Genomic DNA, 62018 nt, shown 5'->3' with positions numbered 1-62018 from the left:
TGAAGTACTTTGTACAACTAAATAAGATTCTTTTCACAACAGTTAAATATTTACTTTATTTTCTTCATTTATAGAGAAAACAGTCGGCAAAGAATTCTGTTTGATTAAAAAACATTTCGCTAAAAAAATAACGAATTCTAAAAGAAATAAAAATAAATAACTTAAAAAATAAAAATGCTGTTGCCAGCCGTAGAATTTTTGGAAAGTTAACTTAGCAACATAAATCAAAATGACATAGAAGCGCAACTAGATCAAAATTATGATACCTGAGCGCTTGACGTAACAAATCCTTCAATTCTAAAAGTGTTGTATCGCCAAATGCCCAAATTAACAATTGTGTTCTTAAAGAAATTCTATAAAAAGTTTTAAATAAACAACCTACTTCTACAATTGCTTCTTGAAGAACTGGGCTCATTGATTAAAAATATTGTTTTAATTTTACAGTATTAACTTTACTTCTACTTACATTATTGCTATGACCCTCTTTCATTACATTTTACAACTTCATGCTAAATTTGAGGACTTTAAGTTGTTTTTTGGTTGAATACTGACATTTAGAAATGTGTACATAAAAAAATAATATTTAGAGGTTAAGAGTTGCCTCAGAAAAATTTGAATTGTTGACACTGAATTTAATAATGGAAACAATCATTTTTGTGAAAAATTGAATTGTATTGCCGACATCAAAACTAAAAATATTGTGTTTCAACTTAACAATACTACCTTAATTTTACTGACATTTAGAACAAAATTAAGGTTTAGAATTGCCTCGGAGAAATTTGAATTGTTAACAATGACTTTAACAAAAAGTTTTATTTTAACTGGCAAATACTATATTATAATTTTAACTTTTTCTATGACTATACTCATTTTCTGACTCTTTTCTTTGTTTTAATACATTTTATATTTTTGTGATAAAATAAAAAACTTATAGTTGTTCTGCTTCTGAATACTGATGAAAACACTAAATGATGGGCTTCATCAACAATCAAAAATATACACATTTACTTTACAAATTCCTTATTATTAGGGTGGCGCCCTTCAGAGAATTAAAAATACGAAATTATCTTCATCATAGCCGATGCTTTTCATCCGGCGTTCAGTGGCAGACTACTATTTCACATTGTTTTACAACACATGGCTTTAGCCTTTCTGGTGGGAAAGACTTTAAAACAAAACTTACAACAGTTACTTTTCTCAAAAACTGAAGTTTAGAATAGTGTGATTAAGCAAAACATGTGAACTGTTTGCAATTTCAAATTAAAATTGAAATGTACAGGTTTCGAATTTTCTACAGTGAAAAGTTTTCGGAACTTCAGTATTCAAAAAAGTATTCAAAAGCTAGACGTTAAGAACGTATCCATGAGCGAGCAAAGCGAGCATTGAATTGCGAAGCAATCCGAAATGAACTGCGAAAGCAGTTCCGGAGGTTGGCGAGCGCCAGCGAGCAGGGGGCGAAGCCTCCTAGTATACAATAATATAATATTTTTTAACTTACAAAATCAAACTTAATACCGTATTTCCTCTGAATAATCATAACTTTTATCGAACGGATGATCGGACTTTCACGTACTAGGGCACAGTCTTAATAGTTTCCAAGGTTTGACTTTAAGTGTGCAGACAATATTTTAACACAATGTCTTGAAAAGAAATCAAGCATAAAACTTTACTTTCTCTGAAATTTTTTCAGACGGATATTTGAACTTTCGTGTACTAAGGACACAATCTTAATAGTTCTCAAAGCCTAACTTTAAATATGCAGACAATATTTTAACACAATATAGACAATATCTTAAGTTATGAAATCAAACTTAAAACCGTACTTTTTCTGAATAATTATTTTTTTTTTCAGGCGGATGATCGGACATTCACGTACAAGAAGTACGTTTTTTGTGTTTGATTTATTGATTCAAATAATTGTCGGCACTAATTACCATATTTAAGGTTTATCTTTGGAACCATAAAAACAGCTTTTTGTTGCCTGAAAATCCGATTAGTCGAACAACATTTACTTAAGGTACAATCCTTTTTTTTTCTCTGGACATGGTACTAAGTAGATATATTTTTCCTTCAGCTTTAAGCAAGTACTATGTTCCAATATCAAGATCAATATCAGGACTATTTAATTCCAATTTTATTTTCTTATTAACAGTTATTTGGTTTTTATTGATTCTCACTTTCTGTGTTTTTAGACGCACGTATCATATTTGGGTGATACCAACAGATCTCCGTAAAATCTGAAAGTTCTAGTCCTAGTGTTTTGATTTTATTGAGCACCTGGGCCGTGAAGCACAGGTGTCATTTTTTAAACAAACAGAATTTTTTAAAAAAACACTCAATCATATATCTATATATGTTTAGTTTATTAATATATATATCAGGGCTGACTACTTTCAGCGATTTTTGAATAAGTTTATTCTAGTGGTAGCTATGTTTAAGTTTTAATGTATTATTTTTATTCATTTAAACTTCTTTTCCACACCACCACACATAAATGATTTAAAACTCCATATGCATCGCCAATTAGTTCCAGTTCTTTCGCGGAGAGGCTTTAAAAAAAATGCCAAAATTATCAAAAATTTTGATAATTTTGCCAATTTTTTTCCGGTACATTAATGTTTTATTTAAGTTTAATTTTTTTTTCTTTGAAGTTAACCCACACTGTTTTTCTAAATAGATATTATTAATCAAAACTAAATAATGCAGTTAAATAGAAAATTGTGTTTCATAAAAAAAAATTTTTTTTTTTTGAATAATGCGGCTTTGTTATTTTTTTTTTGGTTATCAACTCTAAAGTCTTTTTTTTTTGAGAAGGAAAAGGAAGGAAAAATAGAGCTCTATGATGTCTTTCTTCGTTATTTACATTCAATATACGATACTATCACTTTTTTAATAAAGAATATTTGTCATTGTTTACAATGCCCATGTAAAGTATATAACATTGCCGAGAAACAGCAGGCATTGTATACATTACCGCATTACTCTCACTATGGGTAGCATATATGTGATGTCTACTTTTTTTGACGTGAAATTTTTTTATTCGACGTAAAAACTTAACACATCCACCCAGAACCAAGCGAATTTTGTCACCTCTTTTTTTCCCTCTTAAAGAACTCTCTTGATTTATTAGAATGACAACTCTACTTCCGAAAAAAAAAATTAGGCGAATCTAAGAAAAATTGAGGAAAAATCACACCAAGTCCTGCTGAACGCCTAAAGAGTGAATAAGTACAATGTCGAGCAGATGGTGACTTTCCCAAGAATTGCAATTTGGCTGAAAGAAATCCCCTCAATTGACCTTTTTTTTACTGTTTTGTTTTGAAATCAAGTGATTAATGTTCCGCCCTTAACACTGTCGAAAAGGGAAATGACCAAGGAAATTTTTCTCCAAAGACACAATTTCCTATTTCACTTAATCGTCACGCGAGATTCAAATCGTTGTTACAGTTCGCGTCTTCAGCAACGATGTACTACGCTAACGCAGTTTTGATTGGTTACGTGACTTTTTTAATACTCCCAAATAATTGCAATATGGTTAGTTACAATTAATTGGAAATTTTATTATTCATAGGATTACAAACATTGATAAGACTACGATTATAAATATTAATAAGATTACCTGAACTATAGTAATAAAAAAGCTAATGCAGGAAGAATTAATAGCATGAAATATTTATCTGATATTAGCGATTTTCAAGTTTCATTATGACTATTTCGTCAAGACTTGAACCAGGTCGACTACTTACATGGTAAAATTAAACGTGGTTTCGTTATCAACTTATTTTAGGTGGTATTACAGCTCATATTAAAATAAAAGTTAATAAAGCTTACGCAGCACTATTATATTGCATTTCACGGAACTCTAGGGTTCCGTGGAAAAGTTGAAGGGGTTCCAAGAATAAGGAACATTTTTGAAACTTAGTAATTATATTTTTGTACGTAAATCCAATTAATAACACATTATTTACTTAATATTTCGGTTAAACTCCAGACGAAATTGAAAATTATTAAGTAAAATACCGATGGAAAAAATGGCATTTTTTTAAAAAAACAAATATTGGTATAAAGCTCTTTAATAACATTGTATTGGATAAATTATGAAAAAGACATGTATTTGTAAAAAAATCGCATTAGTATAAAACATTACGCTTTTCAAATCTAAATGAAATTGCTAAATTTGTTAATAGAGAAATAAAATTTACTATTATCTATTTCCAACGTTTATAGCAATTTTTTTTTCGTTTTCTTATCAATGAAAATCATAATTCAGCTTATTTGTTTAATTTTCAACTTACGTATATACAGCAAACAAAATTCATATATCTAGACTAGATTCAGCTACAAGGCTGCGAATTTAACTATCGGACTTGGTCACAGGTTTTACCACTTTTAAGCTTTGTTAACATTTAGTTCAAAAAAGTTGCCATGTATATAACCTTATTAATTTGCTTTGGTATATTGCAAAATTATACTCTTAGAGTCTCAACTAAAACATCCCAATTTTTTAAGAAAAACATTATTATTGTTCTGATAGTTTAATGCGAAATATGTTTCACTATTTTGGTGTTTACACACATTAACACTCGATTTTTTATTTTGTATTTTTATATTAAAACGAAAAGTTGTTATTAAGGCAAATGAGGTAAAAAAACGAATGTTTAAATTTCGCAAACATTTTGTTCTGTGAATTTAAAGAACTTACGTATTTTTTATTTCTGCGCGGTCGACTCTGAATTGTAGTTGTTTTAAATTTTCACAATTGGAGAAATAAATTTTAAATGCATACAGGGTGTCCCAAAAATCATGGTACATACGTTGGAGGATGATAGAGCACAACTAGAAAAGCACAAACCACCATACAATCCATAGTCTGAATAAATATCGTAAGGCGCTAGAGCGCGAAACATGCTTTGTCACGATATGATAGGTAACAAGACAGACATAGGTGAAATGAAAATACACCGATTAAAAAAAGAAAAATATTTTATTCAACAAAATGAAATTAAACAACACTAAGTGTCCCCCATCACAGGAACTGCTCAAAATTGCTTTCGCCAACATTAACGCAAGCTTCACAACGTCGTAGGTGTGACTGCCGTACATTATCGAAGACACAGCAGCTTTCTTATAGTGTCAGAAGCAAACGGATATCAAGGCAACAAGGTTTAGAGCAGAATTTTTGAAAATATCGTCGTAGATGACGCTCTTCATATGACCCCAGTAGACAAAGTCTAGACGTGAGTGGACCGGTCAGGTGATTGGACCACCGCAAATCTATCCATCAACCCGGATGCATGAAAGCTAAGACGTTACGCGCATCCACATCGCAATGAGCTGGTGCCCTGCCATGTTAGAACCACATTTCTCGTGTGATATGTGTTGAAATATGGTTTTAACAGTTCTGGCAACACCTCTCGGAAAAACACAAGGTATGAATCTCCATCCAAGCTTCTTGGCAATAGGTATAACCCAAACGAATGATTGTGCGTGCTTCCGTCACGAACATTTAACGCAAAACGTTGCTGAAACGAACATGAACGTAGTGTGTACGGGTTTTCAGTTACTCGAACATAATAGTTGTGTATATTCGAAAAACTCTCGCGTATGAATGCGCATTCGTAAGAGAACAATACATATGCACAAAATTGCCGGACCACAGCCATCTGGGTAAGAAACCACGAGGTAAAAATTAACACGTGCTTAGTAATCCGGGGGTTCCAGGTCCTGAACTCGTTGAGCATGGTAGGGATGCATTCTTTCTTGCAGCACTGGCCACACCGTATTACGGGAAGCGTGAGCGGCTTGGGACACTGCCCGCGTGCTAAATTCAGGCCTCTCGCTCATAGGAGGCACAATGTCATCCGTTACAGAGAGCGTTCTTACACTCCTGCCACGTTCGGTAACCTTTATGCAACTTGAAAAGGAACCCCTCTCGCAGATTTGTTGGTGCAGTCGTTGAAACGTCCTCTCATAAGGGGCGCGTCTTGTAAGAAAATGCACTTGGTGCAATCTTTAAACTTCCCTTGCATTATCGTCTGCAGCTCCATACATGTAATACATCTCAGATTTTTCCTGTTTTGAGTTCACATGCATCTCATCGGTGATCTACATAACGAATGAAGACAGATGCTGTGAGCAGCCTATTTTTGGCGGTCAATGTGAATCGCCCTCTAGCGCCCTACGACTTGCATTGTATGGGAGTTTGTGCTTGTCTAGTTGTATTCTATCATTCACTAACGTATGCACCCTGAGTTTTAGGACACCCTGTGTATTTATGCAAAATATTTAATTATGAAAAACCGTTATAAGATTAGAGCTGAATATCAACATCGCACGTGTGTACACCTACATACATAAACACTTCATTGAAACAAGAATGTTCAGTGAATATTCATGGACAAGGAAAGTATTGCAATTGATAGAGTATATTAATTTGCATCTCTATTTAATTATTTTTTTTCTAAGTTAAGAAAGATTCGGTATTGAAACTTATAAATTAAGAGATTATTTCTTAATAATTTATTTGAACAAATATTTTGTTGCATTTATACAAGTACTGTGATTTTACCTAATTCGGATATGGACAATTTAAATTAGTTTCCTTGGGAAAGCTACAGATTTTTTTTCGAAGCGGTATTTTCGGCATAGTTTATTTTTTATCTGAATATAGTTAATAAGAAGTTAATACAAGTTAATAAGAAAGATGCATGTTTATATTCATAGATTTACTCTTTCTGCTTCTTTGAAAATAACGTATAGGACAAAAAAAAATGACCTCAACATATTGTATCCTGAACTGAAATATATATATATATATATATATATATATATATATATATATATATATATATATATATATATATATATATATATATATATATATATATATATATATATATATATGCATATATATATGCATATATATATATATATATATATATATATATATATATATATATATATATACATACATATATATATATACATATATATATATACATATATATATATATATATACATATATATATATATATATATATACATACATATATATATATACATATATATATATATATATACATATATATATATATATATATATATATATATATATATATATATATATATATATATATATATATATATATATAAACACAAATTAACATGAAAAACATGAATAAAATAGAAACTAAATTGTAAAGAAATAAGAAAGGTAAAGGCAAATAGTCGTTTTCAAGACACATCTATTTGCTATAAATGCGATATTTCTGAATAAAGAATAATTATCCTAAGATAAAAATTATTCCTTATATGTGTCGATATCGCAAAAAACCATATGTGGTAAAAAATCATGAAATAAAAGAAAAATGTAAAAGGAAATCAAACTTACCGGCGTGAATTAAAACGCGGTTTAGGTTTAAAAGTACAATAATAAAACAGTTAACAAAAATCGCGAAGATGTAAAATATTGGAAGTTGTGCTTATAGCTTGAATCGAATAAAATAAAATTTAAAAAATATATGTTTGATCGAAGAAGAAAAATTTTTTTAAGTAAAATGTTAGTGCTGCCATCTATGAGAAACGATTAGTAAAAATGTAATAAAATTGAAAAAATAATAAAAAAATTGTTTAACGGATTGATTAAATTAGCAGAAAAAAAATCATTAATAGGGAAATAATTTAAAAAGTCAGTCTGTCAGGATAGAAAGCCGTTTATAGACTTATCCTTCATTCATAAATTCTTACATAATTTTACCGAATACACATATCCATCTTTCATAGGGTGACTTATTTAAAAATCAGAGCCTGCATACAGGAATAGAAAACCGTTTATAGGTTTTATTCTTCATTCATACAACCTTACATAATTTTAAAGTATACACGTATCATCTGCATTCATTTGGGGTGGTTCTTTACGAACCAGAGCCCATTCCACTTATACAAAAGTAATAAATAAATAAATAAATAAATAAATAAATAAACTGTTTATTATACTGGACAATTAAAATTAAATTAATTTTAAGAGGCTACAAAAATTAAAAAGTAAGTAAAAAATATTTAACTAATCCAGTATAAAAGGTCATACATCCAAACTATTCCGTCCAGTGGCTTTAGGAATAGTTTATCATAGTTAGTTCCTACCTTGAAAAAATCAGAGCTTATTCTTAAAACAGAAAAAATAAATAAAAATAAAAAATTAATGTACCAAGTTTTTTAAGATATTTTTAAAATAGAATTTAAGAAATGAACTAGGAAAATGGCTATTAATTAAATCGTTTTTATATATATCAGTATCTAATAAAAACTCGCTATAGTTAGAATTATTCCTGTAAAATCTATGAATTTGATTGGCAATAATATTAGAAAAAACCTTATTGGCTAAGTTAGAGTTAAAATCTATGCATTTTTTAACTGGAAATTTAAAATCATTTCTTTTGTCAAAAAGTTTAAATGTAATATGTTTTTCTGCACTAATATTAAGAGTCAAATCTAAAAAATTTGCTGAAGAATTACTATTATTTGTTTTATTAAGAATTAATTCATTTGGATAAATATGTTTTGCTAGAATATCGAAATCATTAAAATTAATAACTAATAGCTCATCAATGAATCTGAGAAAGAGAGAATCAATTGGAAGATTAACATGTGATTTTACAAATCTATATTCTTGTAGAAAAAGAAAAATATTGCAGATGTTAGTACTAAAATTATTTCCCATGGGAATACCATTAATTTGTTGAAAAAGGTGGTCATTGAAAAGAATATAATTGTTGTTAAGGTTAATATGTACTAGAAAGTTCCAGTTATTTTCATTAATAATGTCACTGAGATTAAACATGCTATGAATTTGAAGAAGGTCATCATGAATTTTATTAGTTGGAAGGGAATATATATATATATATATATATATATATATATATATATATATATATATATATATATATATATATATATATATATATATATATATATATATATATATATATATATATATATATATAATCTTCTAATCTTAAGAGTTTAATAATTTTGAACTCTTAATTTTTTCAACTCCGACTCCATCAATATTTTCTTCGACTCCACCGCCCTGGACTTAATTTATGGAAATTAGTACTTCCTCCTCTCCAGAATCAGTCTGTGATGGTTGCTTTCTTATTTGGTGACCGGATCTGCCCATTTGGAACTTCTCATAACGTTACGATGGAGGTGGCTAACACTAGAAATACTCGTTGTGTCACAGAATTAACCATCTTTGCGCAGCAAATATTGGCATAACTCATTCAAAAGAAGATGAACCGAAAACTAGGCACTCTGATTTTACTAACAACAGGTTGCTACAACCTTGCTGCAAAATTTATTCGCTATTTGACTGCAACGTTTTCTTAAATCAAAATTTATTGTTTTGCTAATAACAATGCAGCAAACGATATTAAATGGGTTATATTTGTTTGCACTGCAGTTTGCAACATATTCACATTAGTAAAATTTTAGTGCTAAATATGTTATCCGAAAATCATTTTTTTTAACAATAATGAAATTTTTTTGGCATCAAAATAAACATATAAAATCATACCGCTCAAAATAGAAATCAGTGCAAATTTTTTCAATTACTTATCAGACTAAAAATTTAAATTTTTCTCTAAAATAAATACTTTTCACTGTTGAATATTTGTTTTTCTGTTTTAAAATTTTTAAAATCTACGCTGAAGATAATTTTTATATATTTCCATATATATTTCATCATGTGAAGCATTAAATAACAGATTTACTTTGTTCATATAAAATGATAGTGATTATAGTTTCATGTGCTAAATTTTTACAATCCAACTATTTTAACCATTCAAACTTGACTAATGTTTAAACGTGCAGTGGTATTTATGCATATTATCCGAACAACTAAAACAGGTACAATCAAATTAGCAAAGAAAAACAGGTGCAATCAGGTATTAACATCAAATTTATCGAAAAAAGTATTCAATATAAAGTTTACTTTGCACCAAATGTGCAGTATCAAATTTGCAATATTCAAATTAAAGTATAAATTCCTTCAAATAAAAGTATCAAATTCATACAGCGAAGTATTCAAATTAAAATTAACATTGCACCAAAAACATAATATCGAATAAAAGCTATGTATTCATATTGATGTTTACCTTGCATCAAGTGTAAAGTATCGAATTTACAATTTCGATTCAAATTAAAGTCTACATTGTATAAACTGTAAAGTACCTTATTTAAGGGGTAAAGTATTCAAATTAGCATTCCTCCAAGTTTAAATTTTCAGATCTACAGTGTAAAGTATTTAAACTAATGTTTACATTGCATCAAGTGTAACGCATCAAAGTTGGTATAAATAATTCTAATTGAAATTTAAACTTCACCCAGGAAGAAGTACCGAATTAGTACCATTTTATTATATACTATTAAAAATACCATCATTAAATCTCATTTCATTGTTCAAGACATTCAAATTAGAATTCCATGAACAAAGTGATCCTCTCTTTAATCTAGAGCAATTTTTATGCATTCCTTATATTTATTTATTCCAATATCTCCACTAAAAACAAAAAATAATGTTTTAACTGAAAAAATATTGTAGATTATAAAGAAGGATTAATATCGATAAAAAAAAACCTAGAACATTTCGAAGCATTTCTATAACCCATTAAAATGCATAATATACATATAGACAGCAACAACCTTAGAATTTCGAAGAAAGTAACGTATTTCCGAGTAGTTTGTTTTATAAACAAAATAAAAACATCGTGCCATTTCTTTGTATACTTCGTGAGTAACCTAGGAAACTCCTTAATCGAATGGAATACTTCACTCGGTGTGAGCTTTTCACTCCGTTGCCAGACTTCGGCAAAGAAAGGAAAATGTCACGAACATGGAGTTTCAGACATAGAATATTAGAAAATCGTTTGCTATAAGAAAGGAAAACGATTTTTTTTCGTTGTTTATAATTGGGTGATACTTTTGACAGTGACGAATTGCTAATCTGAAAACGATATTTGGAGGCCACAAAACGGCAGCATCAACAATTTTCGGTGGTGGTGAGGCTCGTAAGGCCGTCCCCACTATTATCATGGATGGTGTCAACAGAGATCCCAATAGCCTCTCCGAATATTTACAGGTTTGTTTACAAACTTCAAATTCAGTTTTAATAATACGTAATTGTTCTTCACCTTTTACCCTTTGCAGTCCACTCTGATCTGAATCCACTCTAATATTGCACCAAAAGTCACCACTTTGAAATTTAAAATTTTAATATTAATAACCACATTATTTTAAAGTTGTTAGTTGATATATAAAATTTTCGTATGATATGTATTTAAATAATTTAGTGCTTACATATTTAAATATATTTTCAAATGCTAGAGCTGCAAAATGTTAATAAATTTGCACATCATAATAATATTTAAGGGCTATGAAACCACCAGATCAGAAAATCAAAATGTTACTCGAAAAAAAATTGTGGGGGTAAAGTACTTTATAATTAAAGTAGCCATCTTTGACGACCAGCTTGGTCATCTTTCAATATTATCTTGTACAACATGCAAACTTTAACCGTAACCAAGCTAAATACACCTCCCAACTGTATTTAAATAGTCGAATTCTGCAACCCTTCCCCCAATCCTAACACCATAATTAGTTTTAAACATTATATTATTCAGATTCCCGCTACGTTGCTCGAGCGGAAGTACATTGATTTCAGTATTAACTTTTTTTTTTCAAGAGATATTTGCGTTATTACCTAAGTACTTTATGTCTTTAATTTTAGTAATAATTTATAATGTGCCCGGCAGCCATTAAATCGCATAAATCACCGTAGGTATGAGTTCGGGAGATTGCAGCAAAGTAGGCAGCAGAGGTATTAAAATTATTTCAATCTCTTTCGTGAGATAAGATACAAAACTCATCTCAATGCTCCATTACGTGCTGTACTATTTCCTCAAGCACCTCTGGATCCATAACTTGAGTATAGTATAATACGCTATTGCTACAAAAGGGCAAAATCCGTCTCGATAATTGGTATAACAATTATGCTCTAATTTATGTTTAAAATATCTTCAGCCATTTTAGAAAGGATCAAAAATAAATCTAAATAATTGCTTCGTAACTAAATTTTAATTTATATCAAAAAACAAAATTAATCTAAGCAAATACTTAACGTATAACTAACTATTCAACACTGCTTGAATTATTACTTAAAACAACCTTAAAAAATAAATCTAAATAAATACTTAAAATGTAGCTAATTTTTTATAAATAAATTATTCGCAATTCATAAGCTTAGAATAGGGAATAATTTCTCGTTTTAATTATCATTTACTTTTTTAAAAAAATAGTCACGTCAATCTAATTATTAAACATTTATAATATAATAATGTGTATAGTTTTAATAACTGAGACTTGTGAGTTTTTACTTTTGCCTGAAACTGATTATGATTAAAAGCAAAGAATTTTTCTTATCACCTTTCTTTCTTTTTTTCATTGATAGTAAAAATTTTGCCCTTGTGTCTAATCAGTGTTGACTATCATAATTTGACTAAGGTCACCAAATGCATATTATCAAATTTGCATTTGGTGTTGTTATTTATTACTTAGTATTTTAGTCGCTAAGGAATATTTTTACCAGCTAAAAAAAATTAGGTTTTATTTAGTTATTGGCCAAATAAACTTGCTAAACTTAATTGACGGTTAATCCTTTTTTTTTTCAAAAAGAGAGAGAGATAAAATAAACTTTAATTTTTGTAAACGAAAAAATACGTGATTTTTATAATACTATTTTCCTGATTTAAGTATTCTTATTTCCATTTGAAATATATGAAAGCGATTGTTTTTTTGTTTTGTTTTTTAATTTTAACTAATAGCAATATTAAGTATACCCTTACAGGGTAATCACAAAAGGGAAAAATTAAAATGTAGTGACGCATTTTAAAGAGGTTGTTGGAAATTTTAGAGGTTTTAATTTCACTTTAAGAAATAAAGTTGGCCTATTTAACATTTAAAGTAACAACTAGAATCCAAAAATAAAAAACATAATTTAACTGCTGTTTTCAATAAGAAAATAAAATCTAATGAAAAATCCGTAATTTGATTGTTACTAATCTAGTTGAGTTTAATATCCTTTTAAAAAGACTGTACCTTTCTTCATTTGAGAAAAAAAAGGGCAACATGAATGTTTAAATAATAGGATTTATTTTGCAGAAAAAATTTAAATTATTCTCAATACAATTAAATTAATTACTAAATCAGTGATGAGATTACTTTATTTGCACACAAGTATTGTTAGAAAATCACTAGAAGCCACCATAATTCTTAAAATTCTTTCAATTCTTTCTATGAGGAAGGAACTGGAAATACCTTTACCTCTTTTTTAAATTATTCAAGAGCGCTATTGAAAAAAGTGGTAACATAGCCTTTATAGAAAAAGTGGTAATTGTTTTTTTTTTGCCCATTATTTTCTTTTCAAATTTTTTTTCGCTTGTAACTTTTCATATCTTTCATCAAATCTGTTTTGTTTTCGTCCTGTAGGTCCGGAGAATTAAAACATTTCACCTTTATTCCATTTTTAAGTAAATAAATTTTCATTTACAAGCACGAAAATGGCATGAAAAATTATAAATCTCTCAGTCACTTATTTTATTTACTCACATTATTTTAGAAAATCTGCAGCTTTCATTATCAGTAAAAAGGCCTGACACATTACTATCAGTTAATTTTTAAATCTTAAGTTGGAATTATTTATATTAGATGTTAGCTTAAGTTTTTTTTAAATCAAATTCAGATCAATAAAACAAATGTTAAATTATCAATTTCACTACCACCTTAAATATTTGAGAAAAAATTTCCCTTTGAAACGGTAAAAGTTAGAAGCAGAGATAAAAAAAAATAATCACAATAGAATAAGAATTTCGTTTTACTTCATATAATTTTAAAAATTTTGCCAAAAGTATTGTTCTTGGCAAACCTGCTATAGCACTTTAAGACCCAGCCGGCAAGATTGTGCGGGTTAGATATTAATCCAATAATTTTGTAATGCTGTTTACTGATTAATTGATTTTTTTTGTTCACATCGTACGAAGAACGAGCATTCATCCAGTGGTTTTATAATTATGAATAAGCATACTTCTCTTTGGATAGTTGACCCTTAAAATATGAAAAAGAATGGCCGCCGTAATCTGTGAAGTGTGGGACCCATATCTGCAAACTTGTACGGTCATAGGCAAAAAATTTACTACTTTAATAAAATAATTATAAAATTTAAAAAATTAAGCTTTTTCGCCAAAACTTATTTTCATAACTGTCTAAATAGACTTATATATTTGAAAGATTGATTTACTATGCCATATAAAACTTTAGAAATCAGTGTTTGCATATTGAAACACTGACGTTGCTGTTATGAAAAAATATTCTTTCAAGCCAGTACAATAGGTTTAATCAAGAAAAAGTTTTTAAAAAAGTTTGAAACGTCCCCCCCCCCCCACCTTATATTCTTTCTAACTTTTTGTGCACGATTTGATGAATTTCGCTCTATAAAGAAATTATTTTTTTAAATGAAATTACATGATTCAAGATTTTATGTTTTAAATACCTCACAATTCAAAATACTTTTTGATCGTTGTTAATATAAATAAGGGAAAATAATAATAAATAACGTTGGGTAGCGAAGTTTTGGGGTTAACGGGTGTGAGTATTTCAAATCTGAAACAAGTTTTGTTCGGAAAATTACAGACATTTTTCAAAATGTTATTTTTAGTTTGGTTTATTTATCTGAATAGGGTAAACCAACCAGTGAAGGAACATTTCATATATATTGATTAAAAATAAGAATTTGAAAGTTTTTCTTTAGATTGATTGGTAACAATAGCTTACTGCCAAACAATAGGAAGTCATATAGCAATGTTTTGGATTACCTGGTCAAATAGACTTCTCCGGAAAAATGTTTGAATTTGTTATTATCTCTGCAACACCTTGTTTCTTTGAAAAAGTTATAAGGTGAGTGTTTGTATTTATATGTTTGAAGTGGAATTGATTGCATGTAGTAGTTTTATTTTTCTCACTGTGAAAAAGAGAATTCAAAATATAGTTATTGAAGTTACGTTTTATTTTTTTTAAGCATCACAGCATTATAAAGTACTGAGATAAGGGGTGTTTATTCACTGGATCACTAAACGATGAAAAACCAGTGAAGGAACAAGTGTTCCTTTACTGGGGTTTTTTCTACGTTAATGAAAATAAAAGATAAACTTTAATTTTCTTGTACCTTTAGTGAGGTTCCGCATCAAAAGTATGTTAAAAATACGAAAAATAACTTCTAACCAGTGAGGGAACAGTCATGTTCCATTGCTGGGCATAGATTTCCCAATGAATGAACAGTATGTGTTAATATGTTGACACTTTAATTTACAATTCATGATTACAAAAAAAAATTTAACATTTTCCAAGTATTTATATGTTATAATTTCAAGAATAGGCTTGTTTTTAAATATTTGTATGGCTTATAAATTCATAAAGAGCATTAAAAGATAACCAAAATTAAGTGTTCCTTTACTGGGTGTTCATTCACTGGTAAGAGCTGTTCCTTCACTTGGTCTTTTTACTACGTGTTAATTGAATCTCCAAAACTTTAAAACAATATTATGTAAGTTCTCTTCAATTTTTTTACATAATTTGCGATTAGTAACAAATATGTTGATATTGTCATTTAACTAAATGTTACGGTGGTTTACAGACACAAAATTACTACTATTAATTATAACCAGTGATCGTTTATTTTATGCATATATTGTCGAATTAATTTACATACCTCAACTATTTAAAATACTTAAATTGACAAAGCTTTAATCAAATACAAATTTATATAACAAATTAAACTAATTAAAAGGCTTTGATTAGCAACAAATAAACTAATTGGCATGGAGAGAACTTACCCATACTGATGTTCATATTGGAAGTTGGTGAACCTCAAAATGACTCGGTTCTACTCTCTCTACTCTTACTGCTACTGTTTTTGTTGATCTTTTATACTAAACTTTTTGCAAGATAAAACTATTGCTAAATTCTGGAAAGGTCACACAAGAGATCAAACTTGGACTATAGACTTCTGATTAACCCTTTCCGACACGTATTTCTTAACTTTAATCAAGAGAGTTTATTTGTATTTGCTTAAGTTCTATGTACTAATGGAAGTTTCCACAGTATTTTAAATCTAATCAATTATTTTGCAATTTACGATAAATCTATTTTAAATGTTTTATTGTGATTCTGAATTAAGTGACGATAAGCGTCACATTTTCCTCATGAACAGTAAAAAAAAAGAGAAAAAAAAATAATTCTTGCTACCTGTATAGGCAAGTATCTCTCCAATATACAACTCTATTGTACGAATTATAAACATAAAAGTAGCATGCATTCATAATAAAATTAAAAAATATTTTTTCTAATAATACAAGAAACATAAAAACAAATATTACTTAAACAAAATGTATATAAAAGAAACATAATCATTGTGTAGATACATACTTTGCACAAGTGTGACACGAGGAAAAGAAGAGAAGAAAAATAATCATGATAAGTAAATAAATAATAATTAATTATTGTCAAAATTAACAGAGATATATATTATCGTCTACAACAGGTAATACATGTTGAAATAACAGTAATGCTTAAACAAATAATAATCAAAAATGCACCTATCATTTTTAGTATAAAAAATATATTTGATGAAGCAGGAAACGATATAAAACTAAAGAATCCTGAACCAGAAGAATCATCACTTATAAAGGATTTAGTGTAAGTGGAATTAAAATTAATAAGATTGATGCTTGGTTCACTTAAACAAAAGGAAATAAGCTTACAATGCTTCATCTCCCTCGCAACGAGGCATAATTTTTCCTCATAGCATTTATGTTCAGCTTGAAATTTAATTATAAATTCTTTTGGCTCAGTTTCTAAAATCATTGCTTGTGTATACAAAGTAATTTTCTGTAATTCAACAGACACTGTTCCTGATTGACAGCTTGAAAGAGCACTAAATTTCAGTTCACTGAGAATTTGGCAAGAATAACAGCCTTTAGCTGTCACTGGACTTTCAAGAATTTTAGGACAAACTTGAGTCGTTTGAAGACTAATTTACACTGCGCAGAGATGAGTTTTAATTTTAAGTGAAAAGGTTATTTTTATGAGTGTCCTGAAACCACAAACAGGTCTGATACTCAAGATTTTTTAATGTTATCTCCGCTGTAGTAAAAATAGCACAGTGTTGCTGTCCATTAACTACTTGACAGTTCTGTAGTTCCGAAGAGATGATGGAATGGCTAGTGCAGTCACTTGCGACAGTTGCAAAAAGAGATACAAGCAATAGTAAGGGAAATGTGTTCTGTCTGGCTTGTTGCTGTGCATTATTTTCCAAAAAATCGTGTAAGTTAAGCAACTGACGGCGCGTCGTTGTACCAACTATAGCTCCTCCCAGCAAGAAAAATCGAAAAATACTTTTAAGTAATTTAAGAATGATTAATAAAATGTAAAGTGATGCTTTAAGAAATGCTGCTAGTCCTTTAAAAATCAGCCTTAAAAATATCAATAGGAGGAGTAGTAATATGGCAAGAACAACGTAAACTGTGTAAGCTATATGACGAGGCCAACATTTAATTTGGAACAAAAATTCCTTGCAAAAAATGCAATTCGTGGAACGGCAAATGGCTTTTCCTTCTAACACGATCTCTCCATGGACCGCTTTCCCATCGGTTGATATAAAGATTAAGGTTAATTTTTCCTTAAAAGCTATTAGTTCTGTTGGTAAAATTACGTTTAAATCCTTTTCGACATTAAATATAATTTCATTCCCTGAAATTCTTGCGATTAATTTACCCGGTCCAGGTAAAGAGACTACAGGTTCGTTGAAAATTAGAGTGAGATTATGCTGGATGAATTGTGCGCTCTCAAATTCAAGAGGACGTCTCGATTTCCGACCTATAAAAGGTTTTCTAAATAGACATATGTCGAAGGTAATCATTGTCGTGTTTAAAATCCAGCGATTAGATTCGAAACGGAGTAGTTCATATGTGACTTTTCTAACATCACATTTGCATGTCGCATGAGGATGGCATGGGAATAAAGAACAGAATTCAGGAGTTCCTGTGCAGTTCTCTGATGAACACTCACAAGGGGATGCTATGGCATCACCTCTCTCCAAGTCTGTTTCTGAACACAAAAAGGAAGATATATTGCCATTGTTGTTGGTTGGTCTGGACAGAAACTTTGTAGGTGACGTAAGGGTCTCATCCTGCTGAACTATTAATGTTTGCGAAGATAGAACACAGTTGTTGCATGAGGTCCGAAGGCATGCCGTTGGTGGCAACTCTAAACTTTCTGCTTCTGTGGAGTTTAAAGCTCTGCAACTCATTTTCACATGAGGCGTTATTTCGCACATTTTGATTTCATAGGCTTGCACAGAAATAAATGTGACCGCAAGCAGAAAAATGACTGAAATGAAAACAGATATGGGAAGTCTCTCCATTTTCTTAAAAGGGAAATTAAATATAACTATATATGTTGCTTTTAGTAATTTTTAAAGATTAATCTTTTAATTTACTGAAGCGTAAATTATTGCTCGGATTCAATTTATTCAGTATAGCATATTTTTATGCTTATATATACATGATTGTGATATAATTTTTTTTTTTTTTTTTAACAAAAAAGTTTTCTTTTTTTTTTTTTAAATTTATTTATTTATTTATTTTTTTTTTTTTTTTTTTTACAAAATTGCGTTGTGTATTTTTTTTTTTTTTTTTTTTTTTTTTACCATTTAATGATAGTTTTCATTATAGTAGAATTGTCTGTTTACCACCAATAACTAGATAAGGAGTAACAAATATAATATCTTCGAATGACTTTACATACTATATAATTTTGTTAAGTATCATGAAAAATCATTTTCTTCATAAATAATTGGTTAATATTTTTTTTAATGCAGGTAGATGTAGAATAAGTTTCTTTTAGGGAAAAAAAATCTTTTAGGATATATCTTCATTCATTTATTTATTTGTTAGAAATTATAAGTAATTATTTATGCATTAATATCTCTTAAATAGCAAAATTATTTACAAAATGCCAGTATTTTATCAATTCGAAATACCTATGATAATCCACTAAAGTGTAAAAGAACCTGCAATTACGCCTGCGCAATACATCTCTACAAACAGTAAAGGAGATTATCATTCTTGATCACGGATAAGTTAGGCCTTTACTTATTCACAACCAACGAAAGTATTTACGAGTATATATTTAATTATTTTTTAATTAATGAATGTTGCCATATTTTTCAGTATTCTTTTGTAAATAACGTTTGTTTGCATTTAATTTTAGGTATTTATTTATTTAAATTAGTACGTTCGATAGTAAACACGTGTCTTGTGAGGTTTGTAAAACAATGTATTGACAGAATCAGGTGGGTGTGGATCCAAAAATTTATTTGCTATGGCATCGGATATCTTATCCACTATATTCTTATCCTCTTGATTTTTATCACCAGTAATTGCCCAATTTAACAATCTATCAGCGATCGAATGGTTTTGACTAGTGGTAGTCCTTATTTCACCTACCTTATTTGTTCTCGACCGCAAATTATATCGGCTCTGAGTTGGCTTATCCACAGGGAGTGTTTTGTCACTTATCGCTACCTTGGCGTTAGAAGTATTAGTGTTGTTTGACGATCGTTTTTGCGGCATATGATAAGAAGGGGGACAGTAATCGTCAGTTTCGTTTTCTTCATAAAACAAATTCGGTACAACATTTTTATGCGTTACTGATATATCTACGTCTGACTTCTGAGGAATTTTCTGAGTATCCGATAATAATAAGTCAGGTCGACGTTCTTCATATGCAAACATTCTATCAACATGTATCCGCATTGGTTTCGTGCGGGGTTTATTAATGTCTACTATGGAATAATTTAAATCAGAATGTTTTTGAATTACACGATACGGGCCTGAAAATTTTTTTGAAAATGCTCGCCCTGTTGATTGATTTGTAGCTGGTGTGTAAAGATAAACCTTTTGTCCTATGTGAAATGATTTTTCCTTCGCTACATTTTGACGAATTCTACTCTGCTTTTCCGCGGACAATTCGAGGTTTTTATATACATTACGATAAACAAATTTCATTTTTGATAAATTTTCCTCGATGTAATTGTCACAAGGAAAGTAATGAATATTAGGTTTTTCTTCCAATAAATGGAAAGGTAAAATAAGATCACGATTAAACATTAGAAATGAAGGTTTCTCATGAGTAGTGTCGTGATAAGAGTTGTTATAAATATAACTATAGTAGTCTAAATATGTATCCCAATTAGAAGTTGTTTCAGAGAGACAAGTCAAGCTCGTTTTAATGCTTTTATTTATTCTCTCTGATTGACTGTTAGTCTGTGGTCTATAGGGGGTAGTTTTCAATTTATGAATTTGTAGTTGTCGCGAGAGTTCATTAAAAAGATGACTCTGGAAATTCGTTCCTAAATCAGTTAAAATGGAATTTGGAATACCGAAAATTATGATAAATTTCATAAGTTTATCAGCGATAGTTTCAGCAGTAATGTTTTTTAGAGCGTACAATGTACTATATTTCGTAAAATGATCAATTATAGTTAATACATATTTATTCCCTGTAATAGACATTGGTAATGGTCCTAATATATCTAAGCTCACAAGATCCATAGGTTGAGAAGGTGTTACAAAATTTTGAATAGGAGATTTAGTTATTGTAAAGCCTTTTCTTTCAATACATAATTTACATGAATTGGAAAAGTTTTTAATATCACTATACATTCCCGACCAATAATATTTTTCCCTAATGGAACGGTAATTTTTAGAAAATGCAAAATGTACAGTTTCACAACCCTCCAAGATATGTGGTATTAAACTTTGAGGTATTACTATTTGTTCATAATAATCATCCCTTGGTGCATGCTTGTTTCTATTAGTAATTCTTTTAAGCAAACCCTTGTCTAAAAAATAATTTTCATACTGTGATTTACAATTTGCACTTTTCCCTTCCAAGTAATCTATAATAGGTATTAAAAAAGAATCTTTTCTTTGCTCATTTTTAATTTTTTCTATGTCCGGTACATCAATTTTTACAACATTAATGGTTTCATCTATATCTCTACTTAAAAGATCACCTAAGAAATTGTCAGAACCTTTTATGTGCTCAAAATCAAAATGGTAATTAGAAAGTTCTAACAGCCAACGTGAAAGTTTACTTGCTGGAGAATCTAATTTTACTAAATAATTTAGAGATTTGCAATCTGAGAGTATAGTAAATTTTCTGCCATAGAGAAAAATTTTAAAGTGTCGTACCGCAAGTAAAATTGCATAGGCTTCAAGATGCATCGCGGGCCATTTTTTCTCGTGGGGTTTTAATTTATAAGAGAAATAACTTATTGGACGTAAAATCCCATTTTCATCTTTTTGAAGAAGAGCAGCGCCTACTGCAATCGCTGACGCATCTGTATTCAAGTAAAACATCTCTTCAAAATTAGGGTGTTTAAGCATGACATCTGATAATAGTTTGGATTTAATTATTTCAAATGCGTTTTGTGCAGAGGAATTCCATTTAAACTTATGTTTGTTTTTAGTTAAATCAGTTAAAGGTGCTACCACTTCAGAAAAATTTTCTATAAAATCACGATAATAATTTGCTAGTCCAAGGAAACGCCTTAATTTGCGTAATGTACTAGGAACTGGAAAATGTTTTATGGATCTAAGATTATCCGGTAGAGGCTTTATACCTTCCTTATCAACTATATGTCCGAGATATCGGATGCTTGTTTGAAGAAAGTGACATTTCTTTGGGTTTAAGGTTAACCCATAATGACGAAAGCGTTCAAATACCAGTCTTAATTTTCGTAGAGACTCAGAAATTGTTTGAGAGGGTACCATAACATCATCGATATATGCTGATATGTTTTCTGATTGGAGTCCATTAAGAATTTTGTCAGCCGTTTCTTGAAAGACTTGTGCAGAATTTTTCATCCCGAAACTTAAATAGTTATATTGAAAATTTCCGTACGGGCTTGAAAAAGCTGTTAAATGTTTATCTTCGTCACGCAATTTAATTTGGTGAAAACTAGAATTTGCATCCAAGGTACTAAAATAATTTGAACCTCGTAAAGAGTTAAGAATGTCAGAAATTAATGGTAATTTATAAGTTGAAGAAATTGTAATTTGATTTAGTTTCCGATAATCAATAACTAAACGCCATTGATTTTCCTCCTTTTTTCGCACTAAAATTAAAGGAAAGCTATATCTACTATTTGTTTTCTCTATTATTCCTGCATTTTCTAATTCTGAAATTTGATTCTTAAGTGTATTTCGCAAAGATACAGGTACAGGAAAAGGTCTACACTGAATCGGGTTAAAATTAGTAATTTCTATTGGAGGAGCTTCTAATGTGCATTTACCTATAGTTTTTAAAGACGTGCTAAAAATATCCGCAAATTCAACAAGTAGTTGAGATAATTCCTCTTTTGCTTTATTTGGAACCCCAGACATATTAAAATCATCTAATTTAAATTCTTTCCTTCGAATGTCAGCTATAGATTCATTTGCCTCCAGTTTAATTTCAGAATTTATCTGGGCTACTTTCATATTTTTATTTAGGTGTAAATTATTCTGTGAAAGGTTATTTACTATCAATGGAATGTGACCATTTTGATCAACTTTGCACAATGAGTTATGCATTTCAATCTTATAATTAGAATTCATTGGAGTTAACAGTACAGAACTTCCCGGTTGAATTTTCTTATCTGATTTGATTTTTACAACAACCGATTCATTAGGCTTGAGTTTAATCTTTCTAACAAGTTTTCCTATAGTTTCCTTGATTAAAACATTTATTTTGTGACTTTCGAATTTATGTATTTGTGATGGTAAATCATTAAAAGTAACAACCTTATCCACAAAATTTATTTTGCAATGAAATGAGGAAAGAAAATCAATTCCTAAAATTATGTCGTAATCTTGAGCTAGGTCAGAATAGGTGACTAAAAAATCATGTCGGAAGATTTTGTCATTAATTGAAAGTGGTAAGATAACATTCGAATAAGATTTTATTTCACTTCCACTTAAAGTAGTTATTTTGATATTTGAATTAAAAGGTTTATACTTTATCAATTTTGAATTTACTTTCTTTAATATTTTATCACTTAACAGAGATACACTCGCTCCTGAATCTAAAAGTGCATAACATTTAATGTTTCCGATTTCCAATTGAATGACTGGCAATGCGCAATTCTGACCTAATTGATAAGATAAAGTATTTTGAGTGTTACCCTTTAAAGTTTGAGGGATTCGTTGGGATTTTATCGATCCCTTTGAAAGTTTAAATATCTTTGTTTTGGTACGGTAGATCTCTTATCTGTGAAACGGTGATTTTGGTTTATTGACCTCGTATGATAAGGGTTAGAAGCGTTCAAAATCATGTTGCTTTGATTTGTTCTGTAATTATTTCTATTGCGAGGGAAAGTATCCCTATTATTTGCCAAAGGATTGCTTTTGCTCCTACTGTGTTGAAACCAACATTGAGATGAAAGATGATTCCGACGACCGCAGTGCATACAAGATAGATTTCTTTGAGTTTTTTGTTGGGGCATTCTCCTATTTCTATCATCAAAATTTATTTTCTCTAATTGTTTGGAAAGAGTATTTATCATATTATTCGATATTTCAGTTTGTTTGTTAAGAAATTCTGTCATTTTTTTTTCAATCGCCGCTTCGGGCTCTGTTACTACATTGTTTACTACCTCAAGTTCCGATGTGAATTTAATGTTAACCTCATCCAGTAAAGCATTTTCAACAGCTTCATTGAATGTTTTTGGGTTACGACTCAAAGCCAATCGCTTAAGTGATGGCTGGAGACCTTCTAAGAATTTTGCCAGTTTAGTTTGGTCGACTATAGTATCTGCATTTTCCTTAGATGAATTTTCAAGACCAAAATAGTTAATTGTTAAGTTTGATAACCTAGATGAGTAACTTCGAATTGATTCACCTGGATTTTGTCTGCAATTAGAAAATTGTTGTTGGCGGTGCAAAAGAGTAGATTTCTTTGCAAAAAATTTAGAAAATTTATTCTTAATGTTTTCATATTTCTTTTCATTTAGGAGTTCGGGATCATCTATAAAAAATTGTAATGCTGGGCCTTTTAGTTTACTTTTCATAACCGCGATATGTTCTGCATCATTCCATTCTGCTATAGTACCTACCTCTTCAAGATTTGTAAGAAAATATGCAACATTAGAAAATATTTCTCCGTCAAAGATGTTAACTAGATTTTGATAACCGGCTATTTTATTAGGGTTTGGGGTTTCTGCCATTTTTAATACACTAGTAAGTGAAATTTGTCAACAACATTTAAAGTACTAAACACTTAGAAATATTTACACTTGCATTGTTAATGCATAATTACAACGAAAAATTAAATTACCTGACAATATAAAATCATTCGAAAATAAATAACTCATTGCATATTACCATAGATAGGAAAAAAAAATGTTTTTTTTATAAGCGCCATATTGTTACACGGCACCATATTGTTACGGTGGTTTACAGACACAAAATTACTACTATTAATTATAACCAGTGATCGTTTATTTTATGCATATATTGTCGAATTAATTTACATACCTCAACTATTTAAAATACTTAAATTGACAAAGCTTTAATCAAATACAAATTTATATAACAAATTAAACTAATTAAAAGGCTTTGATTAGCAACAAATAAACTAATTGGCATGGAGAGAACTTACCCATACTGATGTTCATATTGGAAGTTGGTGAACCTCAAAATGACTCGGTTCTACTCTCTCTACTCTTACTGCTACTGTTTTTGTTGATCTTTTATACTAAACTTTTTGCAAGATAAAACTATTGCTAAATTCTGGAAAGGTCACACAAGAGATCAAACTTGGACTATAGACTTCTGATTAACCCTTTCCGACACGTATTTCTTAACTTTAATCAAGAGAGTTTATTTGTATTTGCTTAAGTTCTATGTACTAATGGAAGTTTCCACAGTATTTTAAATCTAATCAATTATTTTGCAATTTACGATAAATCTATTTTAAATGTTTTATTGTGATTCTGAATTAAGTGACGATAAGCGTCACATAAAATTACAAATTTTGAAATTAATATGATTTTTTAAAAGGCAAGCGAAGTTAAGTGTTCCTTCACTGGTTAGTTTACCCTATATAAATTTATAAAGGACGAATAGGTTTATGTACATACGTATTCACTTGTTTTCTCCTTTGAAAATAAAACAAGACAAAAAATATATGACCTTACCATATCGCATCATAAACTAATCACCATCTCCCTACCACTCCCTACGTAGAGAGAAGTAGATACTTAATATTCACTCGAGGTAATTTTAAAAATGTAAGGTTAGGAACAGATTATTAAATTGCATAAAAATTGTAGCTCGTTGAGAGAATTCGATTGCAAATTTGAAATTAGTGGCGCGAAAATATATAAGATCGTTCAAAAATTTCGTGGAACAGAAAACAAAACAGAAAAAATTTTCCTCTGTGTAGTTATTACTGTTTTCTGTGCTTAATTTTTTCGCGTAAGCAAATAGGGAGAGGGAACTAGTGTGGACACGAAGCTAATGTAGACAAATGTATTATTTCTGTTATTTAGCACTGAAAGATTCCATACCTGCCAACTTTTAATCCCTTCCATTATGCTTTTTCCCAGTGGTACTAAAATGAAATTAAAACTTCAATTTTAAGCAAACAAATTCGTTGTATTTGAGAAAACTTAAGTTGACAACCATGATAGTAACGCATATTACTATATGTGCTTAGTTTTTGTAAGAATAGTGGTGATCAAAATCATTTAAAAATTATGTTTATAAAAGAAAAAATAGTATATAATTACTACCACTTTAAATATGAAAATAAAATTATCCGTAAAATCCGGAAGAGTTGTCAGGTATGAGATTCTGCAAGTTTAATAAAATTGGCAAAATAGTGCTACACTTTCCTACATAATTAAAAGACTTATCACGAGATAGTTAAGTAGCATATTACGAAATAAGCCTTTATTGGTGAAAATGAAAATTCTTAATTTTTGCTTTAATAAGCTTTAGACTTGGTTCATTCATCGTTTTTAACAGTCGAAGATATTATTTTATGTATGTTATGAATGAATATTCTTATTGCGTATTTTAATAATAACTTTTGATTGGCATTGACTTAACTGAAGGAGATTAAAAGAGCAAATAACAACACGAGGCTTGTGTGGACATACAATGGTGGAGCTACTGAGGACATGTTAAAATTACTATGTGGTTCCATGTTTCTTGGAAGAGCTTAGTAGTGGAAATAAATTCACGTTAACACTAGTAGGAAATTCCATTTTTTAAGATATTATATTAATATTTAGAAGTCTTGTTGGTCAGAATTAAAATTTTCTTTACAAAATAATGCATAGTGGTTGTCTCAAATATATTGACTAATAGAGGTATACTTAATTTAGATATTCAAACAGACATTAAAGCAGGAAAAAGTAATAAAATAGAATATACAATTTTCCTTTTAATTAATGTAATTTCGATGTTTTAATTAAAAATATTTTAAATACTTTAAAATAGTTTGGCCGATATTGAGGCCCGCGTAAATATGCCTGTGCGGAGAAAATTAAGGATTTCTTTTTCCAAAGCAGAAGGCAGCACTTGAAGAATTTTCTGCTCATTGAATATTTTTGTTTCGTTGTTCAGGATTTTCAAACAGGTGTCAGCACTTGATTTATAATATTTTCTTACTGATTCGACAATTTATAGTGTATTCTATTTTATTTTGATTTGGTTTATCTAACTGCAACTGTTACTATATTTATATATTTTGATTTATAAGTTGGCGTTTCATTTTTAAGTCTTACTTTGTGTACTTTTGAGTAGTGTTTGATGGTTCAGTGTTTTTCAATTTCGGTAATGATTTTCTCATTTGTCTATCCATTATGGGGTCTCGGGACACTGTCAGTTTTGGTTTTTCCACTGACAATAGAAAGGCTCCTGTGTGTTTGTAGACAGTGTGTCCCCTGAAGAAGTGCTGTCTTACAAGTATTCTATTTTATTACTTTTTCCAGCTTCAATGTTTGTTTGAATATCTAAATTAAAATAAAGTAAATTTAATGCAATAAAATAAAGCAAATAATAGAGGTATACCTAACATTCGTTACCACTTTTTGATTAACACAAAGATAGAGCTTTCTGGGATAAAAGATTAAGAGTTAATTGATAACATTTGTTAGTGTATTTATTTCCTCAAGTAGATTATTTTTGATAAATATTTCATTTATTTACAATTTTTACAGTAGTTTTATTAATTTGGACTGCTTATTGTAAAATTGCAAATTTAAAAAGAAATAATGCTCTAGCTCATTTTTAGAAATACTACATTTCCTCAAAGCAGATATGTAATATTTATTATCAAAATTCAATTTGAGTTAATTAAAAATATATATTTTCCTTCCTCCTAAATAAATATAAGAAGTATGCTTTTAATGCAGACAATTGCTGCCGAAAAAAAAAATTTTTTTCATATTTGGAATAAAGTTCAGTTATTAAATATAAATTTGTATTTACAAACTCGAAAAATTAAAAGATTCCTGAAATACTGAAAGTGGTTGTCTAATTATAAATGAGGAAAGTAAAGTTTAGTAATATTTGCTATTGCTTAAAAATTTTCACAGACGTAGAGATATAACCAATTTGTTTCAATTGTTAATTAAAATCATCGTAAATCAATTTCGTTACATTGAAAATCTTACGGTAAAGCATAACATTTTCTACTACTTTATATATTTAAGAAAAATTGCCCGTTAAAATGAGTGAAATTGGAATATATATGTGTCCTAAGCTATGTGTCCTATATATGTGTTTTGACCAATAATACTATTTTTAATAAGTAATATAATAATATAAGAATAAGTAATCTAAGTTTTTTTTAGTTATTGACGAAGCTTAGGACACATATATATTCCAATTTCACTCATTTTAACGGGCAATTTTTCTTAAATATATAAAGTAGTAGAAAATGTTATGCTTTACCGTAAGATTTTCAATGTAACGAAATTGATTTACGATGATTTTAATTATGATTTTATTTGCTTTTTTATAAGTCGCAATGTTAATTAAAACAATTATAATTAGATTTAAGACTTGTTCACGTTAAGAAAGCAAATATTTTTCAGAAATAAAGAAAGATATTGAAAAAATAAACATACATTCAAATTAGCTTACGTGCCATTCAAAATCAATTAAAGAGTTCAAACTAAGAATAAAATAAAATAAACTATACTTCATGGCAAGTTAAGAAAAAACCATTGAGACATAGGACTTAAATAATGCATATCATTCTGTTTTTATTTCGTTATCAAACTATACAAATAAACTTTCAAAACAATAGAAAGGCTTTAAAAAGTTAACAAAAGTAAAAGTTCGTTAAATAAGGAGAACATTCATTTTTGAAAACTGTATGATGTTGCAAGAGCATTGAATTTGATTGGAGCACTAGAAATAGCGCGATATAAGCTAACGTGCTTTTAACAAATCAAATGCGAGATAAAGAATTTTTACTTTTGTTTCACTGCAGCAGAAAATGGCCTACAAGAAACAATATTTATTATTATTTTATCAGTTTCTTAAAATGCGAACAGAAAGATATATATTTGTGGTTTTTAGATATAATTTTTATCTATTCTTATTACTAGTTAATTAATCATTCAACAAGTCTTGCTTTCCTTAAAAAAAAACGAGCAAAGAAAAAAGGCTGTATAACGTCGATTCATGTTGATATACGTTCGAGTTGGGAACTTGGCATCCATTTGGCGCTCACTTTGATGCAAACAGGCTCTCTTTATAGGGACAATAGGGATAATGGTTTTTTCTTAGTTTGCAAAAGAGTATAGAGATTTTTAAAACAATAATTAATAAGCTTTAAAGCTGTTAAATTTATAAAAATTGTCCACACTACAACTTTTACCAGCGTTCATAAGCACCTGGAAAAAATTTAAAAGTGGTAGTAATATTTATATACGTAATTTTTTTTATCATTATGTTTGTCGCCACCAAAATATTTCATTTTCTCTAAATAAATATATATAGATTTGTGGTGTAACTACCACTATGAATATTAAATACCACATCACTAGTATATAAGACATGTTAACTTGATTATAATTAAAGGTACCTTCTGATAGATGAAAGTTGACATGGTCGATAATTAAATTTCCACTTTGAGTGACATGATGGATGGCTCACATTAAACAGTTCATTTGCTTAACTTTTATCAGAACTTAAGAATCTAGCCATATGGCCTGCACTTTTATAAGTAATAGTGGACAAGTTACGCTAAAATTAATTTTTTTTAGATATTAAGACATTAATTTTGCTACCGTCTGAAAAGAAGATTTCTAAAACTACGGAAATTCCGTAGCAGTTGGAGGGTATATAGAAAAAATGAAGAAAAAAATGTGTGCAAAATGCTATAAACAAAAAAAAAATGAAGAAAAATTATAATGAGCAAAAATGTTATAAATAAACAGTATGAATCAACTAATGGTATCCTTTCATCGAATTCTATCCCAGATAAAATTGTGAAAGGGGAGTAATGTGGCGTAACTACCACTATGAATATTAAATACCACATCACTAGTATATAAGACATGTTAACTTGAATATATCTTAATGAACCTTTTGATAGACGAAGGTTGACATAGTCTAAAATAAATTCCCCACTTATTTAAAGGTGGTAGCTGTGAAATTTTAATTCGATAGTGGAAGTTAATGTCAAGAAATTTTCAGCTTCTTTATAACAAAATTGATTTCAGTCATTAACCCGTTTTATCCCGAATTTATATATTGAAATGATACAAAAAGTGGTTTAATATATTATCGAAATTAATTGGTTTTTCTACAATTAGGGCATTTCAAAAGTCATTGATAGATCAAAAAATTCTTGCTCCTTATAATTCTAGATCTAATCAGAAATAACTAAATCATTGTGGTATCTGAGAATCTTTTAATTCACCCAAATAAATGAAAATGCTGAAAAAAGTTTCCCACCACAATGAATGTCTTTGAAAAAAGGAACTGTCCTAAATATATGACGTTGGGCGTTAACCGGTTAATTTTTTCCACGTGCCCTGTTTTACGCGCTTCGAAAAAGTTTCTCTCCAGTGATAGCGAACTACCTAATTCACCATCACTTACTCATATGTTGTAGTTTTCTTAGCATCAGCCCCGCGAAGGGCTCTAACTAATTCATCTGAGTGGGAATGTATGATAAATCACCGAACCGCAATTGAATGGTGAAGATTCACCATCACTTACTTATAGCTGGTCTTCCTTATGTATGTTTAAACTATTTAAATGATGCGGTAGTTAAAAGTATATTAATCACATTTGTTGAAACAGGAATCAAACATGAATTCAAAAACTTTGTTACTACATTAATTATAAAAATAACACCTTCCGGAAAATCCGAAAGTTTCCTTATCACCTATATTCAGGCAGTCACGACATGATTTATCACTCGATTGATACTAAATACCTTACAACTCTTCCCGATTTTCCGGAAACTTTTATTTTTATAATGTTACTGTTGCAGCAAAGTTTTTGCATTCATGTTTGATATTTCTTTTTCAAACGTGTGTTTTAACAGATTTGATTTAATATTCTTATAACTGGCACTACATTTAAATAGTTTAAAAAACATAAACACTAACGAGCTTGCTATTTTATCGTGTTTGAGGTGATGGGAAAAGGTAAGGTAAGTATTTACCCACCAATATCACTTCAATGGATATTTTGCTACCACTGAGAAAAAGCTTTCTTGAAACCCGTTAAAGATGGCAGGTTCAATTTTCAATTCGTTGTCGCCAACGTAACCCTTTCATGGGCCATTTATCTGTAGTAAAGGTAAATTAAAGTATTTTTGGAATTGAAATTATTTTAAGACTAATAACTGATATAAGAAAAAAAACTCATTTAGTTTAGATTAGAAATGAAGATTAGCACTTCTTCATTTTTGAGCAATTCCCGTAATTCTTTGATTAATGACACTAATCGGTGAGCAAGTTTAGGTGTCAAATTTGATGTTGCTCGCGGGCTCCTTCTGCTGGGGCGGGTCTCGCACCCAGTATAGTTGGCTGTGTGGCTTTTGTAACAATTACAGCATTTTGGAGGTGTTGTTTTGTCTTTGTTGCATTCATGTGACCTGTGGTTTCCAGCACATTTTACACACCTTGCAGGTGTATTGCAGTGGCTTTGCGTATGTCCATAATTTTGGCAGTTGTAACATTGTATAGGTCCTAGACCTCCTCGAAATCGTTCGATTTTGATCGGGATCTGCTGTATGTTGTTGACTTCGAATACTCTATGGTGATTCACTGTTGATGTTAGGATTATGAGAAAAAGTGGAAGGAGCCGATAGGCCTCTCCCATTCTCTTCTTAAACTGCACTATTTTAAAGGTTTCAGTATTGTTTTTCTGTAATTCTGTATTGATGGCATCTGTATCAAAGTCCACAGGCAGGCCCCGGACCAAAACCTTAATAAATCTGGCTTGCAGTGTTATTTCAGGTTTGCTGGGCGGATCCCGTACTTTGTCGGTATCATCCTTGGGTTTTGTTGTCAGAAAGATAGTGACGTCATCGGTTGAGTTACGGTGGCTGGAAGAAAGACAGCTGTTTGTAGACATGAGTGCAGAATTATCGTTAATTGTTTTGACTGCATTTTGCTTCTTCTTCTTTTTTCTTTTCTTTGCTGGTGGTTCTGTATTATTGTTAGTATTGATGTCCGTGACAGTTTCGGTATTTGGTGTTGTATTCAGGTTTTCATCTTTATTTTCCATGGTTATGTCGCCAGTGCTTGGATTAGTTTCAGTCATTATTGATTCGACTTGAATGGATTTTTTATTCATCTCCTTGTTTTCTTCTACTTGAATTTTCCTCTTCCATCTGACGTGATAAGCTGCATTTGTCAGTTTTAGGAAGTAATTGTATTCGTAGTCTCCAGGGTAACTTGATCTTATTTGAATGAGCAGTTTGCTAAATAATTTATCTAAACGAATCAGCTCCTCTGTATCAAACTGAGTGTAAAATTCTACGAGATCGTCAATATGTTCGTGTTCAACTGGTGGAAAGTATTTTTTTGATATCCCACAGATAGCAACGATTTCTTCTAATGATGTGGATTCTTTGCAATGCGACGGTGAATTACGACCAGAGTGAGACCTTTCCACCACGAGCTGTTTCATGATACGGCATGACTTGAAAAAACAAAATGGCGGGATCAAAATCCAGACATCAAAAATGGCTAGTTGACAGTATTATCTCTCCCGAGTCCAGAATCTGACGACAGATAGCAACGATTTCTTCTAATGACGTGGATTCTTTGCAATGCGACGGTGAATTACGACCAGAGTAAGACCTTTCCACCACGAGCTGTTTTATGATACGGCATGACTTGAAAAAACAAAATGGCGGGCTCAAAATCCAGACATCAAAAATGGCTAGTTGACAGTATTATCTCTCCCGACTCCAGAATCTGACGAGATCAAAATAAGTATCACTCACCTCGTAAAGTTCAGGATAATCAGCATCAATTCGACATAACCGGCATCACAAGGGAGAAGAGGACATCAGTAGAGCATCATCCTTCAAGACTTCACTGTATCCTATACTCGCATCTAAGGCCATGACTAAGCTTTATTAAGGTGGTAAATTACGTAAGCCCTCGAATTATTTAGAAATAGTGGTAGATAAAAACCTTATAAATCGAATTTATTAAACCAAGAATCATACATTAAAAAGCTACCACTCGAAATATTTATCCGCTGTCTGAAGCAAGTTGGCATCTCTGTAAATTACCTTTTGTCATCACTTAATACAAAGTATTATAACTAGCCGATCCTTTTTAAGTGTATTTAAATATAGTGGTAGTTAAAATAAGAATAAATCCAATTTGTTAAGGCAGGAATCAAGCATACATACAAAACTTTTGCTACCACAATTAACATAAAAATAAAATCTTCGAGAAAATGTAGAAGAGCTGTCATGAATGGGAATAAAAGAGTTTTTATTTATCGAATTATGGTTTCAAATGCAGGTGACCATACCACTGCACACGAGCCATTTTGAGTATCCGCCGTGTCATTAAAAAAAATAAGAGTCTTATGGTATAAATGAAATTATGGCTTAGTAATAATGTCATTTACAACTTCTTTGCAAGACGCTAACATGGCTGAAAGTATATATATATATATATATATATATATATATATATATATATATATATATATATATATATATATATATATTTCGCATTTATTATCAAAAAATTGGGTGCCTGGGCCGCGCAGCAAGAAATATTTACAGTGTATGAAATATCAGTCATGAAATATTTACAGTGTACAAAAACATTTTGAGTTTGCAACATTCTGGTATATATATATATATATATATATATATATATATATATATATATATATATATATATATATATATATATATATATATATATTCAAGACGGAAAAGAGTAAAAACTGGTAAAATAATAAATTTCCTTTTTAGGTTTTTTTCGAAAATAACAAAATATCCATAGCTACCAAGTATTTTAACGGATACAGTAGGGGAGAGTGGGGTCAATTGTAACAGGGTACGATTGTAACAGAGCAAAAATTTCGAGTATCGGATTCTAGATTTGGTTCCTAGGTGGCACACAAGTTGTATTTAATAAATCTACATGTACACCCCTGCTGGCAACCATATTTATGTACTTTTGAAAGAGTTACATCACAAAAGATATTTTCACGCTACGTAAGTACTTTTTTTGGTATTAGAATATTATATTGTAACAAAGTAATTTTGTTTAAACAAATAAAAATTATTAACCGAATATGTAAGTGGACACCTTAATTAACATTTCAATAAAAAAAAAGATTAGTTTTGTTAATTAACTAGCATTGCTTTTAACAAATGAAGCTGAAATGGCGTCTTGGGGACGATTGTAACAATAAGTAAAGGGACGAATGTAACAGCTGAAAATAAATAATCTTATGTTTACAAACCATTACTAAACTCTTTAAGAACCACCAATAGTTTCCTATATCATTTATATTATGTTGCACGTGCATTATTTTATTTGTCACCTTTCACAGCATAAATTAAAATTTTTAACCCCTTAAAGTTAAAAGTTTAACCCTTTAGTTCTCTGCTCATTATTATTTTTACTCCTATAATATCACTACTATTTTGATCAATAAAAAAATATATCACAACTATGATAATATGTATAATTAACTATGTTTTAATTGAATTTATGAACTGTTACAATTGACCCCGTAAGTGGGTACAATTGTAACAAGTGTACGACTGTCAAAAATTGTTAATAACTAATATAATAACATTTAAAATAAGGTATTTATTTTTTTTCTAGTAGAGGATAGTCTACTTTACTCGTCTGTCAATTAATACTAATAATATATTGTATTTTTCGTTAGTTAAAAATAGTTAAGTAAAAAATGTTACAATTGACCCCACTCTCCCCTACATATACTGAATAGCTTCTTCCCGTAGTAAAAATTAATAGCTGGGAATTGTTCATTGTTAAGAATAGATTTACTTCTCCCAAAAATTATCCATTGTTGAAATAGTTCTACTACCAGTTTTTTCTCTTTTCCGTCTTGCTTTCAGGCCTGGACGCTAATTGTTACTCACCTGAAATTAGAATGAAAATAATTGACTTATTGTACCATACTGGGCTCAATAATTCAACTGTAAATGGTCTAAATATAATTTTGGATATTTATACAAAACTGACACTTTAATCCTTCCAGATATTTTGAAATTACACTTATTTACATTTACAGGTGAAATTACTTCTATACATTTCGCTTTTCGAATATTTTCATCGTGAACAACGATAGCTAAACCCATGAAATCTTTTCTAACTCATCAATATATTCAGAGTCTAAATATCGACAACCATTTCTCAGTTGCCGCATTTTCTATTAAGTTTTTCAGTTATATGTATATCAAACCACTACTAAAAATTGTTTTCCAAAAAAAGTATATTTGCATTAAAACTCAAGTTTCTCACCGTCCTCCTTATTTAATAACCTACTGACACCTATTAATCAATCCATTAATTATATTATTAAATATTTGAATTATAAATCTCATAAAAATTATTAATTCCCTAATCAACTAATTAACCAATTATTGTTTATTGTCGTTTTATGTTTGTGCTGTCCCTATTTGTATTGTCTTGTCTTTTCCTCCTCTTCTCCTTTACTTCATTTTAATTAGTTTCTAAATATTAATCTAACTAAATAATAATTACATAGACCTTTGATTCTGAATTTAATTCATTATTTACGGAGGTGGCCTTATAGGCCAGGTATTTTGTGGCACCAATTATTACTTTCCGCAGTCTCTAAACCTCTTAACGATTGAGTGGTATGTTAAAAAATTAAATATCTTTTAGCATTAACTTAAATTTACAATCACAAGTAAAACTTTTCAAGCATCACGGGAACCCTGTTTAAGCATTTAATTTAAATCACTAAAAGAAATTATGGATTACGAATTTTGTTGTAAAAAGATCGATTGCCTCACTTTTAACAGTTAGTCTGAGTTCAAAGAATGAAATCATGTCACTATCTTGGACACGGCAGGCCAGGTGGCCTTGCGATTAGCGTGTCTGACTGCGAAGAGCGGGTTCGAAACCCGTTCAGGGCATGGATATTCCTCTCAGTGTGTTGTGTGTGATGGGAGAATGTGGCCCACCCTAAGAACGGGTATTTGTGGCAGTGTAACATGAATTATGTTACTCGCTTCCGTGACTTTGATCACAAGGTGCTCCCATGGCAATGCAAAATAGGTAATTCTTCCGGCACCTTCCATAACGAAGAACGATAAATTCAGAGCCTGCCATTTAAAATAAACTAAAAAACTATTTTGGATATAAAAGAAAAATGTCTTTACCCTTTGTCTAGCAGCAAATTGTGCTTGCAAAGTTTAATTAATTGACCCATTAGCAGCTGCGACCTCAGACTGCGTATTCTTAGTGAAGAGGCAGGCACACTTCGTCTCTTTATTGCTTGAAGAATAGTGATAGCCAATCACAGGGATGCCAACTGCTCCGTTTTCTGCAGAAGTTTTAATAAATTGGTAATTAATTAAATAGTAAAACTTGTAGAATAAGGACAAATACGCCTACTTTTTAAAAGAGTAATCACGAGCATAGTATAATAAAGTTTCATTTCATATGATATATAGAGTTTTTGATATGTAGTGGTGTGAAAATTATTTAAAATAAAAAAATACTAAACCAAAAATAACTTGAATTTTGATACCACTAGAAAATACTTTTCTATAAAGCGGAGCAAGTTTGAATCTCTGTACTCATATTCTCATATGTGGTGGTTATCTTAGCATCATCCCTGCTAGGGGCTCTAACTAATTCATCTGAGTGAGAATAAATAATAAATCGCCGAAGCGCAACTGATAGGTGAAATCGGAATCTCTGCAATCATTGTGAACGTTTAAAAGCAAATAGTTTCACATTTCTAGCGGTTAGTAACATTTTTGGATTAAGTGTTGCCTGACTTGCCACACTGTGCCGCAGAGGATTCATGAACACTATGATTAGATAAGCAATGAAGGCGGTTGGAAGAATGTAATAAGACTAAAACTTGCAATATAAAGGGAATAGAATATTAACTAAAAAATAGATAGCTATCTACCAGTTATTATTTTTGAATATTCTCTAAAACGAGATCGTTTCTTAGTTTCATAGGTGACGAATACTTGAATTTATTAGTGAAGGATTCTTTAAAAAACAAGCCACTGCCTTACTCATGTTGGACATCGCTAAAGCGTTCGACGGAGTATGGCATACTGGTCTTGTATATAAAATGATACAGCAAAATATTTCCGATGATTTTATTCATATTATTAATAATTATTTAATCAATAGAACATTTCAAATTAAAATTAATGACCATTTCTCTACAAGGAGAAAAATACAAGCAGGCGTACCACAAGGCTCTATTCTGGGGCCCATTCTCTTCCTAATATACTGCTCAGACTTCCCAGTTAACAGGGGAGATATAAATATTCAAACAGCCTTCTATGCGGATGATACCGCGATACTCAGCCGATCCTTAAATGTAAATAATGCAATTAAAAGACTACAAAACAATGTAAAAGATATTGAAGCCTGGTGCAGCAGGTGCACCAGGTATTCGCAAAACATATAAAAAGAAAATTATAAACTACGAAAAAATCTTATTATTCAACGAAGAAGTTCCCAAAGTCTCTAAAGCAAACTATTTGGGTATCACTATAAACTGCACCTTAAATTGGAAATATCACGTCTCTAATATACTTAAAAAAGCTGAAGCTGCTTATCAAGCTTTGAAACCCATTTTAAATAGCAATAGCAAAATGGCTTTAAACACGAAAAGGCACATTTATCTAATATGCATAAGACCAATCCTCAGCTATGCATCCCCGGCATGGGGGACGCTTACAAATACACAAAGAAAGAGACTCAGAGTCTTCGAACACAAAACCCTAAGACGAATCACTGGGGCTCCCTGGTTTGTCAGAAATAACACCCTCTATAATGACCTCAAAATCGACAAAATAGACGAGTACCTTTTTAAACTCAATGCATCCTTTTTTAAAGGTGCCAAAAATTGTTCAACATGTAAATTCAATAAGTTATTAGACATTGATTTCATAGATGACAATAAAAATTTCAGCCCGATAACCGCTTTTTTCTTAAGCGACTGTGTTCTCTCTAAGCATTTCGGATAATCATGACTATCCCCACTGCCCTAGACAAACTGTGTTCTCTGCACCAATGAAGCCCGGCTACACCGGTGGGAGGCGAGAGAGTGCACAGGGAGTCTTCCCCCTTTTGTAAATTTGTAAATAGTGTAAATATTCTTTCTTTATCTTATCTTCAATTTGTTCCCTTTATTATGTATCAACTTGCGACTTATTTTTATGTATGACTCAGACTTGATTTTATCAATTATTGTTCATTCTGAGATATAACTTAATGTTAACGCAGCACCTCCCTTCCCTTCCACCACATATTATCCAATTTAGATGAAAGAGCAGATATCCATACATGGATAGGTACTCTGAAAAAAGTTGATTAGTTAGTTAGTTCATAGGTGTCCATACTTCATTTGCATTCCACAACCTCATCGAAGCACCACAAAGATCAAACTTAAAATGAATGGGGAAAAGGCCGCACGCCGCCTCAGGTGCCCAGATATTTTATTTATTTATCAGGTGCTCAGATATCAGGTGCCCAGATATTATATTAAATTTCCACAGGTATTCAATTAAAGAAAAAATTGACTCTTTTTCGTAAATAGGTTAACTTGAATGTCACAGAACATTTCCATTTAATTATTAATTTTCAAAATTGTTCTTATGCATTTTTTTAATCAATGAAAGAGCAAAAAAATGGATTCCGATTTTTCAAAATCTGAAAATTCTGAACTTATACATTTTTTTTTAATCCTTTTCAAATTAAATTTTTTTTATCATTAATAAATTAATTAAAAACCATATTTATTTTACTTAAATTCCTCCTTTTAAATTTGTCTATGGGCTTGGGACTTATAAATATCTGTACAACAGTTATTTTAACAAAATTTTCAAAAGGTATGAAGAAAGCTTTTACCCTTTAATGGGCCCATTATTTCTAGTAAAGGGAAATTAAAGTATTTTTGTAATTGAAATTGTTTTAACAACAGTAATTGATATTAAAAAAATCTCATTTAGTTTATAAATTTAACATGACCATATGTAAATATATTTAACATGACCTATTAGGAACTTACTGACTTTTATTTTTCTTTATTTATAAAATAAATTCCTTAAATGCCACAAACTTCGAAAGGAATTATGTATTTTATAACTTTTATACGTTTTTTAAAAGTGACAAATGGTTACCAATTTTATTCAAACTCACTTCAAGAAAGCTGAAGTTATTGAAAAATGGAAACCTAAATTAAAAGTGGTAAAACGTGGTAGTAAGTATACTTACCACGGCCTTCAAAAGGGTTAAAATAATAATAGACTAACAGAACTTTGAATCCTCATATCGGTTAAACTGTAGAATGTAGTCGGATTTTAAAGAAATAAAATCCGACCAATAGTTCAAAAATTATACATGTTATACTTTTTTTTTCACTTAGTAGTCCCGTTTTTTTCTATATTTAATGATTTGCTTGAAACATCAAAGTCTAAGGAAATTTTGCTACAGATGCTATGCTTAATATTGTTATAATTTTTAACCAATTTATAAAATTATTTTGCTTCAAGTGAAACTTCCTTTAGATTTTGAATTAAATTTAATCGTAGGATATGGTTTTTTGGCAGATTTGAATATAATGTATCGTAAAATACTTTATTAGAGTACCAAGTAATTTTTAAAAATTTCCTAGTCCTAGAGCTTTAATCTCTCCCATTCATCGTGGAATTTTAGCACTATTTTGGTTGTAAATTGAGGTAAGCAAGAAGTGTTATAAGCTTTTAAGCTTATAATCTGTTATAAGCTTTTGTGAGTGCTTCAAGCACTTAGCTTGAAAAGCTAAAGAGGAATAAAAAATAAAATGAGCAACTTTGTTCTAAACTATGTTTGTTTCAAGTTGAAATTGCTCAGAGTTGTATCAGTAAGTGGAAACGTTACTTTCAGAAGGGTTGATGTAGTTATTTGCTTTGATAGTTATGATATGATGCGTCGAAGGTGAAATGTGCAGTGATTGGTCTGTAGTTTTCATCTTTGCTGTAATTTTCATTTAAAAATTTGGTGACAAACATAAAAACAAATACCGCCATATGCAAGAAAATTAAAAGGTAGTAGAAAAATATGGTAATAATTCTTCTTCTTCTTTTTAAAAAGATTCCTCTTCTCATTAAAAGATATTTCTTCCTTGTTTTTTTTTGTTGTATTTTTAACGTATTTTTTTAATGCTACGTACTTTCAAATTATGCGCAGAAAATAAAATTTATTATACGTTTTCCTTTATTTTTCGAATTTTATTCATTAATCTCTCTTATTATTGTATTATATATATATATATATATATATATATATATATATATATATATATATATATATATATATATATATATATATATATATATATATATATATATATATATATATATATATATATATATATATATATATATATATATATATATATATATATATATATAAAAGTTCAAAATGAAGATAAAACAAAGAAAAATTATAGACATATGAAAAAAGGGGGGGAAATAATATGGGCAATTGCACGAAAAGTGGTCCTGAGTGACTAAATTTTCAAAATTATCGTTAAAAAAAAAGACACAATTTCGGAATCTAGAAGATGTACATTTTTTAATAGTTAAGATGGTTTTTTGATTTATAAAAAATATTTATTTAAATTCTAACAAAAGGTGGAACACTCTGAATTTTAACAGGAATTCTCTACTTTGTTATGCTATATTCTAATGGAGTTCTTAAAATATTAAAGAGCAGTAAAATAGTTTTTAGTAATAAATATAACTATTTTATTCTTTTATCATTGTTTAATGCATTTTTTTAATTTGGCCTAAATTTTTTTGCTTGATTGAAAGTTGATTAATCAAGATAGTCTAATTTCCCAGTAACACACGTAACGTAAATTTGCATTTTTTTCTGTAAAAACTTTAGTAAAAAAGAAAATTTAAAAATTTTTTGTTTTATAAATTAAGAAGGCAAAATGTGCAACGGAAAAAATTCTCGAACTATTCGAGATTTAGCCAAATTACAAAAATACATTAAACAATGATAAAAGATATATATATATATATATATATATATATATATATATATATATATATATATATATATGGGCTTAATTTATATATGCATATAATATATATTATTATATGCATATACGAATTAAACCCATTTCGCATATTAGCAATCTCATATGCAGATATATAAATTAATGCATATATATATTATATATGCAGTGATTTATATATTTGTATATAAGATTGCTATGTATAGTAGCAATCTTATATGAAATCTTCGGGGGTTGGGAAGCGTCGGGAAACAGAGGATTGAGCCCACTAGTATACATTGTTATGTGTGTGGTTCTCATAGACACCCCAATTAAAAAGTTGAAAACTAAATAAATACATAATTTTTTATTGTTTCTTTATTTTAAACTTTTCTCCTATCACGTTATAATTACAAATCAGATGAAATTTAACTTATACTCGTTTTTATTATAAATATATTTTCAGAATTTCACTAGAATTCACTTTTCAACAACACAACTGACTTTTAAAATTGAAATGAAGTCTAATTTGAATAAAAATAATTTTCCAATAACTTCTTCGAGAATAGATGCAATAGTATATAAATGTACAATTATAAATCGAAAAGGAAAATTGCGTATTTTTTTTATTTCATTGAAATTGGAATATACATCCGTATTGCCTAATCCAAAAACTGATTTTTAAAAAAAGGCATTTTAACACCACTTTTTCTTTTTTAAGAAGATATTCCTCTAAACAATACTTTCTAAAATCCACTGTGTTTCTAGAAATGAGATGAACAGGGTTGCCTCACTTTTACAGAATGTCCGTAGTTTCAGTTATTTTTTTCGAAGTGTTAGCAGAAAGTAACGCTGAGTCGACAAAACATTTCAAAAACCGCTTAAAAACTACAAAGAAAGCTTCGCAGATTTTCAGCCAATTTTGACAACTTTTTAACGGCTTTACTAAAAACAAAGTGGCGTGTCACATAAACCTTTGATTTATTAGTAGTGGTGAATAAAAAACCTATAGATCGAATTTATTAAACCAAAAATCATACATTAAAGACTACCACTTGAAAATATTTATCCACAGTCCGGAGCAAGTTGGCATCTCTGCAAGCAAACATACCAACTGCTCCGCTTTCAGCAAAACTTTTATTAAGTTTGAAGGGAACTAAATTGTAAAACCTGAGATAGTGACGTAATTTTATCTAAAATTCAAAATATTTAAATTCCTTTTACTTCAATTGCATTCCAATTACCAGAAAGAACCACCCTAAAGATCACAATTCAAGACGAATGGAAAAAAGGCCGCTGACGGCCCCAGGTGCCCAGATAAATATTGATGATGATGATGATAAAACCTGAGAAATGTGGATAATTATGCTTATTTTTTTAATTAAATTTCGTTTCAACTAGAAATTTTTTTTTTCAAAGCGGAACTAGTTGGCATGTATGTGCAAGTACCTGATCTTATCGACTTCGTGTATCGGTTTCTTTTGAAATAGAAAATAGTTTTGTTCGAAGAGCTAGAGATATTTTTCATACCTGATTTGAAATATTTGTCTGAATGTACAAACTTATAAAACAAATAGATTTATATGCAATCATATACACTTGTTTACTCCTTTAAGAATTACCCTGAAGACAAAAAGAAATATGACCTCAACTTATGCCATTATAAACGGAACTGTATTTTGCTTTCTTCCTACAACTTCCTACGTATTTGAGAAGTAGGGACACTTAGTTTTTCTCGAAAATAAGTTTTAAATAGTCCTGAGATATATATTTAAACTTCATAACAACAGTAGCATTTAGAGAGAAATTGATGGCAGATGAGAAATCAGAGAAGCAAAAATATCTAGGAACCGTTCAAAAATCTAATTCAACAGAAAACGAAGGTAAAAAAACGTTCCCCAGTTTTATTAGTATATTTTGGTTGACATGAAAATGCTTGATTCACGCAAATAAGATTTTAAAGAATTAATAAAATAATTAAGTTACCAATTTCAATCTTATTTATTAAAAAAAAGGACATAAAACGAAACGAAAGTTCTGACCATTTAAGGATTATCCTTTTCCAGACAGGCGAGTCATATATGCATTCTCAGGGTGGCGATAATCAAGGTAAAAAAGATTAAACTGATAACAAAACTATTTCTATAGCTGCTTACTTGTGCGCGGGGTAATGATAATGATAGCCACCCCATAGACTGCTGAAACTGGTTTTTATTATAATGTTTTGTAATATTACATGATGTATGGGATACGGGCCATCTGCATGGCCCAGGTGCCCAATTTTTGTAAATAACGTAAGTAAGTAACATCGATTCGATGTATTAGATTTAAAGTGAATGCAAAAATAAATCTGTCAAATTAGCTATGCTCAAACTTAAGCTACCGCTTTTTTACTTTTTACCATCCTGATACTGATTCCTTACCAATACATTTATGATTCGTCCGTCCCGAAAGGGTTAAGTGATACATGTTTCAACTCTTCAAGACAAATGCTAATTGTAAGGAAATAGTGCTAACAACTATTACTGTTTAGAAAAATCAACTTATCCTTGAAAAGAGATTATAGGCTCTAATAAGCGATGTTATACATTTAAATTCAAAACACTAATTCTACTATCAAATCCAGTACATTAATTTAAGCTAAATTTATTTTATTGAGTTATATTTTATTGCCTATTAATTCAATTTTTTGCATGTTTTTTTTTTTAATAAATGAAATTTTACAGAAAAATATGTTATTATCACCTGAAAAATAAAGATCGTATCACACTCATACTCTTAGCTACGATTTTTTTTAAAGTCATTGACAGATATTTAAAACATTTTAACAGCCCCAAATAATAAGTCATTCAGTCCCTGAATTATAAAATAGAAATAACAACACATTTATTATTTAAGATTGTTAAAAATTTCCCGTTTGAACTACTGTTATAGTTATATAAAACGATAGGTAAATTGAATTTAAAGCGAATTTTTTTTATGTAAATATATTGCGTAAATAAAGGCTGTGCTATTATGATTATTCACCTTCTTAATTTTTTTTCGTTTATATAATTTTTTTCAGAAAATTTATTACAGTTTTCTCAAGTGAATGACTTTTCCTTCATCAAAAAAAAAAAAAAATTCTGTAACAATCAAAATGTTAATGATCCCAAACCCTTTGAACGTTGCTTACAGTGACACGCGTATAAATTAAAGGTCAACAAAAACATTAGCAAGTAATCTTCTTAATTTCCCATCGAGAATAGCAGTCAGTGACATCATATGATTTGTAAAAATAAAGTTCCAGGAATAATGAAGGTGTTTCATAATCCTTGAAATATACGGTCACTTAGTATTCCAGAGATTTCACATAACAGCGAAAACAAATTATGTCAAGTGCGATGAGTACTCCAGGGATCGGTCATTGTATGTCTATGAAACAGTGGAGGGGTCACGTGACCGTGTATCAGTGTATACATCACCCGTAAATCAACACTCTTTGCGCTTTGTATTGCAGTCATAGCCATTAAACCATTTATCGATATAAAAAAGAGGTTTATATTTCCTTATCTTTCATATTAGTTTGAGTGTTTAGCTTTATTCTGCACTTTTATGAAATATTACTCTTCCTTGTATGTAAATAGTTCCCTTGTAATAATATTTCTATGTAAATGGCTTTAAAGCAAATATTGGGAAAGACAACATACTGTGCTTTACAAAAGCTTATACTAAAATGATCAGTTTCCTTTGTCAAGATTTACATTTGTTACCCTAGTTTAGTAGTTGTTCAAAACAGAACTCTCATCGGCTCTTTATAAATGTAACAACGGGTAATAAAAGAAACGTGCCAGACAAGTCTTATTTTTTTCTATAACACGTTGAATGTCATGGGTGTCACCGGTGACCGGCACTGAGTTTGTTCAAGGCTCCACGAGGGTCACCGGTGACCGTCGAAGCCAAGATACACATAATTCGAGTAAATTTTTAATTTTTTTAATATTATTATCGTTTCTAAAATGGTTTGAAGAAATTGATGCAATGTAGAACACACAAAAATAGTTTTATTTATATACACAGAGATGCTAATTCCGCACAGCGAATAAATATTTTCAAGTGGTAGTTTAATAATTGCGATTCTTAATTTAATAAATTCAATTTCGTGGAGTCTTATCCACCACTATTTCTAAGCAACTCGAAGGCTTGTATAATTCACCACTTTTTTCAGATATGTCATGCTAAACCTTTTAAAAAACTAGCAAAATCTGTCAAATTTGCAAATTTAGTTTGTAGTTATTTACCGTTTGGCCAGACGGGCAAGCCATGTAAAACTAGCGTGGCATTCAACGTGCTGCCTGAAGCCGTTAGGGGCCCTTTTACAAACCGTCTTGAAATGTTATCTTTAAGGTGGCTCTTTCTGTTAATTGGAATGTAAATTAGAGTGAAAAGAAAATTAAGTATTTTGTATTTTAGATAAAGTTGCGTTGCTACTAAAATAAGCTGCCATTGGCCTTAGGTTTACGTCTTCTCTTAAGTTTTCAAAAGTAAAAAATTTCCTTAAATCTTGCGGTGTCACAATTCATGGTTTTTTAAAAAACAATTGCAATTTAGCTTTGCAATATGATCATCTAAATTATATTACTAATAAATTCCGGATGGTTTTTCGCGATTACTGGTAAAGGAGTCCTTAGAAAATGAGTTGAGGGCAAAAAGCGTGCAAATCCCGGACTATTCTTGAATCAATTCTTGAAACGAATTTGATACTGATTTAAGAACGGAATGCTGGCAAATAAATGTTGATTGATAGCATAGCACACTGAAATCTCTGAAAAATATTCAAACAAAACCATAAAATCATTATCAATAGTCAGTACAAAAGTATTCAAATGTAGCAAATAATTTAAGAAAGAGGGTTGCTTTTTTAGTATAATGCATTACAAATGGATGCACTCCACTTAACGATTCGTATGGGAGGGATTTTATTTTGTTAATTTTCAATTTCTACTTTACTGTTGATTAAAATTACTTCAGAAATCATATTTCCCACTGTTACATGCAATTAATCTGTTAAGTACAAGCTATCAGTACTTGATTTTAAAAATTTCGAAACTTTGGAATCAATTCAATATTGCTGTGAAACATATTTTGTAAAAACGCGTAACAAGCGGATCAAATAAAACTACCTTTTTGAAATTTCATTGCTCCATACAAAAGTCAAAACAGTGTTAGCAAAACTACTTCATTTCCGCTCTGTTTTTAAGCGAAATTATCCATTCGTGATTGCCACAATCATAAATATTTCAGTCTTTATGAAATCAGTACTACAATCGCTCGTCGTAATTTTTTTTTAATTGAAGTTGTAGCTAAGATGCTCCAACAACTGTTGTGAAATCTTTTCTACCATATTTTTTTTAAGTTTAATTTATAACAGCGGTAATACATTTGTGAAAAAGTTGGCCGCATGCAATGTGTTAAGTTACCATAACTGCCAACTTTTATAGTGATCTAACAATAGGCTTCACGATTGGAAACTAAAATGTGTGTCAAAGTGTTTTGTGTAGTCAAAGCATCGCTTCCTATAACTGAAAGCCTCCATATAGTTTCTTAAATATAGTCCACTATGAAAGTAAAGCAACAGCCATTTTATGGCCAGTAAAAACAAGAATGTGATAGCAAACATATGTCTTTAAAGCTATTTAATGAATGAATATAACTGTTTCGTCTTCATTCCTTGTCAAACACCTCGTATTAATTCATCAAATATCTGAATATTAAACTAAGATAATTTTCTTTCAAGAATTTTTATGATATAAGCGTTGATTCATGCACAAACATTTTATTTAAAAAATATGAAGATCTGCTCAAACTACTGCGCAAATCTGCACAAACTGCTTATAAAAAGTCGGGAGGATTTCTGGTGAAGGATAAGGTAACCAGCGTCCTAAAAAACTAGAACACTGGTAGTGAAATTTCTATTGGAGCCTTTGGAAACTAACAGCCTTTTCTTTTCAAATTAATATTCTTAGAACAGAGATCCCTCGCAGGCAATCTCTTACAGAAATAACTTTATTATAAAGTAACAGAGGTGAGTTTTAGAATGTTCTTTCAGAAACTTTGCTACCAGTTTTTTGAGGACGCTGGTCAACTTAATATTCGAGGAGATGATCACTGTAAAAACCTGAAATTGTGCCCCCATTATAAAAAATCTGCTACAGATATATTCAAAATATTTGTGTATAGTGGTGATCAAAAAGATTTTCTTTTTAAAATTTAAACATTAAATCCTAAATTTTATTAACCCTTTAAATATAAAAATTGATTTTTCGTCAAAATAGGGAAAAATAAACAGCTTTAGACAAATAAAGGATTTATTCATTATTGTTAAGAACTTTTAAAATATATATGAAAGGCGGGGTTTAGAGTACACCTTGTATGCAACGAAAGCACTGATTTGACGATGTGTATTTGCAGCAATTGCGGGATGACCTGCGGATGGTGGATGTTCCCATAAAGCAGCTGAAACGGATGGAATCGCCTCCTCCAACACCCATTCCCTCTGGACCTTACCTAACCACCGTTAGTTAACTATTTATTTTGCCCTATCTCTTTATGTTTGCATGCATTTCTGCACATTTGCCTGATCTTTGTATTTCTTGCATGAATTCCCTTGATGTCACACAATTCCCAGACCTAATGTTGCTGACAAGATCAATTTGCATTGTCTGTAACATCGAACGAAGCATTCCTTACAACGCTGCCGCTAGTTTTAAACTGTATTCATTGAATTTTTCAGAGTGAATTTTATCGAACAAAACTATAAGCACTCCATACAAATTTCCATAATAGTTGCAAATTTCTGTTACGGAATAGCGCAAATTTTCTATATGTGGTATTCACAGAGATGCCAATTTGATCCACTTTATGAGTAATGTTTTCTTAATTTAAACAATATTTGTGTTTTTATAATTTAGGTAAATCTTGATTAAGTGAATTTGATTTATAATTATTTTACCCACAGCTACAAAAACTAATACAGTCAATTCGCTATAACTCGAAGTACGATAACTGGAATATTACTATAACTTGGTTTTTTTATGAGGTCCCTACCCTTTTATCTCCAATTTCATGTTAATTATTCTCGATTACTCGAATTTTACTCCCTTTAACTCGATTTTTTTTGGATCTTTTAAAGCAAGAAAAAAAAACCTAGGAGCTGATATCTTGCCCCTTCCTTTGCAACACACACACAATGTCTTTCGCACTCTTCATGGAGAAGCTAAAGCTGTCCCTCTTGAAGTATGTGAACAGTGGTTAAATGAAACGTTACCAAATTTACTTCAAGGATACAGTGAAAATGATGTTTTCAATATAGATGAAATGTGTTTATTTTTTAAATGTCTTCCAAATAAGACTATGGTGTTTAAGGATGAAAACTGCTCAGGGGATAAAATGAGCAAGGAACGTTTGACTGTCCTAGTTGGAAGAAATGCGTGTGGGACAGAGAAATTGCCCTTACTTGTTATCGGAAAATACCGAAATATCCGATGTTTCAAGAATGTAAAAACGTATCCTTTGGATTGCAAGTCTAACAAAAAGTTTTAGATGGCATCCGTTTTATTTGAAGACTATGTAAGAAAATTGAATCGAAAATTCTTCGCTAAAAAACGAGAAAAGTCATACTCTTAATGGATAAATGCACATCGCATAGTGATCTACCTAATTTGAAAGCAGTAAACTTGCAGTTTCTCCCGCCAAACACAACAGCAAAGTTGCAGCCGATGAACCAGGGTATCATAAAGTGCTTCAAATAGTCTTATCGTAAATGGCTTGTCAGAAAAATTATCTTAAATATTGTAAGCATTTAGAAGATTTGTAATTAATAAGCATTAATTAAATAATCCGACAATATTTTGAAAGTCGAAAACCGCAACTAACGGTAAGTCGAACTTCCGTTATGTCGAAGTTTTTCGTCAGTCCTATCAGATTCGAGTTATCACGAATTCACTGTATAAAATAACACGTTATTCCAGTTACTTTATGAGAACCCCTTGAAGAGTTTGAAATATTTGCCAAAATTATGCAAGTTATAATTTTCAACTTTGCACCACTTAGTAAAGTTTTTTGCTCAAAGCGAAGCAATTAGTATCCCTATATACACTTTAGCCTCTATTGGCTAAAGTCGCAGCTCCCTAAAGCTAGGATAAAATATATGGTGGCAACACTAAATTGTGTAGACATTGACGACCAAAGATTTCAGATTGTGATTCAGTGCTTATTATTTTATTGCCTAATTCAAATTTAAATGGTGTAACAAATTAACTTTTTTGTAATTTTTATTTCACACGTTATTTAGCGATCCTTACACACTCCTGCAGGAAATGAACTATAAGTTTTTCTCTTCCAACAAAGCGCTTTCGATCAAGCTCACGGATATTGAGACTGTCCATCTGGTCAGTTCACTATGTGACCTGACACTGTCCGTTCGTGACGATGTATCGGTTAAAGAATATTATGGTTTATGTAAATTTTTAGCTTTGGTGTTGTTTCGAGAAAAAAATTGAGGTTTTTTTTCATTTTATTTATATAAATCGAGGATAGCCCAGCAGCCATTGTTCATCCATTGTTTATGACTTTTGTATAGTTTTTTTTTTTTTTTTTTTTTTTTTTTTGTAATTTTGTCACGACTGTTTCTGAAACGAAATTTAATCGCCTCACAATATCCTTAAATTTTTTAAAAATTCTTAGGGAGAGACTCACTTAATATTAATTTATGAAAATAATTAGTTGAAGCAAATAGATTATTTGATTAGTACAAAATAATTAGTTGAAGCAATTAGATTACTTGACTAGTACACTTGATTCTAAATATTGAAATGTCATTCCGTCAAGCGGTGATTTCATGTGGGCAACCCAGCTAGTCACCAAAAAACTTTAAAAATGAAGTGCTAGAATAGAAACATTTTATTAACTTTTAACATAAAGAAGCTACCGAAATATTATCGGATTTTCTTTTCTCCATACATTTCGGTTAAGTATACTTTATACTAGTATGCTTTAACATTTGATTATTGGTTTAATTTATATGATTCAAAATGACTCTAACCGCTATGACGCATAAATAATTTAAAGTTATACGTAAAAAATAAAATGATAATGTTGCAGTTGTGTGGTTTGATTGAGTGGTTAAGTGGCTGCGTAATTTTAAATGAAAAAGAAGTTTCATTAAGCTCACAAATAAAAGTGGACCTTTCAGCATATGAAACTTAAAGTCTGTTTCATAATTTCTGCAGACTCTAGAGTGACTCACATGGTATTTTTTACTACAAGTTTAAAAGTTAATATTTCTCAAACTAATAAAAACGAACGTTAGATGGTTTTACTCAATATTGCTCCCTTCACGTTTTCTACACACCTCCATATTTTCAGATTTTTAAGCAAAACAAAACGCAACGTAAAGTTGCACGGCCAAAACAGTGGAGGTGCACTGCTTGCGTTTTTTAATACAGAAGAAATTGCTCAGTTAATATTTTACTTCCTTTTCAAATATTGTTGAGATGTAAAACGCTTCTAAATTGTAATTTTTTCTCTAACTTTCCATGGAATTCCACCGACCACTTTTTAGAGTAATATAGAATTGAAGCTTTTTTCATTTGAAGGTATTCACTATAATCGATTCTTGAACTTCTTAACTGTAAATTTAACATTGTAAATGCTTTAAGGTTTGCACACATCCGGCAAATACACATCTTTACACAACATATATGAGTTTATTCTTATCTCGCCCCGCCCTATTTTAGGGCATACGAGAGTTGATACATACACAAATCATACATTAAAAATACGTAAATCTCTAAAAGTTACATCAACAGTGAATATAAAAATCCGAATATCTAAAATAATGTTCAATACAATTCCATAAAACAAGTTTAAACCAATTAAAATAATAAAGTAGTAAAAAGGTTAAAAAAAACAAAATCACCCCAAAACCAATAAATGTTAAAACTTATAAATTACTATATTAAAACTTATAAAAATTTATAAAAACAATACAAGTTAAAACGTAGAGAAGTTTAAAATGAAATTAGATAGAAACACAAGACACCAGCAATAGTGTTCGCAGGCTCCGAGCATAGTTAAATGTGGTTCAGAATGTCCTCCAATGTTACCTTTATAATTTTTTTAACAATGTTTCTACAGACCAACTTAGCAAAGCATTGATGCAAATTTTGTCCTGCAAAATGGCTTCCACGGAGTGTCTGGAAGTGTTGGGCAGTTCATGATCAAGTGTTCGATTGTCTGATTGTCCCCACAGTAGGTACAATTTGGGTTTTTATTGAAAAGTCTATTTTGGTATTCTCCAAACACCCCGTGTCCAGTAAGTAATTGGTTTAGGTAAAAGTTGGCCTGTAGTCGTTTGGTGGAAGGGTCTTTTAAAAAAAATATAGGTTTGTCGACCTCTCTGGGAGCTCTGCCATTCTGTTTTCCATCTATTTAGGTTGTTGGACTTGATGATTGTTTTGATCTGGGCCTTGGAACTTGGGACCTCTAAATTGATTTGGCTGAGATTGACGGCTTCCTTGGCTGCCTGATCCGCCTCCTCGTTGCCTAGGATGCCAATGTGCGCCCTGACCCAGTTACATGTGATGTTTGGTCTCCATAGTTGCTTAGTATTTTCTGTTTCTTTGTTATTTGGAGTTGGGTCACTTAGGGCTTGCAACGATGAGAGCGAATCAGTGAAAAGTGTGGCGTCCGGGTAGTCATTTTTAGTCAGCCAATCAAATGCACTTTTAATTGCCATCAGCTCAGCCATAAAAATACTGCAATTGTTGGAGAGTCTAATGGAGTCCGCTTTAATGATTATCCCATTTCTCTTGATGATAATTCCATAGCCGGTCTTGTGCTTTATCCTACTTCCATTACCGGTCTCTTCGGCGAACTCCACTCTTGAACCATCCGTGAAAATTTCCAACCCCTTATTAGTGGGGAGTGACCTACCCCAAGGCACCGAAACAAACTTTGAGGGGTGTTGCCTTACTGGTCGTTGTTCCAGTGCAATCGAGTCCAGAGAGTGGCCCAAAACTATTTCCAAGTCAGCCAACCCCCAGCCCCAAGTCAATCTTTTTGTGCTGATATCTTCAAGAATCTTTAAGTGAATAGGTATCACTCCCGCCAGTATCTGGAGGGCTTCCGTACTTGTAGTAGAGTAGGCTTTTGTTATGGTAATCAAGGAGGATCTCTGAATGGATTTAAGCTTGTCATTGATTTTTGTATTATTGCGATACCAGACACTTGCGGTGTAGAGTATAATTCTTTCGGTCGATTTCGGAGATGATTTTTAAGATCGATGGTTTGAGGCCCCAAGTGGCCCTGGCCACCCGTCTGATGAGGTTGTTAAAATTGTTCACTCTCTCTTTGATCTGATTTAAATGGGATATCCAGGTCAGGCCCGGGTCGAGCACAACACCGAGATATTTTAGCTCCCTGACTTGCTTAATTGTTTGGCTATGATTGACACTCATTTTAATACGTGGCTGTCTGCCGATTCTTTTTTGGTTCTTAGGGAATGTTAGGCAATTAGTTTTTGAATCACTGAAACTCAGTCAGTTTGACTCGGCCCAGGCTGAGAGATGAGTGAGACAATGGGTAGCCAGCAGATCAAATCTATACAGTATCTGGTGTCTCAAGAGCAGTAAAATGTCATCTGCAAAAGCAATCAGTCGGCTGTCATCTTTTTTAAAATCGCTAAAACCGCTAAAATCAATATTGTTAAAATTGTTAAAAATCGTATTGACATATACCAACCACAGCACCGGTCCCAGGGAAGATCCCTGCGGAACCCCCAACGACGTATCTTGTTTAAATAGGCACTGACCTTCTTCATCTATGTATGTAACCTCTCAATTACTTAGGAAACTCGTGATAATGCTGACAATATTATCTGGAAGGTCAAGTTTAAAAATTTCGGACTTCAAAATCGTCCAGTTTGCATTATTAAAAGCATTATTAATGCCCAGAGCCACTCCTATGCTGTGTTTGTTGTTTGCTTTAGCCTCCTCTACAAATTTGACCAGCTCCAACAATGCGTCGTCTGTGCTTCTCCCAGCCCGGAAGCCATACTGGTAGGGATTTAATTGATCTCTGCTTTCCAAAAAGTAGGCAAGTCTCTTGGTCAAGAGTTTATCTAGGATTTTGCCCCAGACCGGGAGGAGAGAGATTGGTCTGTAAGATGTCGGAAAATGTGGGTCCCTATCGGATTTGGGAATTAGGGTGACTCTGGTGCTTTATATAATTAAATTCATCAACAACATATAACTTACGCAACATATAATTAAATTCATCATGAATACATATGCATGATTATCACACCACATTTTGTTTAAGATGTTACAAAATACAAAGTAAATTTCTCCCGGCAATTTAAATTCCACTTTCCAACCACTGGGGGGAAATTAAAAGTTGGCAAGTATGCTGCTGCTAAAGGCCACAGAAACTCGCTGTTTGAAACAATCATACATAATAAAATGTTTTAGCTTTAAAATTTTCACTCATTATAATTATTATTTACTTCCAGTTTACGCTTTATATGTGATATGATCACTTGCTTGGATTTGTTTATTTTAGTTAAGTGTGTTGAAAATTATAAATAATTTTTTGTCATATTATCATGAGGGTTATTTATTTTACTATGTATATTTTAAATATAACTCATTATAACCATGATATTTAATTAATATTAATATGTATAGTGTTTTTTGTATACTAATTTTTCAATGTATATTTTAAAAATTAATCATTATAACAGTGATATTTAATTAATATTAATATGCATATTGTTTTTGGTATCCTAATTTTTCTATGCGTATTTCGAAAATAATTCATTATAACCATGATTTTTAATTAATATTAATATGCGTAGTGTTTTTGGTATCCTAATTTTTATATGTGTATTTTTAAAAATAATTCATTATAACAATGATATTTAATTCATTTTAATATGCATAGTATTTTTGGTATCCTAATTTTTTATGTGTATTTTGAAAATAGCTCATTATAATCATGATATTTAATTCATTTTAATATGCATAATGTTTTTGGTATCCTAAAAGATTTTTAACCTCACAGTAACCTTCTTCGCATTTTGTGGAGAAAAAGATGACCCGAGCCTATTGGTTCACAGTTGTTTCCTCATTTTACAAAATAGAATACGTGTACTCACAGAATAATAAAATAATTTTCGCTTGCATTAAAAATTAAAAATCCATGATGTCAATTAAGTTCATGAAAGTCAGTACGATAGCGAGAATGGAGACAAATGGATCATAGTGGCAATGCATGTTTAAATTATTCATATGCTGTGGCATCCGCTGACAGTTATCTTTAAATTTAATAAACTAATGATCAATTTATAAAATATAAATTATATAAAATATAAATTATATAATAAACATTAACCACCATTGTAAACAATTCCTCACAAAATAGAGTAAATTGACATCTGTGTGCAGTGTAGAAAAAAAATGCAGCATATCTTGAATATTTTTAGTTCTTATTTTCCGATTTTCACTTATTAACATACACTCCACACTAACTAGTTCAAGGAACAAACCTAAAATGTGCTACTTAATTTGTGCAGACGATATTTCAAATCACCAAAACATATACTTTTTTTAATAAAATTAACTTTTTGATGCCTATAATTTTTTGACCGTCAAAATACTGATGGCAGCAGCTATAATCCCAATTAAATATTCCCTATTTTAGTCACAAAAGGGGTCGGAGGTTTAAACCCCTTAATATTAGTTTTTTTTTTTTTTTTTGCATTTTGCCAAATTTCTGAAATTATTTACTTCAATAAAAGCATTTAACATACAATTAAAAACTCTCTTTTATCTGACACTGATTCCCCGAAAAAGAGACTTTTTAATAAAATGTATCTCAACAAATTACTTAAAAAATAAAACATACATTTTCCATTATGTTTGTTTACATTTTGATGCCTTATAATTTTTTTAAATTTAAAAATTATTTAAGAACTTTGAAATATAACTTTTAAAATTTTTAATAACGGTTCAAGTAACGGTTAATTTAAAATAAATTTAAGTCACAAAGAAATTAACTAAATTGAAATTGAGATCTTGAGATATAAAATATGATTTTTATGTGTGATTTAATTCATAAAAAAGCAACTCAATACGTACACCTATCAACTTTTTTTCGATGATAATTTTTCCAATAGTAAAAGTACAATTGAACTATAATAACTGTCGCCCCAATAATTTTTTTGTTTAGCCAGAATTTACATACACCAACACTATTTTCATGCATTGATATACATGTTTAATTTGTTAGATGTAGTTGTGATCTATCAACGGAGTTAACGGTTCCCAAATGATATTACACGGAACCTTAGGGTTCCGTGGTAGAGTGACAGGGCTTCCAAAAGTTAAGATTTTTTTTAACAAGTATTGATTTTCATAACCTGGTTTTAGATTTCAATATACGTAATTACTTACTTACTTTATTTACAAAAATTGGGCACCTGGGCCACTTAGCGGCCCCTATCCCATACATCTAGAAATTTACAGAAAATTTATAGTAATAACATTTTGAATTTAGCAGTCGATGTGGTAGCTAATAGAAAAACAAGCACTTTGCTTGAGTAAATATAACATTTGAATATCTGATTCATCGAATCTAAGTTGATATATATAAATATAAACATAATTTGACATATATATACATAAGTTGACATAAATAAATAATAACATAAATTGATACATATTTCACTAATTAAATTTCTATATTTTAACTAGCACATATTTAATTGTGACATACATTGAAGTTCATTCGAATACATTGTGGTAACCATAAAAAAAATTAAGCCGTTTGCTTGTGAAATAATAAAACAATGAAATTTAATATGACAAATTGACTTAACACTAGAAATATTGATTGTAGACTTAAATTAAAAATAAAGATAAAACATGATTTGATATGTACAGTAATTGATTTTTGAAAAATGAAAGGCATAATTGATGAATATAGATAAATCATACCTTGATACATGATGAAATAACATATTTGGAGAAAATGCAGTGAATATATTTTATCAGAGAAGTATTGCTCATTAAATACAATAGAATTTTCAAAAGAATTTAACATGCAAAGTTGATATATATGTATGCATAAATTGGTTATATTATCAGAAAATAATTCTTAATGTAATTTAATTTAACTTAAGTAAAAGTCTGATGTGAAAAGTTCAGTGAATTTAACTTGAGAGTCTTGAAAATAAAAGTAGAACTCACTGGGATTGAGATGTTTCCCCGATGATCCCCCGCAGAAGACGGAGCACTTCTTCATTTTTGAGCAATTCCTGTAATTCTTTGATTAATGACACTAATCGATGAGCAAGTTTAGGTGTCGAATATGATGTTGCTCGAGGGCTCCTTCTGCTGGGACGGGTCTCGCACCCAGTATAGTTGGCTGTGTGGCTTTTGTAACAATTACAGCATTTTGGAGGTGTAGTTCTGTCTTTGTTGCATTCATGTGACCTGTGGTTTTCAGCACATTTTACACACCTTGCAGGTGCATTGCAGTGGCTTTGTGTATGTCCATAATTTTGGCAGTTGTAACATTTTATAGGTCCTCGACCTCCTCGAAATCGTTCGATTTTGATCGGGATCCGCTGTATGTTGTTGACTTCGAATATTCTTTGGTGATTCGCCGTTGATGTTAGGATTATGAGAAAAAGTGGAAGGAGCCGACAGGCCTCTCCCATTCTTTTCTTAAACTGCACAATTTTAAAGGTTTCAATACTGCTTTTCTGTAATTCTGTATTGATGGCATCTGTATCAAAGTCCACAGGCAGGCCCCGGACCAAAACCTTAATATATCTGGCTTGCAGTGTTATTTCAGGTTTGCTGGGCGGATCCCGTACTTTGTCGGTATCCTCCTTAGGTTTTGTTATCGGCAAGATAGTGACGTCATCTGTTGAATTATGTTGGCTAGAAGAAGGACAGCTGTTTGCAGATATGAGTGTAGAATTATCTTCAATTGTTTTGATTGCATTTTGCTTTTTCTTCTTCTTTTTTCTTTTCTTTGCAGGTGGTTCTGTGCTATTGTTAATATTGATGTCCGTAATATACGTAATTAACTATCAAATATTTATTTTTATGAAATTATTTAATTAAAATGCTTGTGAATAAAAGAAATTCAAAACACTATTTTTTCGAATAACAGTTAATGAATAAATTACAAAAAGGATATAAAAAATTGCATTATTGTTTCGCATCGATAAAAATAACCAAACATTCAACCTCAAAGAAATACATTTATGTTTCTGTGATCAACATTCTCGATGTTTATTTTCGTTTTTATTTTAACAGAAACCATATTTCATATCATTCATTTTCAATTTATATACTAAAATCAAATTTACTCCGTTGGAAGTTAAGAAAATATCATTGTGGTATAGGATTTAAGTAATCATCCACGACGGCATATAGTTCCGATTTGTTTAGCTATCGAATTACATAATAATGCTTTCAAAGCAATATGATAGCTTTTAAAAGTTAAACTCGTCGGACAGAGATTTAATTCGTCCTGTTTTTTATAAGCAAAAAGAAGGCCGTGTTACGTTTAAAAGAGTTGGGGGTGTGAATATTTGGAGCATGGCATCCACTTAGTGTGTACTTAGATGACTCTCTATATAGGGATAATGGTTTTTTCTTACCTTGCAGCAGAGTATAACAACTAGACTAGAGGCGGCTCCATACCTAAGAATTCAGCTATTTAACATAGAACCCAATTTTTAGACAAATATTAAAAAAACTACTAATATTAGACTAATATTAGACTAATATTAATAATATTAGACTAATATTAATAATATTAGTCCAATATTAGACTAATATGAATAATATTGATAAAAAGATATGATAAAATAATTTCATTCATTCACTAGATATTTTTAAAATAATTAATAAAATTTAGATTTGTACATATTTTCAAAATTTCATTAATTGATATTTTTACAATTGTTAATATTGTTGTTGTTATAGTAGGCCATTAAGGCAAGGGGTGCGATTGTTCTTGTTTTCCAGTGGTATCATCTATGGCCAACAGTTTGAATTCTGTCACACCCATACGTCACACCCGTTTAAAGGGAGGACCCATTTATTCATTCTCAGATCGTAATTTTGACCTGAACCAGAGAACGATCAATCTCCAATTCAGTACCCTCAGAGGTATAATTTGTTATGGGAACATGACCCAACTGATTTAACCTGCACCAATCACCATTTACTACACGAGAAGTCTTCGGTCGGCTGGGTTCGAACTCCCATTCTTACGAACGTGAGTCCAGTGCCCTGCCAACCTGGCTATCCCGGCCACACAATTGCTAATAAAAAAATTTATAAATCTCGGGGTTTCAACAAAAGATGATCGATCATTTAGAATTCCACAGTCGAAACTAATCGGGGATCTTTGATCTAAGCAACATAAATTAAATTTTAAGCGCAACAACTAAAGGAAAAAGCATTAATTTTTCGATTACTTTTAATATGAAAATAAAATCTGACGAAAAATATTCATAAGTAGTCCGTTACGAACTTGTTGGCTTCACCCGTTATCCAGGCCGATTTCGAAATAATATTAATTATAGATATTAATAATATTAATTATAAACTAAGGAAAGTGATGACAAATTTTCAACAGGCTATTTTAAGGATTTTAATTTAACTTTAATTGCATCAATTATGATGGTCAATTTTAGAATTCACTGCGCCCATGTCCGTGAGTTCTTGGGTTCGAACCCCACCGGCCGAAGACTCCCCGTATAGTAAACGGTAACTGATGCTCGTTAAATCTGTTCAGTCGCAAAGTCCTCCACCTTCCTATAGCAAATCAATACCTCTGGGGGTACAGGATTGGAGAGCGATCATTCTCTGATTCAGGTCAAAATTACGATCTGTGCATGAATGAATGAATGTATGAATGTGTCCGCCCTATAAACGGGTGAGACGTATGGGTGTGGCGGAAGTCGAATTCTTGGCCATATATGGCGCCACTGGAAAACAAGGACAATCGCACCCCTCTGCCTAAAACAAACATACGAAGGTAAGCAATTTTAGCATTTTTTGTAATTTACAAATACATTTTGGTAGATAGGAGCTAGTAAATTATTTTTTCCAATCTTTCCCTATCGCCTTTTTAAATTTTCTCACTTGATGCCACCTTTTTATAAGAATCTCTGATATACAAATAAAAAATATTAATTTATACCAAATGAGTGCCATTCATATTTTTTTTTTCTTTTAATTTTTCGAAATATTATCATTTTTATATTCGGCATATTCGCACGTCCAATAAGGAAATTTCTAGAGCAGGTGAATTATTTAAAAATTTATTTTAAGTATATAAACTTTTAGAATGTTATTTCATATTTTAAAGCTTGCGCACATGTAAGTTATATATTTATATATTACTTAATTTTATAACCGGCGTTGCACAGCCTATCCAGTTTTGGGTTTACGATCTACAATGCTCAACTCCATAGCCTTGAAAGCAATCCATAATTAAACTCCATAGCCTTATGAAAGTCATCTGGAAGACAAGAAAACTGCTGTTGAGTTGAGACAAACTAGTCTTCGTTAAGGACTTTTTTTTATCGAATCAACCCTTCTTTGGGTTACATGAGTAGGAAAACACCGAAAACCACCCACGGTTAGCCAGACGGCCATGATCCATCTATCACTGACGATATTTTACGTTAGCACTCTGATCTGTACTCAAGTTCATACTATCACTAAAATTTAAATTATTCATTATTTATGTAAGATTTTTCATCCAAATTTGAGTAGTTCTCTTCATTACGTATTAATAGTTAAATGTCTATTGCTAGCAAACTATGTTAGCAAAACACGATAGACATATTGAAACTAATATACGTTTAATATTATTCTTCATTACATTTTTGATCTCAAATGATATTTTTATATAAAACTATAGATTAAAACGAATTTTCAAAACCTTGTTTATTTGAGTAAATTGTAAATTAATTAATTCCTGAGTTTATAAGTTTCGAAAATCATACAGGTGAATAAAATTTATATACAAAATGATACTCTTTCTTCAGCTGTAATACATATATTCATATGCGTCTCATATTTTTCAGGTGGAATTCGATGACGTCATAGCAGAGCCGGAGGGCACATACTCGCCAAGTTGCGTGTGGAGAAACGCCAAATACATTTTCTCTTGTTCTAAGAACTGCTGCTACCGAACCCTGTCCTTAGTGTGTGCTTTACCCATAGCTCTAATTGTCGGATGTAGTTTCGCATGCATAACATTTCAACACGTATGGTGCATAGCCCCAGCACTACGACAATTCAACATAAATTGTCACGCAGTTCGTATGTTTTTAAGGACAGCATTGGACGCATGTTTAGGACCCTGTTGTACAACGTTAGGTCTTGTACTGAGTAAAATTAGGATAAGCCAACATACAGATAATACACGACATGTATGACACCAACGTGCAGAATTGCTTTATTCTAATATCTCAATGTATATTGGATTTGTTGAAACTCCGATTGAAAAAGATTATGACTCAGATTCGGAAAAAGGACATGTTGATGGATATAACGCCAAAAGTCATAAAACATGACGCACAATTTCTCCTCATTTATTGCTTGATTGTGAAAAAGTAAACTATTTCTTATTGAAATGTCATACTCATAATCATAATTTATTATTACTGTTATTTCACAAATGTTAAGTGCATATTATCTATTTTCAAATTATTAAGACTTGTTACCTATGTTTTGCTTAATGGTCTTCATAATTCTTTTTTATCATGGCATTCCTATGTGTTCTTACTAATTCTTGCTGTGCGATGGAAAGCAACATAACTTTCTTTTTCGCAACTGTTTTAGGTGTCATTATGTGTCAAAGTTGATTAATTCGTATAACAAGTATAAATATAATATTATAAAGGACATATTTCTATTGAAAAAGCAGAATAAATATGCCAAACAAGCCACCTACACACGTGACAAAGGAATCAACATTTAGTGACCTAAGTGATTTAAGCGCCAAACGAGAGAACAAATACGAGAAAGAGACAAAAATTTTGAGAAAAAGAGAGAAAAAATGACAAGAGGGAGAACAAATAAGGTTGACTAATTTAATGAATTCAATTAAAGAAAAAATTTTGAAACGAATATAATTATCTTGAGAAATTTAAAAATAATGTAAAAAAAAATCTAAAAGAAATTGTTTCTCGTCAGTTAAACTAAAACAATACCTACACAGTTAAAATATTTACTCGAAAATAAAAACTGTACTTAATTTTCTTGTTTTTTCTAATCAAATCAGCTCCCGTAACTCTGGGCGTTTTATTATTGATTCGTCTTCGTAAACTCTCTCTAACCTTATTATATAAATCATCAATAATTGTTATTCACTTCCTATAGTCATTTCTATGTAAATTTAATGCACATATGTTGTTTTATGTATTTATATACCTAAAAGTATCAATTTTGATTTTTATATGAAATCTGTAATAAAATATGTGATTAAATTTTAGTCATTTATTTGCAAACACATGTAGTTGGTTTTTAATATACTGCAAGGATATTTTGAATTCAAATCTGCTTTAAATATAATATATCTCATTTCTAGGTTATGAGCCAAAACCAAATTTCTGTTGTTTTACATTATGTTGGTGGCCAAATATAAAAAATGTGATTTTAATCAAATCTTTAATTTTGAATTAATTGACGATAATATCAAATTTAGTCCTGAGACTGTATTTTTCCTTAGTATTATCAGAATACTTTACGCCCTTAAATTAATTTCTCAACAAATCAAGATGAACTGCATCACTCCGTACCGTAAAAGCCCTTGGGGGGGATGGTGCAAGAAATCGAGAGGCTCGTAATTTTTATCACTTCTCGATCATTTGCATAGATGCAAATATTGTACATAGTTTTCCCCTAATCCAGTTCATTTTCTGTATATATCAACTGATTTATTTAACTTTAACTTCATTATCTTACATATATAATTATTTTTATCTTAATTTACTTAACCTTTTAACGCACAGATTTTTTGAAAAA

The 62018-nt window shown here is 30.5% G+C and overlaps 1 protein-coding gene across 1 annotated transcript; it reads left to right on the top strand.

The window, feature by feature from the left end:
- Positions 1–10847: 10847 nt before the first annotated feature.
- Positions 10848–61480, top strand: LOC107438457 (caveolin-3). The gene is made up of 3 exons (XM_016050760.4): positions 10848–11138; positions 47365–47469; positions 60074–61480. Exons 1-3 carry the CDS (start codon positions 11091–11093, stop codon positions 60425–60427), a joined length of 507 nt encoding a protein of 168 aa, XP_015906246.1. The 5' UTR covers positions 10848–11090; the 3' UTR covers positions 60428–61480.
- The last annotated feature ends 538 nt before the right edge of the window (positions 61481–62018 follow it).

The sequence above is a fragment of the Parasteatoda tepidariorum genome, chromosome 2 (genome assembly GCF_982258835.1).
Source record: "Parasteatoda tepidariorum strain Cologne lab strain chromosome 2, Ptep-v5.0, whole genome shotgun sequence".
NCBI classification, from domain to species: domain Eukaryota; kingdom Metazoa; phylum Arthropoda; class Arachnida; order Araneae; family Theridiidae; genus Parasteatoda; species Parasteatoda tepidariorum.
Note: the sequence above shows the minus strand (reverse complement) of the source record. Positions and strands in the feature narration are given on the sequence as shown.

Excerpts from the sequence above, each read along its gene's own strand:
- LOC107438457 (XM_016050760.4), top strand. The coding sequence starts at position 11,091 with ATGGATGGTGTCAACAGAGATCCCAATAGCCTCTCCGAATATTTACAG. Across the intron at positions 11,139-47,364 it reads GCCTCTCCGAATATTTACAG|CAATTGCGGGATGACCTGCG; the intron begins GTTTGTTTACAA and ends GTGTATTTGCAG. Across the intron at positions 47,470-60,073 it reads CTGGACCTTACCTAACCACC|GTGGAATTCGATGACGTCAT; the intron begins GTTAGTTAACTA and ends CATATTTTTCAG.